This window comes from Solanum dulcamara, chromosome 2 (assembly GCF_947179165.1).
Source record: "Solanum dulcamara chromosome 2, daSolDulc1.2, whole genome shotgun sequence".
In the NCBI taxonomy this organism is placed as follows: Eukaryota; Viridiplantae; Streptophyta; class Magnoliopsida; order Solanales; family Solanaceae; genus Solanum; species Solanum dulcamara.
Genome location: NC_077238.1, coordinates 18485682 through 18557770, shown reverse-complemented (window position 1 = coordinate 18557770; position 72089 = coordinate 18485682). Strand labels below are relative to the sequence as shown.

Genomic DNA, 72089 nt, shown 5'->3' with positions numbered 1-72089 from the left:
TCTCTCTCTCTCTGGAAATTTCTGGATATTTTCTTATTTGAGAATATGGAAACTTAAAACATCCCTTAATAATGTGGTTATTGGGCCTGACCCGAGTTGGAATCGGGTTGGGCCGAATCCACTATCCAACTTTACCCCTCTGTCTTAAAACACACATATCTTCTTATTATGATGTCACCTCCAGACCCACTATCTATGGTTGGAAAGATATTTCAATTGTCTACAACTTTCATTTTGAGGGTTTTCCCAAAGTACCAAATTAGAAAAGGGTTATGGCCTCCCGAAGTCAGCTTATCCAAAAATATGACTTTAAGAAAAAAATATTTGATGACTTCTATTTTGATTTGGCTCAAGGGTCCTTCTTGAGATGTTTGTTTTTACTTCACATAAATTATCCATACAACTTGTCATTTACAACAAATCATGTCATTTTAAAATTCAAAATTAAAAGTCCTTGAATTTATATCCATTAGCTCATGAATAATACAAGAAGCAAAAATACAAAATATAACAGGAATAGTTAAATATGGGATCATTGGTAAGGGTTAGTAAAGCATACACTCATAAACGGATTAAGTTGCATAGTGAAATTCACTTATTTACCGGATCAAGGACTTAGGTGAACTTAACTTACCGATCTTGCATGCTAAGAACTAAAATCAATTACTAATACAATATTCTAGCTGAGTAATGAAATCATGGGGAAAACATTCTTAGTTACTTCTCATAATTTAAATACAAATAAGTATTTAGTCCAAGCTATTATTGTTCTTTTTATTTTTGTTTCAATTTAAATCCTTTTTTTAAAAATAAGGACTATCAAGTTAAATTTTGCTATTGACAATATTATTCCATATTCTCTATGTGATCGACCCCGATACATAGTTGGGTAAATATATTGCAAACGACCATTTATATTTCTTTTTGAGAAATATATTTGGATGTTATCAACATACTCTTTTTGACGAATTTGAACCACTAGAAACTTAGCTTGGATGCTTCTTACCTTATACTGGTATCCCTCACTAAGTGAACTCCCAAAGGCTCTACCTCCCCAGCTTCAAACCACCCTATGAGAGACCTGCATCCCCTCCCATATAGGGCTTTCAAATAGTGATATATCAATATTGGAGTGGTAGCTATTATTGTAAGAGAACTTACACAAGGGCAAGAACTTGTCCCAATGTCCCCTAAAGTCCATAACACACGCCCTCAACATATCTTCTGACACCTGGATAGTCCTTTCCGACTGCCCGTCTGTCTATGGATGGAAAGCCGTGTTGAAAATGCATTGAGTGCCCAACTCTTCATACAACTTTCCCTAATATTTGGAAGTGAACTGTGTACCACGATCTAAAATGATAGAAAGGGGAACCTCGGCCAGCTGTTATACATTGTAATCCACTCTAACCGGGATGAAGTGTGCTAACTTTGTTAACCTGTCAACTGATCTTGGGCGCATCTATGAGCCCATGTGCCATGCTTGCCCATAATTGTTAGGCGTTTTAGATAAGATGTTGGAGCTAAATGGTGTATTTTGAATAAAATACCAATTAAGTACGAACTAACGTATGTGTTTAAGTAAATGCAAGAAGTTTGGAGAAGCATAAGAAATAAGGGAGAAAATTACCCTACAGGCACGACACTGGTGCATCGCGCCAGAGCCAAAAATTTAGAGGCACATTCCAAACGCTATAGTGGCGCACCGCGCCAGGAGGAAAACAATAAATTCTTTGCAGCCATGATAGTGGCGCCCACTAAAGCCCCAAATATTTTTTATTTGTTTATTATTCTAGGTCCAAAAATAATTGAAGGACGGCATTTAGATAGATTTTTTAGGGCTGGTGAGAGCCAGCAACCGCGTTTTGGATCTGAAAAAGAAGTAAGAGCAAGAAGTTTACAAGCATTTTAAGGTTCCTTTTCTTCTTCTTTTCTTGTTATCATTAATTTATATGAAGTTAATCACTTGTTTTTATCATTTCAAAATAAGCAGCTAAGCACTTAAAATCTGGGCTATAGCTACGAAATCATGGTTTAATATTATTTGAGTTTGGTTGATGATGGATTATTAATTTTAATTACTCTTGCATTCTTGTATTTATGATTTTAATATTTGGCCAGCATTAGAATATATGCGTTGTCTATCTTGAATTCGAAAGAGGACAAGTAGATAGATCAAAGAATGAGAGGAATGTATTCATACTAGAATAACCTAGGATGATTCGTCTATAGGATGCTCGTGACACATACTTATATACCATGTTTGGCTATGATAAAGAATGGTAGTTTAAATGCATCTTTATTGTTATATGCCTATCTCCGCTCAATGATGTAGTTAGATTGACGATAAAATAGGCAATTATAGGTCAGGAGACCATGATTGGATTAATAACCCTTTTTGATCAGTAATTAAATAACCCATTAGAGACTAAGATCGAAGAATAGTAAGCTTGACTTCAAGTTATGTTATAGCCCTGGAATTTCTCGTAATCTGATTAAGAGATGTAATTACTGCATTGTTTTTATTTGTTGAAAATTTTCATACATTCAAAAATATTAACAAATTATCTCAAATCCATCACACAAACGCAATTAGTGTGGTTCTTTGAAAAGAAATAATTCACCTCATTAAAGTTCATGTGGGTTTGATATCTGGGTTGAAAGAGCCGCTTTACTACTTGAGAGACTACGTACACTTGCAGGTGCAATTGTAGCCACAATAAGTTTTTGGCGCCATTGTCGAGGATCTTAAAATAGTAATTTGTGTTCTCTAAATTTCTATATTGATTGTGCTAGTGTTAACAACTTGGTCTTAGCTGTAAATTTTTGCAGGTAATTAAGACATTACACTGGACAGGGACAAGGAGCTTGTAAATCCATTATCCGAGTCTAAACAATTCTTCCAGTGAAAAAGGCAAACAACAGCTTCACAATACCCATCACAAAAACTCAATCTGGCGTATAATCACGACTTGGAAGGAGAGGTCATGCCAGAGGAGGTCCCTGTGAAGATGGCAACCAGGATAGTACGTGATGTAGCAGTCCCACTCACAGTAAATGTCACCTCCTGCATTCAGAAACCTCCAACTAGAGGAAGATTTGAACTAAAATAGAATATGGTGCAACTGTTTCACTCTAACTGGCAATTTACGGGGTTTGCCTCATGAAGATCCTCAAATACACATTTAGAACTTCTTGGAGATTAGCGACACATATACGTCTAATGGGGTATCTCCTGACTATCTGAGGTTAACATTATTTTCCTTTTCTTTGTTTGGGGAAGACAAGAGGTGGTTAAAGTTAGAAACACAAAATTCAATCACTTCATGGAATGATTTAGCTCACAAGTTTCTTATCAAGTTCTTCCAGTCAGGAAAGACAGCTAAGTTGAGGGCTGAAATTTTAAGCTTTAAACAAAAATCTGGAGAACATTTATACCAATCTTAGGAAAGGTTTCAATCCTTCATCATTAGTTGTCCTCACCATCATCAAGCTAATGAGGTGTTAGTCCATACCTTCATAAAAGGGTTGGAACCCAACACCAAAATTCTTCTTGATTTTGCTGTAGGTGGACAGGCGTTGGAGAAAACTCATGATGAGTTGTTTACACTGCTGAATCACATATCTCAAGGAAATCCTAAATAGACTGTAGGGAACTCCAGGCTGGTGGTGTAGAAGAAACCAGAAATGTTGGAAGTTGATGTTATGACCGCTTTGACAGCACAGATTGCATCAACGTAAAATATGATGTCCATCCACTTTAATAATTTGGCATTGGGGCAGTAGCAAGCTTCAGTAAATATGGTTCAGCCACAACCACTATGGTGTAAAGTTTTTATAAGTAGTAAACACGCAGTAAAATACTGTGGAGCAAATCTTGAGTCAGAAATTTTATAGGCAATGCACCTAGGGGTGGTGGTAACCAAAACTATGGAAGCACTTATAATCCAAATTGGAGAAACCATTCAAACTTCTCAAGGGGTGGAAATCAGCAAAACCAACATCAAGGGCAGACCCAATTTAGACCACAAGAAGGTGGGCAACAGTACAATAATCAAGGTCAAGGTAATCAAAGCTCAGGAAAATCAGGAAGCATGAGTGTTGAGGAAATGTTGAAACAAATCATGACAGACCAGGCTAAGTTAGCTGCAGATATTCGACAGAATCAGTTACCTACTTAAACTTTAGCAAAACAGCTTGAGAAATTGGCAAATGCACGGAGTTCTCGCCAACAAGGGGGTTTACCTAGTAATATTGACCCAAATCCCAAACAATTGAATGCCGGAGTACTCATAGTGGTCTCTCCCTAGCTGAATTGGCTTCAAAAATTAAGCCAGCAGAGGTGGAAGGTAAAAAACAAGTTGGGGCTGAAGGTGAATCCAACGAACCAATGGCAGTCGAAGAACCAAAAACAAAACCTCCTCCTCTATCCCATAAAAGTTTAAGAAGAAGAAAGAAGATGAGTTCTTTGCAAAGTTCATACACTTGCTAAAATAGGTACAAATTAATTTACCTTAGATTGATGTTTTACAGGAAATCCCTAAGTACGCCAAATATGTCAAGGATATTGTAGCCAACAAGAGAAAGTGGGTTGAGTATGAAATAGTACCACGCACTGAGGAGTGTAGTTATAGAATCTTGAATAAAGTTAAGCTTCCAACCAAGCAGAAACATCTAGGAGCTTCACGGTGCAGATTACTATTAGGAAGTGTGTGAATGCAAGAGGACTATGTGATTTGGGTGAGAGTATAAACTTGATGCCAAACTTTATGTTTCAAGAAATTAGGCTTAGGAAATCCTAAGCCTACCACCATCTTGTTACAAATGGCAGATCACTCTGTAGCTAAATCGGATGGAGTCATTGATGACATCTTAGTCTAGGTGGGATCACTTATTTTACCTGTGGACTTTGTCATCCTAGACTTTGAGCTAGACCCAAAGGTTTCCTTCATTTTGGGAAGCCTATTCTTGGCAACGAGAGGAACTTTGATAGATATAGTGGCTGGATGACTCACAATGAGAGCTCATGATAAGGTGGAAGTATTTGATGTGTACAACACATTGAAATTGCCTGCTATATATGAAAAGTTATTTGCAATAATAGTAAATAATGAAGCAGGGGCAGAGAAATGTGTGGAATTAAGGGATCCACTGGAAAAAGTGTTAGTGGATCAAGATATAGAAAGCGATATAGAAACACAAGAAATTGTTGGTATGTTAGAGGCTCACAATGTGAGCATGTGGAAAAAATAGGAGAAACCATTGAACAGAGTGTTGGGTCCTTCACCCAAACCCTCGACTGAGGAAGCTCCTAAATTAGAGTTGAAACCATTCCCATCCTATCTCAAGTACGCATTTCTTAGTCCTAATGACACATTAACGGTAATTCTCTCATTTTCTTTATCTGAAATGAAGGTTCAAGCAGCTCTGAAGGTGCTTAGATGAAGAAAGAAAGCTATGGGCTGGGAAATGGCTGATCTACATAGGATTAACCCAACCTTGTGCATGCATAGGATCTTCATGGAGGAAGGGCATAAACCAGTCGCACAACCTTAGTGTAGATTGAATCCAGTAATAAAAGATATGGTGAGGAAAGAGATTATTAAGTTGCTAGATGCAAGTATCATATATCCCATCTCAGACAGCAAATGGGTAAGTCTAGTGCAGTGTGTGCCAAAAAAGGAAGGAATAACTGTGATCACAAATGAAAAACTGAGTTTATCTCAACTAGAACAGTCACTGGATGGAGGATTTGCATGGATTATCGCAAGTTGAATGAAGCTACAAGAAAAGATCACTACCCAGTTCCTTTTATTGATAAAATGCTAGATAGGTTGGTAGGGCAGGAATACTACTATTTCTTGGATGGATATTTAGGTATAATCAGGTCTCAATTGCATCTGACGATCAGGAGAAGACTACGTTCACTTGTCCTTCTATAACATATGCCTTTAAGCGTATGCCATTTGGGCTGTGCAATGCTCCGACAACTTTTCAAAGGTGTATGATGGTAATCTTTCATGACATGGTCGAAGATTCTGTGGAAATTTTTATGGATGACTTCTCAATTTTTGGGAAATCGTTCGATTTATGTTTGCAGAACTTAGATAAGGTGTTACCAAGGTGCGAAAAGATAAATCTTATTCTGAATTGGGAAAAATGTCCTTTTCTAGTAACAGAAGGGATTGTGTTAGGTCACAAAGTGTCAAAACAAGGGTTGTCAATAGACAAAGCAAAGATAGAAGTGATAGAAAAGTTACCACCCCCAATTTCAATAAAAGGAGTGCGTAGTTTTTTGGGATAAGCAGGGTTCTATAGAAGGTTCATCCAGGATTTTGCACAAATAGCCAGGCTTATGTGCAGTTTGTTGGAAAAGGAAATGAAGTTCACATTCAATGATAAGTGTATGAAAGCCTTCGAGTTAGTAAAAAAAAAGCTAACGGTAGCTCCAATCTTGATTGCTCTTAACTAGGAGTTACCTTTTGAGCTTATGTGTGATGCTAGTGATGTAGCAGTAGGAGCAGTATTGGGATAGAGAAAAGAGAAGATCTTCCATTCCATTTATTATGCAAGCAATACTTTGATTCAGCTCAGGTCAACTATACAGTCCCCGAGAAGGAGATGCTAGCGCTAGTTTATGCATTCGACAAGTTCAGATCCTATCTGGTAGGTACTAAAGTAATTGTTTACACTGACCATACAGCTCTTAGGTACCTATTCAACAAGAAAGATGCAAATCCATGACGCATAAGATGGATTCTAGTGCTCTAAGAATTTGATATCGAGATCAAAGATCATAAGGGCTGTGAGAATCAAGTTACCAATCACTTTTCCAGGTTAGAGAGTTCGACACACGTTGGGGAATAAATGCAGATCAAAAAAGAATTCCCTGATGAGCAACTTTTAGCTCTTGAGTTGACTGAATTGTCGTGGTATGCTGATATAGAGCCCATTTGGATGGGCTTAAAAAAGTAACTTTTATGTATAAAGTGCTTTTAGAACTTTAAAGTGCTGGAAGTTATTTTTATAAATAAGCAGTTGAGTATTTGGATAAAAATGCCTATGCCGAAGAAATGAGGAAAATAATATGAATTTTAGGGTTAAAAGAATAAAAAAGCTAGGTTGGGAATTTAGTTAAAATATAAGGGATATAAAAATAATTTCTATGATCAAAGAAAATGGCTTTAAGCACTTAGAAAAAAAAGTTAGGAATCATAACTTTTCATTTTTGGCTGACTTTAAGAACTTTATGACTTAAAATTAGCATTAGGCAAACACCACAATAAGCTAAAAAGAGCTTATAAGTTGGTTTGACCAACTTATAAGCCCATCCAAACGGGCTCATAGTCAATTACTTGGTAAGTGGGGTGTTTCCCCTAGATGCAACCTCACAAAAAAAGAAAAAATCGATGCAAGAGGATTGATTCTACATATGAGATGACCTTATTTATTCAATCAAGGTGTTGGCCGAATGGTTAGGAGGTGTATGCCAGAAATTGATGTGCACCAAGTGTTGGATAATTATCACTCATCGCCATATGGTGGCCATCATGGAGGAGAGTACACTGTGCATAAGGTACTTCAATCTGGGGTTTTTTGGCCTACATTGTTTAAAGATGCAGCAGGGTATGCAAAAAATGGTGATCAATGCCAACGAACGTGCACCATCTCAAGAAGACACGAAATGGCATTGAGATACATCCTGGAAGTGAAAATATTTTATGTATGGGGCATGGACTTCATGGGTCCGTTTCCATCATCTTGTAGAAACCAGTATATCTTAGTAGTAGTAGATTATGTGTCCAAGTGGGTTGAGGCCGTAGTTGTTCCCATCAATGACTCAAAAGTGGTAACCAAGTTTTTAAAGAAACACATCTTCACTTGATTTGGCACTCCTAGAGCAATTATTAGTGATGGAAGATCACACTTCATAAATCAAATAGTGAAGAATCTCTTGGCTAAGTATGGGGTGAGACATAAAGTGTCTACAACATATCATTCGCCAACCAGTGGGTAGGTAGAGGTATCCAACAGAGAGGTGAAGCAGATATTACAAAAGACTGTAAGTGCACAAAGGAAAGATTGGTTAGAGAAGTTAGATAAAGCACTTTGGGCATACCGAACGGCATATAAAACACCCATCAGGGCCTCTTCATATCAGATAGTATTTGGTAAAGCATGTCACTTACTAGTTGAGTTAGAACACCGAGCCTATTGAGCAATCAAGAAGATGAATCTTGACCTAGAGTTAGTATGGAGAAAGCGGTTAGACCAATTGCATGAGTTGGAGGAGTTTAGACTACAGGCCTATGAAAATGCCAAGCTTTACAAGGAGAAGACAAAGCGATGGCATGATAAGCATATCATTACTCGCACTTTCGAACTAGGATAAAAGGTACTTCATTTTAACTCTAGACTCAAACGTTTTCCAGAGAAGTTAAGATCCAAGTGGAGTGGCCCTTTTGAAGTGGTAAGTATGATGCCTCATGGAGTTGTGGAACTGTGGAATGCATAAAAATCATCCATATTTTTAGTTAATGGGCAAAGAGTCAAGCACTACTTTAGTAATAATATGGACCGTGAAGAGGAAGTTGTAGAGATGGAGGACGAATAATGGAGGCATTGAGTCGTGCAACGACAGTAAATAAGGCGCTATACAAGAGGCAACCCATGATTTGTATTTTAACATAGGACTGAAAGTTTGTAATTTTTCTTTTAAAATAGATTTTGATCGTGTGAAGATATTTTGTTAGAGATAGGTAAAGCGTCGTGCCACGATCAAAACTAAGGAGATAATGGGAGGTAACCCACCATGCTTGTGTTTCTAATGGTGTGGTTAATGCGCAGATTGATAGGAGCCGATTCAAAACAAAAAGAAGCAAAGTTTGAAACCTAGCAGGCTGATGCTTTGCAGGCGCGCCGTGCCAGGGTGTAAACAATAGAGACCTTACACGGGCGCGATAGTGGCGTGCCGCGCCAAGCTTGATCTCAAAAATTATGTAAGGGCACGATATTAGCGTGCCGTACCACCAACACGCCATTGTTTGGTTTGGGTTTAAATTCAGAAATAAACATTTAAAGACACCCCAAATCCTTCCACTACTCTATTATTCTGACCCCCACTCTCCCACAACCTTTCCTCTTTATCTTCCCACTTCAAATCTTCCTATAAAAACCATTCTTCACCACCTACATTATCCCACACAACTATTAAAACCCCCAAAACAACACTTTGTCTTCTTTGTCTAGCCGCCCACAATTCTAAAAACACCACCATTATTTAAATTCGATTCTCCCTCTCTATAAACTCTTGCTTACTCTTCTCCAATGGCACCTAAAAGAAAAAAACTAGAAGGAGAATTGAGTAACAAAAGATCCTGAAAAGGGGGAGCTTGTTTATCAGCTAAACCAATAAGTTTGAGACTACCACCGTGCTGGTTCGATAAGTCGGTGGTAGAGGAACATGGGTTGTATTGGTTCGAATCCCAAAAAGAGGAAAAGTACATGGGTGATGAATATGTCAATGAGGGACGACTGCATGTGGAATTTCCCCAAATTTAGGAAATGGTATACAATTTGGGTCTTCAATACATCTTTGAGGACCAAGGTGAGTGCAATTTGACTCTCGTTCGTGAATTCTATGCTAATTAGAATACTGAACCATTTAGTAGCAATAGAGTGGAAGTTAGAGGTAAAACTATCCGTTTTACCACTCGGTCGTTGAATCAATTCTTAAGAACTCCATATTGTGACTATTCTGAATATTTAGACATTAAGGAACAACCCCCATATAGAGACATTCATCACACCTTGTGTGGTGTTAATTCTGCTGCATGGTGGGATAGGGTAAAAGACACTGGGAGACACTCTACATTACAATATGTGCATCTAAATAGCGAGGCTAGGGTATGGTTGAAAATTGTTTGCAATGTATTCTTACCCGGTAAACACATGTCTGATATGATGAGGGACAGGGTGGTGTTGGTTTTTCGCTTGATGAAAGGGTTGCAAGTGAATGCTAGGTCTGTGTTACACCACAACATGATAAAATTCCAAAACAACAAGAGGTGGCATTTTTGTTATGAAAGTATAATTACCCGGCTGCTGAGGTCTGAGGGGGTCGAGGAGAAAGCGCATGACTTTAGCGCACCAAGAGTTCCATATTTGGTGTGTAATCTGGTGGATGTAAAAAAGACTAAGGCTCAAGACACTACTTATGTGCCTGTATTATCAACTGTCGATCGGCAAGCACGGGATGATAGTTGGATGGGAAGGATGTTTGGTATGGAAGAATTGCAATTGCATATTGGTGGTCGTTCGGCGACGGACGAAGAGATAGTGGAGTTAGATGATTGCTATCCTCTTACGGATAGTGCCATGTACATGTGTCGAATGGGCCTAGCATTTTGGGAGCCCTTGGATGATGATAAGCCCATGGTTGATAAGATAGGCGGTGATGACGAGGACGAGGAGCTGGATGATGCGGCCGCTGCCCTTATGGCTATGGATGACAATGCCGCCACTGACGGCGGTGATGATGACTGAGCTATTCAGGAAGTTCCCTCTTTCACTCTTGATTTATGAATATTGTGTGCACTGAGGACAGTGCTTTGTTAAGTATGGGTTGGGAGAGTTGGATAGATTGTGTTGGATTGTATATAGATTTTGTTATTGCATGTTTATTTTGGGTTCCTTAGTAGTTGTTTTCGATTCTTTATCCAAGGATAGTCCCTTTTGAACCGTACAAAAAAAATAAATGTCTCATAGGTCTAAGTTAGTCTTAGTTGAGTGGTGTTGCTCTATGATGGATGGATGACGATCGTCTTAAGAGTAGTCATCATTATAGTGTCTGCTTGTAAAAATGGTGTTTTTCTAGGTTGCACATTGGAATGATGTAAAGCATGAAAGGAAATGACTTGTTTAAGACACCTAAAACTCTTGTATTCGACTCAAGTGATGCATGCTTAATATTGAATTCATATGATTGTGTACTTGGTAATCAGTAGTTATCATTCTTTAGTTGTACATATGACATGTGTGTGAGGATTTGATGTATCCGATGCGTACATATTGATAGCCAGAACTTGCCCGGTGTGTATGCGAAACGAAATGAAGATTGTAGAGTTTAGGAAATGAAGTAGGCATTTTTTTGATAGCCTCATTTGTGTTTCCCCTTGTTTCGCACCTAACTCAAATGCTTAATCCCTAGTTAGCCCTGTTGAGCCTTTGAATTTTTCTTTGGCAGCTTCATTATGTAGCTTATCCTCATATTATTTGGAGCCATTGACCTGATCCAAAATCCTAAGCGATTTGAAAAAGAGATAAATGTGGAGCAAAAGGATAGGAGAATATGAAGCTTATGAAATGGGGTATTGATGTTGAAATAGACTCACATCTTCTAATAAATATAAAAGAGAAAAATTTTAAGAGACAAAGTAAGTAATAAGAGATAAGCAAGAAGGAGGGGTAAGCTTAAATAGGTGGTTGAAGTTGAGCAATTGAGAAGTGTAATGTATCAAAGCGTTTGGGAATATTACCAGATAATCGTTCCTACTCGTCCATTACCCTACATTACAACCCATGAAGACCTAGTGATCCCTCAACTATTACATTCTTGTATTAATAGAGCAAAACACTAAGGGCAAGCCTATGGAAATTCTTGTGTGGCACATGAAATCATTTGAGAGAGTGAGTGACTTTGTTGCTATATACCTACTAAGGTTAAAAATGCTAATTGAGTGTTGTTGGGTGATTCGATTGTAGTAAGAGGTACATTTTCAATTGTAAGTATTTGATAATTTATATGATGTCTAGTTAAATGATATATATGAGTTGGTTGTGTTATAGAGTCAATCCTTGAAGTTAGGGGGTGTTGAATTATTCATGAGGATGTGAACATGCTTAGCTAGGTGCTTATTGTGTAGCCAAGATGGACTACCTTATGTTCATGTTGGGTCAATGTCTGTGTCTAAGCCAGGTGTTCATTCGAGGACGAACAAAAGTCTAAGTGTGTGGTGGTGATCTTGGGCGCATCTATGAGCCCATGTGCCGTGCTTGCCCATAATTGTTAGGCATTTTGGAGAAGATGTTGGAGCTAAATGGTGTGTTTTGAATGAAATACCAATCAAGTGCGAACTAAGGTATGTGTTTAAGTAAATGCAAGACGTTTAGAGAAGCACAAGAAATAAGGAAGAAAATTAGCCTGTAGGCGCGACACTAGCGCGCCGCGCCAGAGCTAAAACTTCAGAGGCACATTCCAGACGCTATAGTGGCGCACCGTAGGAGGAAAACAACAAATCTCTGTAGGCGCGATAGTGGCACGCTGCGCCAGCATACAAACTACAGAGACATTTTCTTAGCGCTATAGTGACGCGTCGTGCCACTGCAGCCCCAAAGAATTTTTATTTTTTTATTATTTTAGGTCCGACAATAATTGAAGGAGGGCATTTAAATAGATTTTTTAGGTGGTAAGAGCCAACAGCTGCATTTTGGATCTGAAAAAGAAGTAAGAGCAAGAAGTTTACAAGCATTTTAAGGTTCCTTTTCTTCTTCTTTTCTTGTTCTTATTAATTTGTATGAAGTTAAGCACTTGTTTTTATCATTTGAAGATGAGTAGCTAAGCACCCAAAATATGGGGATTAGCTAGAAGTCATGGTTTGATATTATTTGAGCTTGGTTGATGATGGGTTATTAATTTTAATTACTCTTGCATTCTTGTGTTTATGATTTTAATATTTGGCCAGCATTAGAATATATGTGTTGTCTGTCTTGGATTCGAAAAAGGACAAATAGATAGATCAAAGAATGGAAGGAATGTGTTCATACTAGAATAACCTAGGATGATTCGTATATAGGTTTGCTCGTGACACATACCTATACACCACGTTTGGTTATGATAAAGGATGATAGTTTAAATGCGTCTTTATAACCGTTTTAAGTCTTGGTACATCTTAGTCACTTCCAGGTGAATAAAGTATCATGGATCATGAGATTCAGGCAGGATCTTCTGAATTAGTCCATCTATCCAGGGAATACAAATCCCCCCCCTAAAGTGAAACACCCCACCTGCATCAAGTGTGGGGTCTTGAGCTATGCCCATAAACACCTTTCCTCTAATTTCATTTAAGTTAATATCTTCAAACTGCTTGGTCTTGATCTCTTCTATAAAAGTGGGCCTTAGATAAACTCGGGCCATTATTTCACATTTCTCTAAAATACCTAGCCTCATAAACCTGGCTACAAGGCTTGAATTTCTCTATCCAGGGGCCGCTTAAGGGCTCCCAAATAGGTTAGACTGCCCATGCTCACTGGTTTCCAGCTCAATGGGTTTGCTACCACATTAGCCTTACCTGGATGGTACTGGATAGTGACATCATAGTCTTTAAGCAATTCCATCCACCTTCGTTGTCTCAAATTCAATTTATTCTAAGTGAACATATGTTGTAATCTGCGGTGATCAGTAAACACCTCACACTTGATGCCATACAGATAATGTCTCCATATTTTCAGTGGAAACACTACCGCTGCCAACTCCAAGTCATAAGTCGGGTAGTTCCTTTCATGCACCTTCAATTATCGCAAAGTAGATGCTACAACATTCTTATCCTGCATCAACACAACACCCAAACCAGAATGTGAAGCATCACAATACACAATGAAGTTTTTACCTTCGACCGGTAGGGTCAAGATTGGTGTTGTGGTCAGAAGGATCTTAAACTTTTAGAATCTCTCTTCACACTTATCAGTCCACTCGAATGGCACCTCCTTTTTAGTCAGCCTGGTCAAGTGAATAGCAATAAAAGCAAAAAATTTCACAAACCGGCGATAATAACTGGCCAGTCCCATAAAACGTCTAACCTCGATCACAGAACTAGGCCTAGCCCAATTTTTAACTGCCTCAATATTTTGTGGGTCTACCATTACTCCTTTATTTGAAACAACATGGCCTAAAAAGGCAACTGAAGATAGCCAAAATTCACACTTCGATAATTTTGCATACAACCTTTGTCTCCCTAAAAGACCTAACACAATTCGAAGATGATCTGCATGTTCTTATTCATTCTTTAAATACACCAATATATCAACTATAAACACTATCACGAATGAATCCAGGAATGGTTTGACACCCTATTCATCAAACTCATAAAGGTTACAGGTGCATTGGTCAACCCAAAGGACATCACTAAAAATTCATAGTGCCTATACCTGGTTCTAAAAGCTGTTTTAGGCACATCCTTAGGCCTAATTTTCAACTGGTGATAACCAGACCTAAGATTAATCTTTGAAAACACTGAAGCACCCTACAACTGGTCAAAAAGGTCATCAATACGAGGCAAAGGGTATTTATTTCTAATGTGACCTTATTCAGATCTCGGTAGTCAATACACACTCTTATACTACTATCCTTTTTCTTGACAAACAACACTGGAGCACCCCAAGGGGAAACACTAGGATGAATGAACCCCTTGTCAAGAAGCTCCTAAATCTGAGCCTTAAGATCTCTTAACTTTGCCGGAGCCATACGGTAGGGAGGAATGGAAATTGGATGAATACTCGGCTCTAAGTCAATGCAGAAATCTATATCTCGGTCAAGAGGCATACCAGGCAAGTCTAAGGGAAAACTTCTGAAAATTCACACACTACTCAGATAGACTCAATAGTAGGAGACTCTACCTCCACATTCCAAATGTAGGCCAAGTAAGCCAAACAGCCCTACCCCACCATTTTTCTAGTTTGGAGAAAGGATATGACCTTAGCTGGATTAGGCTTGTATTGCAATTAAGTACAACAAAGTAGGGGGACAACCAAGTCATGCCTAAGATCACATCAAAATCTGTCATGTTTAGGATCACTGAGTCAACCCAAGTCCGATATCTCATAAACACAACGGAACAAGCACGATATACATGGGTGACTATGACTGACTCTCCAATAGGGGTAGAAACATGAACAGAGGCATCTAATATATCACATAGTGCATCAAAACCGAAGGTATTTTTACATACATATAGGAATAAGTGAAACTCGGATCAAACAAAATAATAGTCATCCGGTCACATACAAAAATAGTACCTGTGATAACTGCGTCAGACGCCTCTGCCTCGATCTTGCCTAAAAATGCATAAAACTGAGCCCAGTCATCCTGATGGGCTACCTTTCTACCCAGTTGGATTGCTCCTCGACCTGCACTACCATTACCTTAGCCCCCACGGGCTCTCGGATTTCCTCCTCTCCCACCCTATAGATGTCCTCTACCATTGCCCTCTCCAGCTGTTGGGACCACTACTCTGGCCTGCTGGGGTGCTGAAACTATCCCACGGGGATAAGGGCACTCCCTCCGTATATGGATCTACTCTCTACAATTAAAACAGTCGCGATAAAAAAAAATGGGTGGCTACATGGAAATGATGCTCCCTGAATCTTATGGGCCGGATGCTGCGGTGGAGTACCTAAAAAGCTACCAGTAGCAGCGGACAATGCTGAATGAATTGGTCGGGTAGCAATCACCAGCCTGCCTGACCCTCTGGAATAGGATCCCTGGAAGTTACCTGCACTATTGGGCTTCTTAGCCAAAGCTTTGGCTTGCCTATCTTTCCTTACACCTTCAACCTTCTTAACAAAGTTTATGACTTCGTTGAAACTCCTGCCAGACGAAGTCATATGGACAGAAAGTACCTACAACTCGGAATTCAACCCCTTCACGAACAACCTGATCCTCTCCTTCTCTATAGTGACTATCTGAGTAGCGTACCTAGACAATGCATGAAACTTGGCCTCATAAGCATCCATTGATAACCCTCACTGTTCAAGGGCCATAAACTCATCCTTCTTTCTGTCCCTCAAAGTACAGAGCACATACTTTTCTAGGAACAGGGCATGGAACTGAACCCAAGTGAGTGGGGTAACACATGCGAAAGACACTCCACATAAGCCCTCCACCACTGCTTGGCCTCACCCTGCAGTTGAAAAGTCACAAACTTTACTCCATGCTGATGCACAATACCCAGCTTGTGTAACCTCTCATAACAATCAAGAATAAACTCATAGGCATCTTCATTTTCAGTACCATGGTAGACCGGAGGTTTAAGCTTGAGGAACTTGGTGAGCATGTCATGCTCAGTACCGATCATCACAGGACCATTAGTGGTATGAAAAAGACATTAGTGCCTACTACCTCACCTGCTAGCAGAGTTGCAGCAGCAACCGGATAAGCAATAAGAGCTGGTGCTGCAACCATGGTGGGAATGGCTCCTGTGTTAGCCAATGCACTCAAGAAAGCCATGATCTGTTAGGCTAGTATGAGGTCTAGAGGGGGATACCAGCAATCCCGGTCTGGGTGTCTTCCTACTTCTCAGCATGCTCTTTCTCTTCTCCAACTCCTTTATCTTTCTCTAACTCATTCTGGGGAGCAAGAGGGGACTCATCTACTAGCACCTCCTCAATAGGAACTTCCACTATGGCAGCCTCCCTCTCCCTCTGCCACGCCCTCGAACAACTAGCCCTTCTTCTGACTTCATTGGAGCTACGGGCCTGACACCATTATAGTGATGTTGACCATTTGCGGACAAGAGAGTGAAAGGGTTTAGATATCAATTTGGATCGCCAGATACCAATTGAAACAAGTTATAGCACGAAGGGAAGAAGACAATAAAAATTTTCGTAAAATCCTGTAGCCTCTCGAAGAAAAGTACAGACGTCTTTATATCATTCCGCAAGACTCGACTGGACTCATTTTGGTACAATGAGATCAACGAACCTAGGATTTGATATCAACTTTGTCACGACCCCGACCCACCATGACTGGCACCCACAATAACCCTCTAGTGAGAGAACCATTTTTACAGCCTAACTTATCAAACTTAAGAGATAACAATTAAAGACTTGCGGCAGTAATAAAACAGGAAATAATACTGAGTTCCCATAAACTCAGCCAATAATTTTAATAACAACGAAATGTGAAAACATCCTAGGAACTGAAAGTCGTCCGTACCAAAACTCTAACTAATAGTCAATATAAGAAGGGAAACACTCCCAAAAACAAAGTCATGGTACTAAAATAGTGTCTAGAACCTTGTCCCGAAAAAGAGACTAGAACATAGAAGAGTCCATGGTAGCTTGAAACAAACAACTAATCCCTGAACTCGAACAAGCTCTCTTCTAACCGAGGCCTCTCCACAGTCGGCTGAATATGCCCTGTACTCAATAAAAGGCAGAGCAAGAGTACTATCAATACACAAAAATAATGGTGTACTAGTAGGATCACGCGGTTAGCTAGTAAGCGGATCATAGACAAGTAAATTCCACACAATAGGCATATACATATACAAAATAAGTCAACTAATCTCAAGTTCAACTATATTCATCAATATCACAACTCAATATCTTCCACATGCTATAATTTCACACAAGGGTCCTCTCAAGGGACTTACAAACAATCAACTTTGTGTCGGAATATGACACCCAATTCAAATATGTGTCAAAATGTGACAACCGATCCAAGCATACCACAATCACAAATACATTCAGTATTTACAGTATTTATATCACCAAGAACAGGTTCATCACAAAAACAAGCCAGCAAGTGATCATTTCACACATAATCTAGCATGATTCCATATTCATATACACATATGCATATCATGAAATAATTTAACAAGTGTATGAAACACATACAGAAAACTAAACTATCAAATACCTCAAATTCAAGCTTTAATAACTTTACAATGCAAGAGCCTTTCCTTTTCGGGTTCGTTCTTCTCGTTCTTGGTCTAGAAAACATAAATACATATAAATGATTAACACAATGGCCTAATTATCATGAAATATAATATAATTTACACCCTAGGCCAAATCCATGATCCTAACCCCACCGTAGGGCTATTTTCCACCCTTAGTTTTTAATTCAAACCTCCCCCAATGATTACCAATCATAGTTCTAGGTTCTAGAAATCAAATGATGAATTTAGAGAGTAAAATCCTTACCTTAAGCGTGAAAATCCGTGGAAGATTGATAGAAATCACCCTAGGTCGCCTTCTTAAGTTTTTGGAATAGTTTTTTGTAGAAAAGGACAGTTCTGGGCTTTTTCCCCAACTTAAGTCGGGACCCATCCCGCTCTGGCGGGTTGTACAAAAACAGAGAGCTCAGAATTTGAGCTCCAAGCCCCCATTTCACAACATACCCTCTTCTCAAGACGTACTAAAATATACCATTCACGCTAAATTCAATTTTGAGAGTTTTACTCATCCGAATGCGATTCTGTGAAATCATAAAATCTCCGTATCGTCTTGGCTATCAGCCTATCCAATTAAATTAGAGATTTGACCTCCCATCATTCACATGATCTCCCTAAACTTTACCTAACTCAGAATTCGTCCAAGTCTGGACTAGGCAAAAGTTTTCCAAGGTTACTACCCAAAGTTTTTCGGCCTGAAATTCCTCCCCATTGGTCTATTCCTAACGATGGGGACTGATCGTTACATCCTCATCCATCTATTGGGCCTACAATGCCCTTGACATCCACCTTTAGATCCCAAAATGACTTTTTCTTTAACGGAAAAGGGCATGAGGGGCATTTTTGTAATATTTTTAATAGTTCAAAGGCATTTTATGCCCTTTTTGTAATTAAAATTCTGTTAAATAAATTTTGATCTATAATTAATTTTAAATAATTCAATTATAACGAATAGATGACCGCTACGTGTTTAAAAAAACTATTCAAATTATTTAATTAAAATTTATTAAATAAATTTTGATTTATAATTAATTTTAAATAATTAAATTATAACCAATAGATGTCCGCAACATGTTTAAAAAAACTATTCAAATTATTTAATTAGAATTTTGTTAAAGAAATTTTGATTTATAATTAATTTTAAATAATTAAATTGTAACCAATAGATGACCGTCATGTGTTTAAAAAAATATTCAAATTATTTAATTAAAATTATGTTAAAGGAAAGGTCATTTTTGGAACTAAAGGTGGATGATTATCATATAAAATTCTGAAAATTAATGCCCTTGTCATCAACCTTTAGGTCCAAAAAAGACCTTTTCTTTAACATAATTTTAATTAAATAACTATCTATTGACTACAATTTAATTATAAATCAAAATTTATTTAACAAAATTTTAATTAAATAATTTGAATAATTTTTTAAAACACGTGACAACCATCTATTGGTTACAATTTAATTGTTTAAAATTAATTATAAATCAAAATTTATTTAACAGAATTTTAATTACGAAAAAGGACTTAAAATGTCCTCAAACTATTGAAATTGTATAAAAATGCCCCTCATGCCCTTTTCCGTTAAAAAATATCATTTTTGAACCTAAAAGTGAATGTCAAAGACATTTTAGACCTAATAGATGGATGATGAATATTTTTATACTATTTTCAATGAATCGAGGGCACAAAAGTAGTTGTTTTTTTAGGGGAAGCTCCTCTTGTAATTTTTGTTTTTCCTTTTCCGACCATAAAAGCCAAAATTAAAACAAATAATTTTTAAAAAAAAAAACACACACACAAAAACGTAAAGAACAAGAGACTAGTTGGCAGAGAAATTGAACCCTCCAATTTTTATTCTATTCGTTTTCCGGCACTTGATTTCTCCGATTATTCCTACTATAAAAAAATCCGCTCCTTCCGACGAAATCTCTGGCGATCACCTTATCTTCCGAAATCGCTTTTCTTTTATTTCTATACTTAGTTGACTTCACCTTTTATCTTAATTCTAGGGTTTTGAAATGTGTAGGTGATTAGCTAGATTGTCAATTTCCGATGGCGAACGCCGGTGAAGAAGATAACGACGCCGTATTGAGCGACGTAGAGGCCGATGATCCGGTACCTATTCATATAATTAATTCTCCCTCACCAGAAGATGTCTCAATTGAGAAATTCCGTGAGATTTTCGCCGAGCTGGATCGGGAGCGGCAAGCTCGATTAGCTGCTGAGGAATCTAAATCGCAGTTGCAAGTTTCGTTCAACAGATTGAGAGTTCTCGCTCATGATGCGATCAAAAAGCGTGATGAGCACTCGAGACAACGCGATGAAGCATTGCGGGAAAAGGAAGAAGCTTCGACAACAGTTGAAAAGGTAACGGAGGAACTGAGAGAAGCAATTAAGCAGAAAGATGAGTTTTCTAAGGAGTTAGAGGAGGTGAAAAAGACGAAAGATTCAATCAGAACTGAGATGGAAACTGCAGGTTCAATGTTAGTTAGTGGAATTGATAAGATATCTGGAAAAGTTAGTCAATTTAAGAATTTTGTAGCTGGTGGATTACCTAGGTCACAGAAATACACAGGATTACCAGCAGTGGCTTATGGCGTGATCAAAAGGACGAATGACATAGTAGAGGAGCTGTTGAGACAGATTGAATCAACAGCAAAGTCCAGAAATGAGGCCCGTGAACAAATGGACCATAGGAATTATGAAATTGCAATTGAAGTTTCGCAGTTAGAGTCAACTATTAGTGGTTTGAGAGAAGAGGCTGCAAAGAAAGCTTCTGTTGTTGAGAGTTTAGAGAAATCTGTTGGTGAAAAAGATGAGAAATTATCCGAATTGGAACGAGAGACCTGTGAGAAGCAAAAGGCTTTGGAGAGTGAAGTGTTTGAATTGAGAGATTTGGTGAAGGACTATGAAGTTAAGTTGAGCAGTTCAGAATCAAAGCTGGAAATGCAAAGATCATTACTTGCTGAACAATTGAAATATGTTACGAAAATACATGAACAGATTTATAATGCTATTAAGGTTGTTGATGCCAGGAAGGCATCTGAGTTGTCGGAATCCTTGTTTCTTGCTCAAGAGATGGACATGGAAGAGAATATAAGGGCAGTTTTAGCAGGATTGGAATCTATATATGAAATGAGTGAATTTGTTGTCCAGAAAACAAGGAATTTGCTAGAGGAGAGGAGCCATGAAGTGAAAAGCCTAAATGAGTCAGTTTCTCAGTTAATAAAAGAAAAAGAACAAATTGGGTCTTTACTGAGAAGTGCTCTTTCAAAGAGAATTTCAGTGGATTTATCATCCAAAACAAATGAATTGTTTAAGATAGCAGAAAATGGATTGAGAGAAGCTGGGATAAATTACAAGTTCAACAATCATGTTGGTGATGGTAAGATCCCTGCTTCTGATAATAAAATGAATGCAGCAAATACAGAAGAGGATGAAGTATATGCTTTGGTAAGTCCTTTTTAAATACAAATTTCCTTCAAAGTTTCTTGTTATTTTATTAATTCATTGATGTTCTTGATGTAGGCTGGTGCATTAGAGAATATAATTAAGCAGTCTCAGGTTGAGATCATTGACCTTAAGCATACTGTTGAAGAGCTAAGGTACCTCCTGTCAAGCTTATATTGGGTTAACCTTTTGTCTGAGCCGCATTTCTTCACTGTGTTATGCTACTCTACTTGAACCAGCAGATAGTGCAATGCTCCTTCGTCTTTTTCTCTCTAGAAACGCTAGAGTATGAGCACAACCTATTCTTACCCTGACTTAGTTGTTTTTTTCATCTTGCTTTACTGAATCAAAGGGCTGAGTCAAGTTTACTGAAGGAACATGTGGAAGCTCAAATGAAGGAACTCAGTCAATGGAAGCAACGTGTGGAGGAACTTGAAGAGAAGGAGAGGGTGGCAAATGAAAATGTAATGCACTGCCTAGTCTCAATATAGTATTTCATCATACTAGTATTTGGTTCATATGATTTGATGTCTTTCATGGAGGTCTGCTTACAAGAATTGTGGAAAGTCGATATGCATATTTAATCCTTCTTGTCATATTGTGAAGTCTTACAAGTAACTGTTTCATTGTAGGTTGAAGGGCTTATGCTGGACATCACTGCTGCTTCTGAAGAAATTACACGATGGAAAGTGGCCGCACAGCAAGAAGCTGCTGCAGGTAAAGCTGTTGAGCAAGAGTGTGCAGCACAGGTAATGGATACTTAAACGCTCTTAATGTAATTTAACTAATGATTCTGAAATCATAATAACAAGTAGAATCTGATCTATATTCAGCGGCAGAGCTAGCTTATAGGTTACGGGTTCATTGAACCCATTAGCTTGTGCTCAGACCTTGTATATGTGTTAGGAAATCCACTAAATATTTATATATATTTGTCTATGGACCTAATTGTTATTGTATATTTACTTGAGATCACCTTAGAAACCCGTGAACTTCAAATCCTTGATCCGCATCTTTTGTCATGCTGGGGGTTTGTGTTTTTTCTGCTGTTCTGGTTTCTTTTAGTCACAAGCTAACACTTGTTGTCATAGTTGTGGTTTTTTCAATTGCTAAGAAACTGTTGGCACATTTTTGATTGATTTATCAGGCTAAAACAGGTTATGTCATCACTCCTGCCAAAATCTTAAAACTTTTTTTCAGCTACTATATTTTAGAATGAAGAGAAAGTATCTCCTTCTTTCTATTTTTTTTATCCCATCCAGATACCTTTTCATGGGTTTCAAGCGGCACCCTTGTTTCCTCTGGCCTTCAAATCTCTTTGGAACGATAAAGGATATTTAATACTTCATGAATAGAGATGGATCTTAATATTGTTTTCGTTATGCTCCCCACTTCCTTTTTTCTTCTGTGTGTTGGGGGGTGGGGGGTGATGGTGGGTGGGAAGAGGTGGTTATTGGCTTGCGTTTCTCAAATTTTAGTTCATGGAATCTCTCTTTTTTGTGCTTGTAAGATGTGTTGATCACTTAATTGTTACTTGAGGCATTCGGAGGAACATAATTTCTAAGCGAAATTTGTATGATCCTGCTATTGATTAAAGATGACTATGTAAGTTTGTAAAGGGATATTTCAGATTTAGGGTTTGAGAATGTGCCTTGCAGCCTTGAATACAGTGAAACTACTGTTCTAACAGCTTATAGCTAAGCATTTAATGCAAGAGATAATTTTCGAAAGCTTCATGTCAAAAGTGTTGTCATATTGCTTTGCAAACCGTTTCAATGTTTGAATGAGGTTAAAGATAAGAATGCCAAAATGAGATATTCAATTTCAAATTACTCTTTTGAAAGAAAAAAGGATCAACTTCAAACCTTGTCAAAAAAATTTTGACTCGGTCTTGAGTTAGTAGGAGGAAGTACATTGTGATAATAAAAGGAAAGATAGGTGAAGTTTCATATTATTAAGAAAGTTGGCCCAAGCATGTAAAATGCACTTGAGAACTAACCATGTGTTGTGGGCTCGACATCCTTATGTAAGCTATGCTATTAGGAAACAGCAATTTGTTAAATTAATCCGTATAGAGCTGAATGGATGCAGAAGATTCACCCAACTAACTCAACTAGTTGGGGATTGAGGCCTTGTTGATTGATTGATTTTGGATCCGGGTTGAAATATCTGCTGGTTCTTTTTTAGATAGAATGTCCTTAGATAATTGAGATTTATGTGCTGCAGGTTTATTTTATTCTTCTGCTCAAGAGTTTGTTCCTTTAGAAATGCCAGTTGGTCCAAATAATATATCCGGGTAAAAACCATACCCAATGAGTTCTCTTCTGACAAAAGGAACTTGTGGATTTTGCCTGTTTTATAGAGTTACTTATAAATAAAAAAAGAATAATAGATCTGAGAAAAAAGAAAAGAAATAGAAGCCCACAATAGAAATAGAAGCAGAGCTGTCATCACCTATCCCAAAAAAAATTATTACTAAAAGTAAAAAGGAGTGTGTTGTCATTTGCTAGAGTAACATGCTTCAGTAAGCAAGTCTTATTGGTTTTATATTTTAGAGCTGTTTTATGTTCTACAAAATACTCTTCCTCTCTGTCTCTCTATAGTTGATATGCTTGTTAATAAGGATAGGAAATAGTTCAGAATATGACTATCATAGCCACTGTGGCTACAAAGAAAGTGGAAGAGAGTTAGAATGAGTAGAGTGCTTGGTATGAAGACTTTGATGTCCTATGAAATAAGATATTAGTTGTGATTCATGATGTAATATAAGAATGCTTGCTAAGCGATATGAACTTTGGCATGCAGAAGTTGTTTCAAATGAACTGTCATTTAGATGTTTGAGATTATGCACTAGGTTGCAACTCACTAGTCACAATACCAGAGTTTGATGTCCACAAGTTATTGCCCCTTTATCCAGCTTTAGCTCTCAAATGGCAAACCAAAGTTTTTGGTCTATTCAGTGGAAAATCAGAATCTACTAAAGCATGGGAAAGCACTTTTATATTGGGGTTACTCACTTTAATGTCTTACTCTGCTAGAAAAATGATGCACATGGAGCAATGTGTAGACGATGTCACATTTATTTACTGCATTAACAAGACAAACCTACCAGAATGGATGGCCAAGCACCACTGACCATAGACAGAAGAGAAAGCTCTGTTTTTTTCCCAATTTTTTTTTAATAAAAGTGGGGTTGGGGAAGGGGAAGGGGATTACAAGGTGGGGAATCACACCCTCAGCAACAAGGTAAAAATTCAGTTAATCAATCAACTGAGCTACTAAGATTCCCCAAAACTCTTTATGTCAATTTGTAATGCAGGTCTTATGTGACTCTTTGAATCTCAAATGCCATAAGTGAAATTTATAGCCATTATCAGAGAGAAAATCAGTCTTGTGAAGCTCAGAAAAGCACTTTTTATTGGACTCATGCACTTGGATATTACTTTTACTAAAAAACAGTGTAGCCGTGGAAGTGCATAGACAATGTCACATGTTATTATATTAATCAACAAGAAACTCTTGCCAAAAAATAATGGAGATGTACCATTGGCCATTTGTCCCTATGCAAATTATTAGGAAATACATCTTAGACTCAGACTATGAAATTTTCTGTGGATCATGGTTTAGTGATATTGAGAACTCTTAAATCGTCTATAAACCAAAAAAAAATATAAATACTTAATGGAAGTCTAGTTTCATGCTTTTCAAATTTACTAGCAGAATACAAAAGCAATTAGTATGCGCATTATTTTCACTTCTCGAACAATTTCTTGCAAACAAACTGCTGCATATTCTGCCATTCCAGCTATTCCCTCAGAGACTATGACTAAGAAAATCTTCCGATGGTTCTTGTAGTTGGCTGCTGTACGCCAGGAGCTTGAGGCAGCAAAGGAGGCTGTACTAGAGTCCGGGAAGAAGCTAAAATTCAAAGAAGAAACAGCTGATGCAGCCACGGCTGCAAGGGATGCAGCTGAGAAATCATTGAGACTGGCAGATTTAAGAGCATCGAGGCTGAGGGATAAAGTGGAAGAGCTCACCCGTCAGCTTGAAGAGCTAGACGGCAGGGAAACATCAACAACTGGTCTAAACAGGCCAAGATACATGTGCTGGCCATGGCAATGGCTTGGCTTAGATTTCGTAGGTATGAGACCTGTAGAGACACAACAAGAGGGTGCCAATGAAATGGAACTTTCTGAACCCCTTCTTTGACACATTCTTTTTTCTTTTGATAATAGTATTTTCCCCCGGTATATTTTCTTCTACTCTTTTTGTAATTCATTTTTTATTATTTCCTCTGCATTCCACCCGCTGTAGATTTTTTTGTGATCTTTGTAAGAAAAGTAATTAAACAAATGATATAGAACATTGATTGTTCAAAGTTAAATAAGCCTTTTGGCTTGTGGACAAGTAAAACTGGCTCTGTTTAAGAGAAAGTCTGCCTCAAACATGCCTTTTTCTAGTTATGAGCATTGAGCGTTTGGTATTTGTTGTTGGCCTCAATAACACCCTGTTCTGAAATGCCCAAAATTTGAAGTTTTGAACTATAAGCTCAGTTCAAAACTTACCTTCCTTTGTTGCTGATAAGGTATTTTCTGTAATCTTTAGGAGAACATTTAGAATGCATAAATGTTGACCCATTTCAAACATTTTGTGCAGTATTGTCAACAAATTGATTAACAGTGCAGTAGATTTTTGAAACTTTACAATATTTATACTTTCAAATAGAATCAAGTTTATGGAAAAAATATGAGTAATTAATTCTATCTTAAATTGACAAGTAGGGGTAGATCGAAAATATGTTGGAGAGAGGTGATTCGACAAGATATCGCACTACTCTATATCACCGAGAGCATGACTTTAGATAGAAAGAAGTGGAGGTCGCAGATTAGGGTAAAAGACCAATACCTAGATGTGGTGCTTGTGCCTCGAAGGGAATGGTGTCTTGTTGTATGTCGGTTTAGGGCGGTCGTAGGTCTAGGCGTGTCTTTATAGTTGTGTTGTTATTGCCTTTGATTATCATATTACTTTTCTATCGTTATTGTTCTTGTCTCGTAAATTTGCATCGCTTTTCATTTTTTTTGGCTATATATATTGTTTTTCTCTCTTACTTGAGACTGTGAATTTTGAGCCAAGTGTCTTTCGGAAACAACCTCTCTATCTTCATGAAGTAGTGGTAAGGTCTGCTTACATCTTACCCTTTTCAGACCCACTTGTGGGATTTCACTGGGTATGTTGTTGTTTAGATTGACAAGTAATTAGGGGTAATTACAGAAATATACAATTATCTAACTTACATTGCCAAATATAGTCCAAAACTAACATTACAAATCTTTAGCTAAAGTCACAATTCGATTTTAGTGCTTTAACTATTCAAAAACTTATCATGTTTGGTCCCTCAACTATATACTTACCAGTTTTAGTCCCTTAACTATACATTTATCAGTTTTAGTTGTTTAAGCATTTAAATAGTTATCAGGTTTGTCTCTTATCCATTTTTTTACACAAATTTAGGTATATATTAATGGAATCTATTCCTCGTGAAATTAAATCATTAACCCATTTTTTCAATTCTCTCTCTCCCGTTATTTTTTTCTTCAAATTACTCTTATGAAAAGAACCTTACTTCAACGATTCAAAACAAAATTCATGAGGAAATAAAATATAAGTCATAATTTTATTCAATGGAGGATAAAATGAATCATATTATTACTACTAATGATTTGACTATACTAAAGTTTATTATAAAGAGGAAAAAATATTACTCATTAGGTGTGGAGAGAGATTTATTTATATTTAATAGAAAAATTTTTCTTACAATGAGAATAAAATTAAAAGTTTTATTCTCACGTGTTTTGATTCCAAATTTTGTACTCCAACGACTTTATTGAAGGGAATTTATTAATTATTCAGAAGTTGAAATTAATAAAATGGTAGATTTGTAACTTTTACTAGTTTTATTTTATAATTTTGAAATAGATCAATTTTATTATTCTGTTCTTTTTATTTTACATAGAAAAATTTGAGTAATAAGATAAAATCTCTTATTTTTCTTTTGTATGAAAAATAAAATTAAAAGAAGGGGAACATAGCATATTCAAGTCATTAACAACAATAATATGCTTCATTTTATCCTCCATTGAATAAAATTACGACTATATCTTCTTTCCTCATTAATTTAATTTTCAATCATTGAGGTTATTATTCTTTTCATAAGAGTAATTTTAAAAAAAAAATTAGTGGGAAGAGAGAAACAACTGAAAAATGGATTAAAGATTTAATTTCATGAATACATGAGTTCCGTTAATATAAATCTAAGTTATTTGTATAAAAAAAATAAGAGACCAAATCTGATAATTATTTAAATACTTAAAGGATTAAAACCGAGAAATGTATAGTTAACAGACTAAAATCAGTAAGTATATAATTAAATTACCAAACATGATAAGTTTTTGAATATTTCAAGAATTAAATCCTGTAAGTGTATAGTTAAGGGACCATTTTAGACCTACTCCTATAGTTAAGGTACTATTTATGATATTTTCTCCAACATTATATATCCGGTATACAACAATATACAATTTTTTTTCATATTTTATTTCTTACAAAAATATCTTAAAATTTGATATACACTATTAAACACCCAATATACAATATTATATAAAATTGTAAGAGATATTTATACGCATATATACCACAATATACAATATTATGCATTAATATAAAAAAAAAGGGTCTTCGTTTTCTTTCTTTTATCTAAGCATCAAATTCATCCAAAAACACCTCAAAAACTCCACGAAATCACCCAAAATTTCATATTTAGGCTTCCTAATATGTAATTGATCTTTTGCAACAATACTTACTCGAAGCGAAACTTATTTGCGGATACTCATTTTTCAAATTTTGAAGCTTTGAGCTTCAACAATGGTTGTTTATGGCTTCAACAATGTCAATAGTACTTCATAGTAACTCCAATAAAAGAGATAAAATAATGACTTAATAAATAAAATTTCTCCAAAAGTACGGGTCGTTATCAATAACTCAATTATATATACATATGAGACCATTCATTTCACTATCAACAAGCAAATCAAATAAATTAGTTAATTATCGCCATCATCACCGCTGCAATAACCATCTTCATCTAAGAAACAACCTTCAATTTGCAAATCAGCTAATAAAACTACATACGAGGATTTTAAAGATGGACAGAGAATGGAATATGGAGAAGAGAGAGTGCATGTGCTTTTGGAGTGTGAGGGAAGATAAAGAAAGAGAGATAACAATCGGTTAGTGGCTAAAATTGATAAAGTTCAAAAACCTTCGCCCATTTTTGCTATATATTTGATTATAAATGGCAAATATTTTCTTAATATAGTATATTTATGTAAGTTTTCCTTATTCAATTATACTTTTAAGTAATAATCTCTAAGTAATATGGATAAATAATATGAGAAGTAACATTTTTCGAAAAAATGTTCAATTACAAATGCATGCACGAGAAACTTTTCAAAAACATGTTAGCTACATTTAAACACTTCAAAATCAACAAAATTGATTATCCCTCAAGTTTTATCTACTTTTTGTGCTAGCAAACAATGAGTTCTCGTTTCCTTATCAGCTAATCAGAGCCTTCATGAATTGGGTGTATCGTGAGGTGGCCTAGCCTGTGGTATATTTGTTTGTTGTTGTACATCCCGACATAAAAAGTTGAAAATCAGAACATTGAGGGCCCATTTAATTAGAAAAATCGTTCTTTTTTTTGTCGGAATAATCTTTACTTTATTTCAAAATCGTAAAAAAACAGTTCGATGTATAAAATATCTAACTAACAGAATTGATCTTGGTTATAAAAATTTTAAATTTAATATGGAGTTGGATTTCGCATTTAGAAAAGTGTTTCAAACATGTTTGCCATCTTTTAAATTTCAGTTTAAGTGTTCTATTCTTTTCATTGCAATAAAATATAACTAATCATAATTCTATCTTCTACTTCAATTTTATAAATTTTAAATAAAATAAAATATATTAGAATTTATGGGTGAAGCCTATTTAGATAAAACTTTGATCATTCTGTTTACTCTAGATTAAGAGACAATAAAAATTATTGAGTAATCCACCATAAATTAATGCTTATTAAAGAGTCGACAAAAATTACTTGAGTAATCAGCCAGAAAGTTAATGCCTACTCTAAATTTAAGTGTCAACAAAAATTACTTGAGTAATCAGTCAAACATTATTGCCTACTCTAAGATGAAGATTCAAACAAAAATTACTTGAGTAATCAATAATTGCAAGTTAAATATTTTATCTTCTCATATCAGTTAACTATTGAATTATTTGTTATTTTAATGCTGCATTTTTTATGTTGGATAAAATCATCTCATTGTAAACGGTGGCTCAAGAAATAAATTAGTAGAACTTTTGACTTAGTCCTTCAGAAATTTGATGCTCCAATTTTTTTAGTTGATAGTGTATTTATGATTTTATTTTTTCTTAGATAATATTGTAGTTTGTTTGTATTTAGCAACTAACTTGCTGGCTTCTCTCTCTAGAATGTGATTTCTCTCAGCAGTAGCTGATGATGGCACGAAAATCAAAGATCAGAGGGGGAGGGCAAAACACAACTGAACAAACCCGTCCAGGTAGCAAACATCAAGGGCAGACCACAATCAGGAGACTCAAAGAAGCTGAAGAGCATCAATGTTTTACAGGGTATTCAACTGTTGGATTTGACGTAAGTACCACCAGTACCAAGTACTCCGGTGATACAGTCTGCAGGAATTTCCTCATGGGCTGACCAAGTCGAAGGTGAAGAGTCCAAAAGCAATGAATTGGGTAAATTCAGAACCCTAGAACCTTCGTCGAGTGAAATTGTGGGTAACTCTGAAAGAAGGGCAGATCTCCAACTGGGGGAGGAGGTGATGCAAGGTAACAATGTGAAAATTACCATTGATGACATAAAGGAAGAAGTCGCATACTGGATCTCTGTGGTAGTATGTAATGTCCTTGGAGCAAACCTTCCATTAATGGTGATAGAGGGTTTTTTTCATTTGAATTTGGGGATCATAGGTGATTGACAATATTCCAAAAAGAAATAGAGGGGTTTTCTTAATTAGGTTCCACACCATCCAAAATAGGGATAAGGTGCTTGAAGAGGGGATCCAATTATTTGGTAAAAAGCCTGTTGTGGTCAAGCCATGAAAGGATGGCCTGGATATGGATAAAATTATCATGGATAAAGTCCCGACACAGATTAGACTACCTAATCTAGATTTGAAGTATCGGGGGCAAGTAGCTCTTACAAAATTTGTTGGCTTTATTGAGAAACCAGTGAAAGCAGATAGTGCCACAACAATGAGGCAACAACTGATGTTTGCAAGGGTATTGGTCGAGATTACGTTAAACCATCCATTACCTAACACTATTATGTTTGAGAATGAATTAGAGTGTATCGTGGAGCAAAAGGTTGAATATGAATGGAAACCTATACTATGCACTCACTGCAAGAACTATGGCCATGAAATTCAAAATTGTAGGAAGGTAGCAAAAGACGAAGAAGAAAGGAAGGGTAAATATCAGAATTTGGCTGGACAGCAGGGGCCATCTAAGAATAAATAGCTGAAAAGAGAAGGAAGGCTCACCTCCGCTAATGTAAGAAGGCCTAATATGGGGAAAGTGCCTAGAGAGAATCATGTAAAGACTAGCAACACGTCCACGACACTTGAAGAAGTCCACAGAAGTAGAATTTTACAAGTGCCAGAAGCTACACCCTTGACCCCTTAGGGAGGTGTAATTGGAGGAAGCCCGGTAATTGGGAGGGGCGGGGGACATCCCCCTCCTAATGGATTGCATTAGTTTTTGAAACACCAGAGGCCTAAACAGAATAGAAAAACAGAAGGAAATGAATTTATTTCTACACAACAACAAGACTGCATTGTTTGGGCTTCTGGAAACCAAGGTTAAGATAGCTAAAGCTTAAGGAGATGCTCTTAACCTGTGTAATGGTTGAGCTTTTAGCACAAATTTTTCACATCATCCGGGTAGTAAAATCTAGTTATTGTGAAAACCAATGATCTATGAAGTGAATATCACTTTGGTGACCTCATAGGTAATGCATTGGGAGGCAAAACATAAAGGTAATGGTAAGAAATTCACTGTAACTATGGTATATGATTTTAATGATCAAGCGCAAAGAAGGGAGTTATGGCAAGATTTGATCAGAGTCCAAGCTACAATACAGGGGCATGGGCGATGATGGGTGATTTTAACTATGTGGAAAACTAGAATGAAAGAATTGACAGCCCTATATCATGCTCTAAAATGAGAGATTTCAGGTAGTGCATAGGTCCACGATCTCAAATCCTCAGGATCATTCTACATATGGACGAACAAACACGCTGATAATAGTAGAGTATATAGTAGAATTGATAGGGTGTTGGTGAGTAAAGAATGGATTACAGACCTATTAGATTCTGAGGTACACTTTGGCATGCGGGTATTGTTTGACCACTGCCTAACCACACTATAAATTGGGCTGGAACTCAGAAAGCTACTCCTAGATTTAATTATTTTAACATGTGGGGCCTAGCTCCCAACTTTGTGAGAAAAGTAAAATCAAGCTGGGAGTAACATATGGCAAGTACATGAATGTATCAGATTGTCAGGAAATTGAATACACTTAAGACAGTACTTCGGATTATGAATAAGGAACAATTTCTTGATGTGGAGAAAAGGGCATAAAAGGCTCAAAACCACCTAGTTCTATGCCAATTGAAATTACAGCAGGACCTACTGAATATACAATTGATTATCGACGAAATTGAGATCAATAAGGAGGTTCAAAAATGGACTTGTTGCAACAAGTTTATGCAACAAAGAAGCAAGTGCCAATAGTTGTCACTTGGTGATTATTATACCAAGTTCTTCCACCAAATGCCCAAAGCTAGGAGAAGTAATAATATAATATTCTCTATGCAAAACTTAGCAGGGGAAAAACAGACAAATATAGAGTACATTGTCGAGGTTTTTGTAGAGTTTTACACCGACTTACTAGGGTCAGCTGCTACAAAAAGGGATCATGTGAACAACCAGGTTTTCAACATGGGTGCAGTGGTAAATCAGGAGCAGAGGGGTCTACTTGAAGCACGAGTGACTGATAAGGAGATTCAAGAGGCACTTTGGGCCATATTAGGTAATAAAGCACCAGTACCGAATGGCTTTAAAAGCCAATTTTTTAAAGATAGTTGGGTAATAATGCAAAATAACATATTGGCAGCTGTCCAATAGTTCTTTATTACGAGTAAAATATTGAAAATATGGAACTGCACTGTGATTACACTAGTGCCAAAAACTGACCATGCTGAAAAAGTAGGTGACTACCGACCCATAGCTTGTTGCAACACACTATATAAAGTGGTGTCCAAAATTCTCTATAATAGGCTCAAGAAGGTTTTGCCTACTATTATCTCGGGGAATTAGAGTTCATGTATCGAGGGGAGAGAAACAGCCCAGAATGTGCTCATTTGTCAAAATTTGGTCAGGTTATATAATAGGAAGAATTCCCCTAGCAGCTATTTAATTAAAATAGATCTTCTGAAGGCATACGACTTGGTGGAATGGGAATTTGTTAAGGAGATGCTATATTCTATGATTTTTCCCTCTCAATTCATAACTTTGACTATGGAGTGCATAACAACTACTCAGTACACTATTGCAATTAATGGAGGCCTCTACAGGTACGTACATGGAAGGAGAGGACTGAGGCAGGGAGACCAATATCTCCCTTACTATTTGTAGTATGCATGGAATATTTCACCCGATTTATGTAGTTTCTTCCCAGGAGAGGTTTGAATATAACACTAGCCTCAAGCCAACCCATCTTTGTTTTAATAATAACGTGCTTATGTTTTGCAAAAGGGAATTTCAATCTATCTTGTTGATGCTAAGGACATTGAAAAGTTTCTCTAATGTATCTAGATTGCAGACAAATGCAGCAAAATCAAATATATATGGAGCGAATATGACAAATGAATGTGTAAATGATATTTGTGAGTTTAATGGATACCAAAAAAAGGCTCTACCTTTTAGATACTTAGGGGTACCAATATCAGCCAAAAATATCTCTAAGGTTGACTATGAAATCTTAGTGAATAAGCTGACTGCAAGAGTGCAAAGTTGGGGATAAAGGCACTTGTCATATACGGAGAGGGTGTTGCTTGTGAATGCTATACTATTACGCATACATACATATTGGTCTTCTATGTTTGTGTTGCCAAAACTAGTCTTGAAGGGAATAACAAAAGTAGTCTAGGAAGGTGAAAAAAAATAGAGCTCCATTGTTGGCATGGGGTTTGGTGTGTCGAACCAAAAAAGAATGTCACGATCCAAGCTAGACCCTAGGTGCGACACGACGATTAGAATTCCGAATAACCCCAACCAAGCCTCTTAGCATATCATTCATGAGCATACATATGGTAAATGAACAAATAAACTAAATCATAGACACGGAAGCATAGTCTAAAAAAATAGAACATAGGTCTCAAAATTCAGAATGAAAGACAACATAGACTTTAAACATCCAACATGCCTCTACTAACTCGATGGGGGAATAAGACGAGCTCCTAGCTAACCTATGAAAACATAAGAGAATGAAATAGTCAAATGACTTAATGAAAATAAAGTGTCTTATCCTCGAAGCATGAGGACTTACCATAAGTGCTTTTCTAGGCTCAACTCTACTCACAAATAGGATGTGCACGATGATCGTCCATCCCTACATTATGATACAATGTAGGCAAAGAGCATGTGTTAGTACATGGAATGCACTAAGTTTGCATGAACAATAAACATAGGGCATAATCAATATGAATCATGGGATGCAAGACCAATATCTTAAAACATGAGTAAAACCATGAAAATATTAAAACATTAAAATCATTGGTCAATCCATCAAAAATGTTATAAATTTTCTTTAAATGGTGTGGGGTAGGACCTTAACCGACACTTAAGACTATGCAAGCTATTATATGAAATTTGATGATCCACACATCGAGAAGGGGGAGGCTATCTTGCCAGGGGATACTCCATCATGGTACTCTCTTTAACTGTGCTATATGTGGATCCACTAGCTTCGCCATATTGGCATATTTAAACCTATGGGCAACGCAATTTAGGACTAAAGATTGCTACTAGGATTTCCTTGGGTAGCTACAATGGCTACCAGATGGAACTCCACCTTAAAGTACTCTTGGTGTTAAGTCTTTATCCCAACAGAACTTTGATGAAAACATAATCATCAACATCATTAGGAAAGATAACAATAGATATTAATTCAACTTTATAAAGATAACATAAGAGTAACTCATCTATTAACTTCATCATGAATGTATGAGGAATTTCCATCACAACATTTAACTTCTTTAACATGATTGTGCAAGAATTGTCCTTATTGAACCATAACTTTGCTTATAGAATCATTGAAACATCATTCATAACTTCTTTCATTGAAATAACTTGAAATTCAGAATCATATCTCGTAAAACACACTAGAAACTAGCATATAGCATTAATTTTTTTAAATTCATCTTGAAATCATGCAATGTCATGTGAATTATGCATAATTAGGCTAATAGCATTAAAGTATATCATAATTAAGAAGAACTAGTGCAAATCATGAAATTAGGTTTTTTAGAAGAAGAAATCATAAGAGATTTGAGAAGAAATCTTTGGGATTCCATGGGTGGAAGGGCACAAGGATGAATTCTCACATACCTTGACCTTTAAAAGCCTAAGTTGTAGAGAATTGAAGCTTGAACTTGAAGAAACCCTTAGAATTCATTTGAAGGAGAAAAAACTTGGAGAGCACACTTTTAGAGAGAAGATTTTGGATTAAAGAGTTCGGGTGACAATGAGAGAATTTAGAGGGATTAGGGTAGTTAATAGGTTAAAATATAGTCCCAAAACCTTCCAAATTCATTAATAAAAGTATAGAAAATGAAAAAAATACCCATAACTAAAACTGGATTTGGGTAATTATATTGGCCTCTACCACAACCCTTGATGGCCAATTCGGGCCATAGTCATGGTCGTGGTGCCTGCCTTGGGCTTTTGGAATAAGGGTTTTGCAAGGGTCCCTCCCAAGAGACCCACCATGGTCCGTGAACATCACTACGGCTCGTGGTGGTGGGCGTGGTGATGAACTTCAATTCTAGAAATTTGAAGCTTATGATGATGGTAACCTTCACGGAGGTCACCACCCATGGTAGGCACCCAGAAAATGGATTAGGAAGTTGGGCTTCATGGACCACACCATGGCTCGTGGTTCTCACCACGGGCTATGAAGCCATTCATGGTCTGTCCTCTAATTTTCCCCTTTCATTGGTAGCCTTCACAGACACTCTCCATGGCTCGTGGAGAGCACTATGTGCCGTGAAGAGGGTCGTGAAGGATCACCTGATGCCACATGCTGATATTGTTTTAAGAAACTTCTTTTGGACCTTGTTTTCTGACTTTCCAACTTTTGGGGTCTTACAATATCTCCCCTTTGGGAATATTAATCCTCGAATGTGACTCAAACTAGAATGAATGGAATAGGAAAGGAACATAGCAGCCCAACATGAATACAAAACATCTCAAAAATGCATAAGATGTGAAATATTCAATCTCAAGATAAAACATGACTTTAAAACTCATTTCATAAACATGAATGCATATGAAAACATGAGAATGATTGAAACACTTGATTTGGGCTGAATGGATCATAAAGGAACTAAGTACCTTAACTAGGCAAAAAAAAGATGAGGATATCATGACATCATATCGATTTCGGCTTCCCATGTAGCACCCTTAACCTCTTGGTTCTTCCATAACACTTTAACTAAAACTACTTCCTTGTTTCTCAACGTCCTAACTTTGCGGTCTACAATCTCAACCGAAACTTTCTCATAAGAGAGATTCTCTTTCAAATCAAAGTTTTCCAAGGGTAAAATAGAGTTAGGATCACCAATAAACTTCCTTAACAAAGACACATAAAACATCGGATGTACCGAAGGCAAATCTAACTCATAAGCCACCTTGCTAATCCGTTTCAAAATTTGATATGGGCAAAAATACCAGGGACTTAGCTTCCCTTTATTACCAAAATGGATCACACCCTTAATGGTGAAATTTTAAAGTAAACCTAGTCATTAACCTCAACCTCAAGTTCTCTTCTCCTCACATCCAAATAGGCATTTTGTCGATTTTGGGCTGTCTTCAGTCTTTTTCTAATAAGTCTAACCTTTTCCATAGCCTCATGCACCAACTCGGGTCCTATTAGGTAAAATTCACCAACTTCAAATCAACCGATAGGAGACCTACACCTTCTACCATATAAGGCCTCAAATGGAGTCATATGAATACTGGAATGATAACTATTATTATAAGAAAACTCTATTAATGGCAAGTGATCATCCCAATTATCTTTGAAATCCATCACACAAATTCTCAACATTTCCTCTAGGATCTGAATAATATGCTCAGCCTGTCGTCTGTCTGTGGGTGGAAAGTTATGTTAAGCTTTACTTGAGTACCAAGACCCTTTTGGAAAGATCTTCAAAACTGAGACGTAAATTAAGTACCTCGATCCAAAATGATAGACAATGGAACACCATGAAGCTTAACCAACTCTCGGGTATACAACTTAGCATAGTCCTTGGTTGAATATGAAGTCTTAACAAGAAGAAAATGAGCCAACTTAGTCATTCGGTCAAGAACCACCTAAATCAAATCGTGTTGCCTACGAGTGTGAGAAAAACTTGTAATGAAGTCCATATTTAAGGCTTCCCACTTCCATGCAGGAATCTCAATATCTTGAGCTAAACCTCTCATTTTTTTATGCTCAACTTTCACTTGTTGAAAATTTGAACATTTTGCCACAAGCTCCGCAATATCCCTTTTCATTCTATTCCACCAATACACTTCCCTCAAATCATGATACATCTTTGTAGAACCTGGATGAATAGAATACCGCAAACTATGAACCTTAGACAATATCATTTCCCTCAATCCATTTGCATTGGGAACACACAATCGTCTTTGATATCTCAAAACACCATATCCCCCTTGGGAGAAAGCCTTAATGGCTTTTTCGGAAACTGCCTTCTTCAACTCAACCGAAGTAGGATCACTATCTTGCTTTGACTTAACATCCGCCACAAGAAATGATTCGAAACCATTTTTGCACAATAACACCACCATCTTTGGAGTCAACCAATCGAACACTCAAATGGGCCAATCTATGAACATTCTAAACTAGCTCTTTCTTCTCATCCTCAATATGGGCAACAATGTTCATGGATAATCTACTAAGAGCATTAACAACTATATTTTCCTTTTCCTAATGGCATAGCACACTTATGTCATAATCCTTCAATAATTCAAGTCATCTCCTTTGTCGAAGATTCAAGTCTTTTTGAATAAACACATACTGCAAACTCTTGTGATCGATAAATACATCTACATGGAAATCATATAAATAGTGTCTCCACAACTTCAAAGAAAATACCACAACCGCTAGCTCTAAGTCATAGATTGGGTAAGTTTTTTCATGAACCTTGAATTGCCTAGAAGCATAAGCTGTCACTTTACCATTCTGCATTAGCACACAACAAAGACCAACTCGTGAAGCATCATAATACATAACGAACCTATCAGAACCTTCCGACAAGGTCAAAATTGGTGTGGAAGTAAGCCTATCTTTCAGCTCTTAAAAGTTCTTGTCACATACTTTCAGACCATTGGAATTTCACCTTCTTTTGAGTTAAATAGTCAAGGGCGATGCGATGAAAGAGAAACCCTCCACAAACCGTCTATAATAATTGTCTAAGCCTAAGAAACTTTAAATATCGGATAGGGATAATGGTCTATGCCAATTCTTAATTGCTCCAGTCTTCTTTGGATCAACTATAATTCCTTTGCTGGAGATGATATGACTAAGAAAGGCAACTGACCTCAACCAAAATTCACACTTATTGAATTTTGCAAATAACTGACGTCCTTGAGAATTTGTAATACAATCCTTAAATGATCAGCATGCTCTTCCTTACTCTGAGAATAGATCAAAATATCATCAATGAACACAATAAAAAACATATCCAAGTATTGCTTGAACACTCTATTCATCAAATCCATAAAAGTTGCAGGGGCATTTATTAGTAAAAAGACATAACCAGAATTCAAAGTGATCATATCGAGTTCTAAAAGATATCTTCGGAATGTCATATTTCCTTACTTAGAGTTGATAACCCAATCAAAGATCAATCTTTGAAAAGTAGCTTGCTCCTTGAAGTTGATCAAATAAATCATCGATCCTCAGAATAGAATACTTACTCTTAATTGTGACCTTGTTCAATTGCCGTAGTCGATACACATACAAAGAGAATCATCCTTCTTTCTAAGAAAGAGAACCGAAGCACCCCATGGAGAAATACCCAGTCTAATGAAACCCTTATCTAACAAATGCTTCAACTGATATTTTAACTCTTTTAACTCTGTCGGAGCCATTCGATAAGAAGGAATAGAGATAGGGTGAGTATCAGGGAGATGATCGATGCAAAATTCTATTTCCTTTTTGGGAGAAATATCGGGTAGGTCATCGGGGAAAAATTCTAAAAACTCATTAACAACTTAAACTGACTCAAGAGTAAGAGCTTCAGAATTAGTATCTCAAACCCATTTTAGATGATAAATGCAAACTTTGAAAATTATTTTCTGAGCTTTAATGAACGAGATGAAGTGACCCTTAAGCATGAAATTAATACCTTTCCATTCTAGGACTGGCTCATTTGGAAATTGAAACTTGACCACACGGGTCCTACAACATATAGAAGCATAACATGCATAAAGTCAATCCATACCAAGAATAACATCAAAATTGGTCATATCAAGCTCTACAAGATCAACTGAGCTGATTTTATGAAAAACTGAAACTGGGCAATTTTATTGACTCTTTTAGCCACAATAGAATCACCAACAAGAGTATAGACCAAAAAAGGCTCTAGCAAGATCTCGGAACTAACAATGAACATCATAGCAAGATAAGGAGTAACAAATGATAAAGTAGCACCCATATCTAATAATGCATAAACATCAAAGTCGAATACTTTCAACATACCAGTCACAATATCAGGAAAATCCGCTAACTCATGATGAGTTTGTAGGGCATAAAATCTGTTTTGGAGCTGACCGCCACCCAAAGTAGTAGCACGCTAATCTGGATGACCGGTAGCCTAAGTCTGAGTCTGGGGTATGATACCACTTCTACACTCTTTTGCATGATGACCTGACTTTTCATATTTGTAGCATACATCCAATCCCACTGAGCACTATCCCCTATGGTTTTTGCCACATTTCTTACATAAGGGAGCAACTTGACCATTCGTATCTTCTCCTTGTGCCTTAGGATTAGGCACCTTATTTTTATTAAATTTTGGAGCCGGAGTGTTAGATGAATATTGGTTGGAGTACTTTTGACAAAGCTAAGGACGACCACCATTATTATACTAACCCTAAGAAAAGTTACCACTATTGGTTCGAGCCTCTTTGGACTCCCTCTTAGATCTCTCCTTCAACTTTTCTTCCTCAATTTGTTCGGCAAGTGTCATAAGCCTTGAAATACCCATCTACTTAATGAGCATGGCGGTTCTACACTCTTTGACCACCAAAGAGGACACACCCAAAACAAACTTGCCCATACAAGTGCTCAGATCCGCAACCATGAATAGAGTATATTTGGACAATTTAGTGAATTTGAGAGCATACTCCCTCACACTCATGTTACCTTGGCACAATTGATGAACTCTTGCACCTTAGCCTCTCTCAATTCCAGCAGAAATAATTGGTTAAGAAAAGCATCCTTGAACTCCTCCCACTCAATGAGACCATCATCTACACCTCTCTTACCGACTCACTGTTCATACCACACTTAAGAAACCTCTTTAAGTTGATATACCACCAAGTTCACTTTTTCAATCGGGCTAACACCCATGATGCCAACAATCTTATCAATACCCTCCATGAACTCTTGTGGATTCTCATCCACCTTAGAACCATAAAACTCGGGAGGTTTCATTCGGGTGAAATCACAAACCCGGGTAGCTATTGTACCCACATTTGGGTTCATAGGAGCTACCACCTCACGATTCACTTGAGCCTCTATGGCTTGAGCAAGAACTTAGAAAGTGGCTCGGAACTCCGCATGAGACACTTGTTCATTTAAAGTGTCATTTGGAGCTTGTTGATCCTTCTTAACATTCCTTCTAGTGGGGCATCTTCGTGTAGGTATGATTCTGTAATCGCAAAGAGAAAGTGTTAGATAAAGAATTCTTAGAGTTCAACCCTATAGCAAAATGAGATCATAAACGAAGTGATGTTTTTCCTAAGACACATCATAGCCTCCTATTCATAGATGTGAAGTATTTCACATCGATGAAGAAAACTTTATTTGAAGTGGCATGTTAGACTTCCTAGGACACTTTAAACCTTGTGCTCTGATACCAAGTTTCTCACCACCCAAGCTAGACCCTAGGTGCTACATGACGATTAGAATTCCGAAGGACTCCAGTCAAGTCTCTTAGCATATCATTTATGAGTATATATAAGGTAAATGAGCAAATAAACTAAATCATATACACGGAAGCATAGTATCAAAAAAATAGAACATATCTCAAAATTCGGAATAAAAGACAACATAGACTCTAAACATTCAACATTCCTATACTAACTCAATGGAGGCATAAGACAAACTCCTAGCTCGCCCATGCCAACATAAGATAGTGAATAGTCAAATTATGTATGAAAATAAAGTGTCTTATCCTGGAAGCATGAGAGCTCACCACAAGTTCTAGTCTAGGCTCAACTATACTCACAAATATGAGATACGCGATGATCGTCCGTCCTTAAATTATGATACAATATAGACAAAAAGTATGCGTTAGTACATGAAATGCACTAAGTATGTGAGAAGTATGCATGAACAATAAACATACGACATAATCAATATGAATCATGGGATGCAAGACCAATATCTTAAAATATATATAAAACCATGAAAACATTATAACATTAAACTCATTGGTCAATGCATCAAAACATCATCATCATAAAAACTTTATAACTTTTCTTTAACTGGTATGGGATAGGACCTTAATCGACACTAAAGACCATGCGAGCTATTACATAAAATCTGATAATCTCCCCATCGAGAAGAGGGAGACTACCTTGACAGGGCATACTCTGTTCTGGTACTCTTTTTAACTGTGCTATATGTGGATCCACTAGCTTTTCTATATTGGCATCTTTAAACCTATGTGGGAAACATAGTTTGGGACTAAATTTTGCAACTAGGATTCCCTTGGATAGCTACAATGGCTATAGGACTAAACCTGTAACACCCCGGAATTTTTTTCGCAAAGACTCGAATATTTCTTCACGTGTGTGTAGCCTCAAACCGAAGGACTTGTAATTATATATATGAGTTAGGATTAATTCCTAAGTATTTGGAGTGTGTTAGATGTATTTAGGGTTCATAAGAGATCTCTAGCACTAAACCGAGTCAAAAGAATCCCAATCGATTAAGTTTTCGGAGGAGTTAATATGAGGGTCAACTTCAAACAATCATATGTCCTAGAATGTAATGAATTGAGTGGACCACGACCTACCAAATTAAAGGTCTTTGAGTCTTCTTTCCAATGTCACCAAGATTGTAATTTGTGGAGTTCAGAGTCAAAAGTTATGACCATTTTACTACAGACTAGTACTGCAGAAATTTCAGGTCTGGGCGACCACTACAGGAAATTTAGGCTTGGCGCTCCAGTGGCGCGACGCGCCATTATAGCGCCAGAAAACAGCCTCAGGTAGTTTTTTCCTTGGCGCGACGCGCCATTATTAGATGTGCAGGGTTTCAAACCTATTTTGGCTTAGCGCTGCAGTGGCGCGACGCGCCACTATAGCGCCAGCAAGATTTTTGCCCAATTTTCCAGATTTTGAAGAGGGGCAACTTGGACATTTTCCCTAAACATATATATCCTAACATAGAACGTTTTAGGCTCATTTTTTTCAGCCTCCTCACCTCCAAAGAAACCCTAACCTTCACCCTCTTCTCTCAAATCATCTCCAACAAGATTGCCCTAAAAAATTCAAGGATTCAAGCTTTCCATTGAAGACCCAACAACAAGGTTTCTTCAAAATCTACTCTAAGGTATGTAAGGCTAACCTAAAATATGGATTGAGTTCTTCTATATGCCCCATAGATATGTTGGATGAAGATTGTGAAAGGTTTGAAACTTCTATGAAGATTTTCTTAAACTTTCCTAAACTATAGAATATTTTTTATATTATTAATTGAATGATGACTTTCATGACTTGAATGACTAAATAGTCATATTTCATATTGTTGACAACAAATGAATTTTTGTATATAAATTCATATATATTGGCGGTGTTCTTGAGTTGAGTTTTGTTGAGAGTATAAATTCATGTATTCATTCACATGAACCCAAAATGAGATTTCCTTTGGTCATAATTTGTCTTGAGTTTGAGATGGACGGTTTGTGTATGTGTATTAATTGGAATGAAAAGAATTAAATGGAATAGTTATGATGCGATGATGATGTTTGACGATGATGTGAATGAAGATGGTTATGTTGATGAGGATGTTGTGTGATGAAGTAGATTGGAGTCTAATGTGATTATGCGATATGTGATTTGCATAAATTGATTTGATTGGAGTCTCATGAGCATTTTAAAAATAAATAAAAAAAATTTTGAGAAGAAAATTTAAATAAATGATTTATGAACATTTTTGCATAAACTATTTATACACTATTTTTGAGTTTAAAGAATAATTATTTTCATCTATGATTTTTTTAAAAGAGTTTAAGCATGAGTTGAGTTTGAGAAGTCTTTTAATTATTTTTGAACATGAGTATTTTGAGTATAAATGAGTTGAGCATTTTTACTTTAAAACGTCGATTTTTGAGATTGAGTGAGATTGTACAAATTTTAAAGAGAAGAGTTTGATGATTTGAGATGAGTCAATTTGAAAGAAGGCCCAATGAGGCCAGATTTGATTGAGTTTGAAAAGAGTCCAATGAGACTAAATGAGCTAATTTGAAAGAGTCCGATGAGACTAAATGAGTATTTTAAATATTTTACTCACATAATAGCTATGTGCGTATTGAGTTTTAGGAGGAGTATTGAGCACCGAATTGGGTAAGAATATAGTCCATACTCGAATCCCATAAACTATGCCGCCAACGTAGGAAGGGATTGTACCGTGTTGGATGTTTCCCTATTTCATTACCCTGAAATGATAGGACTTCATTAATTAACGAATCCATGATTGGTTAGAGTCGTTCATACCCTGGCAAGTATAAACGGATGGAGCAACGGCGTGACTCGTTGTGCATCACCTATATATAGGTGGTGGGATTGTTGTCGATTAGAGAAACTCCCAAATTGAGTAGTTTGTGCATGATATGATTGGTTCGATTGGGATTGTTTGAAATTGAGTTGGATTGTATAACATTACTAAGTTCTAAGTTTCATATTTATTGAGTTGAGTCCTTTGACTTGATTGTTGAGTTGTTTGTTGGGTTGATTGTATATGATTGAATTGGATTGGATGATATATGATTGGATTGTGTATGATTGGATTGGAGTAGGTGATATGTGGTGGGTTGGATTAAATGATATGTGATCGGATAGTGTACGATTGGATTTGGTTGAATAGAGCGTTATATGATTGGATGGGATCAAATTGTAAATGATTTGATTGAACTGTATTATACATGATTGGAATGGGTTGTATGGTATATGATTGGTCTTCGTCTAAAACTGTATCCTTACTTTAGACTTATGACACTTTGATTGAGTCTCTCTTATCTTTCTGAATAGATATATTCGAACCAACGTTATTCTTCCTTGAGGTATGTTTTATTCTGCCATATTACATACTCGTACATTTCATGTACTGACGTCCATTTGGACTTGCATCATTTCATGATGCAGAGATAGGTTTAAGAGATCGTCAGTAGGATCACCATTGAGGATCTATACACACTCAGCGTATTGGTGAGTCCTCCCCTACATTCGGAGGACACTGCTTATGTTATTCTTGCATCGAATTAGTCCTTTTCATTTTGATTTGAGGTAGCCAGGAACATGTCATTGGCACCAATTAGATAGTAGTGATAGAGGCTTCATAGACTAGATAGTGATGGGTCGATTGAGTATTTTCTTTCCTTGAATTATTCGTGTCAAACTATTTTAATGACAAAGATCGGAGTTTGATTTGTTGGCTCATGACCTTTCTTTCTTGAGTTAGATCATTGAGTTGGATTGCCCGCCAAATTATTTCTTTATTTTAAACTTTCTGTTGGTTGATTAATCTTGAATGGATGTGTGATTAGACCAAGTGGTTCGCTTGGGGACCAGAAATGGTCTTCGAGTGCTGGCCACGTCTAGGGTACCCTCCTAGGGTATGACAAAATAGTATTAGAGCACAGCGTTCAAGAGTCCTATGGAGTCTATGAAGCCGTGTCTAGTAGAGTCCTTGTTATTGGTGTGAAGCGCGCCACATCCATAATGGGGAGGCTATATGACATTAGGAAGTACTGACCTTCTTTTGGTATTCTATTTCGTGCTTTAGAGTTTAAATCCGTATAATCACTTCTAACTAGTGTGTTTACGCGGTGTTATCAGAACATGCCTTTAAAATACATAGTGGGCCTGAGAGAGGCCGTCAGCACTGAGATTTCCTCTCCAAGCATCCCTTCACAATCTAGAATAGAGACCAAGTTCCGGGCAGAGGAGCCCAAGCATGTTACTCATCCTAAGGTACGCGCCCAATGGGTAGAGGGGGACAAGGAGAAACCCAGGGGAAAAAAGACTAAAGTGGTAGGATGTAGAAATCGTCAATAGGAGCAAGGGAATAAAAATAAGTCCTCCTTTCTCAAGAGGTCCTCGAGTTGTGCACCGCCATCAGTGAGGACGCCTAGGTATAGTAACAAGTATAACCTAAGGCCACATGGTAATCAAAACTTCAAGGTCCAAAATCCTCAATTGAAAAGAGGTGTGGCCCAAGGTTCTAAGGGAGAACCACCATGCGGTACTTGTGGAAAACTCCATTTGGGAAAGTGTCGCAAGGGCACCAGTGGATGCTATAAGTGTGGTCAAGGGGGTCATTTTTAGAGAGAATGTCAAATGTGGGCCAGTAAATCCCAATCTTCTACCCCAACACTACTAATTCAAGGAAATCAGGAGGGGTGCTACTTCTAGTACGAGCGGGGCTACAAACCATTTGTATGCCATAGGTAATCACCAAGATTTGGAGAGCTCACCAGATGATGTCCCTGGTATATTTTGAATCCTTTCCTATGATAGTTATGAATTGTTTGGTCTGGGTACCACATCTTTTGTGATGCTCATGGATGAGCTTGCTGTGATTGAGTGAGTCAATAATGATTATGATATTGCTAGTATTAGGATTTGATTTAGTAGACTTGATATGATAGGTGCGAGAGATTAAGATATTAACTTGTGAGGAGTGGGTGTTACGAATGAATGGGTATGTGACCCTCAGATGTAAATAGTGAATTGAGTCTAAGTCATATGGTAAGAAGAGGCTTAAGAGGTGTATAACAGGTAGTATAGATTTGAATGAGGCTCTAATTTTATGAGTTGGTTTGGGTGTCTAGTTAGTATCCATTAGTTGTTGCCTTTGAGCTAAGGGGAGATGAGATGATAGGGTAATGAACCAAAGTAAGTTTTGATGCTTTCTATAGTGGTGAGTTGGCCAAAATGATAGTAGGCGGAGTTGAGTGAGAGTATATAGGGAAGAGTGAGTGTTTCTTGATTGTGATAGTTGTGTTGTACTTGTCTAGTTGAGGATAGATGTGTGGAAAATGAGCAAGATGAGACCTTGTGATGTGCAATAGATAGATAAGAGTATGTTAGTGTGTCTCCAGGTAAGAGGTCATACAATAATGAAAGTAGAAGCGTTAAAGTAACATGACAATTCTTAGATATGGTTGAAATGGTTAGAGTGATAGGCTTAAGTGTGTGGTAGTCACTATGAGAGTGATGGGAGTAGGCTATTATTGACTTTTGGGGGAGTGATTGGATGTACATGAAGGGTGTTATGAGGCTTGGAAAGAAAGGGGAGCTTGGGCACTGATATATTGGCCATACGAAATTATAAAGAGAATTAGGGATGTCACTCATGAATTGAAGTTCGACGGTTGATGATCTAGATGTTTGAATGATTCGATTGATAGGGTTTCGATGTTCTATTCATGCCTAATGATGAGAATGACGAAGGAAATGTCCCTACTCTTGACTTGGATTGATTTGGCTATTCTTGAGTTGGAATAGTTGATTGTCTAGATTGCTTGATTGGTTGATTTGATTGAGTCTCGATTGTTATTCATTCCTCGAGTCCATCTCTAGTTGACCTTCATTCGAGGACGAATGATCCCAAGGGAGAGAAAATATAACATCCAGGAATTATTTTCGCAAAGACTGGAATATTTCTTCATATGTGTGTAGCCTCGAACCGAAGGACTTGTAATTATATATATGAGTTAGGATTAATTCCTAAGTATTTGGAGTGTGTTAGATGTGTTTAGGGGTCATAAGGGATCTCAAGCACCAAACCGAGTCTAAAGAATCCCAATCGATTAAGTTTTCGGAGGAGTTAATATGAGGGTCAACTTCAAACGACCATATCTCCTAGAATATAATGAACTGGGTGGACCACGACCTACCACATTAAAGGTATTTGAGTCTTCTTTCCAACGCCATTAAAATTATAATTTTTGGAGTTCGGACTCAAAGGTTATGACCAGTTTACTACAGACTAGTACTGCAGGAATTTCAGGCCTGGGCGACCACTATAGGAAATTTAGGCTTGGTGCTCCAGTGGCGCGACGCGCCACTATAGCGCCAGAAAATAGCCTCAGTAGTTTTTTCCTTGGCGCGACGCGCCACTATTAGATGTGCAGGGTTTCAAGCCTATTTTGGCTTGGCGCTGCAGTGGCACGACGCGCCACTATAGCGCTAGCAAGATTTTTGCCCAGTTTTCCAGATTTTGAAGAGGGGCAACTTGGACATTTTCCCTAAACATATATATCCTAACATAGAACGTTTTAGGCTCATTTTTTTCAGCCTCCTCACCTCCAAAGAAACCCTAACCTTCACCTTCTTCTCTCAAATCATCTCCAACAAGATTGCCCTAAAAAATTCAAGGATTCAAGCTTTCCATTGAAGACCCAACAACAAGGTTTCTTCAAAATCTACTCTAAGGTATGTAAGGCTAACTTAAAATATGGATTGAGTTCTTCCATATGCCCCATAGATGTGTTGGATGAAGATTGTGAAAGGTTTGAAACTTCTATGAAGATTTTTTTAAACTTTCCTAAACTATAGAATATTTTTTTTATATTATTAATTGAATGATGATTTTCATGACTTGAATGACTAAATAGTCATATTTCATATGTTGACTACAAATAAATTTTTGTATATAAATTCATATGTATTGACGGTGTTCTTGAGTTGAGTTTTGTTGAGAGTATAAATTCATGTATTCATTCACATGAACCCAAGATGAGATTTCCTTTGGTCATAATTTGTCTTGAGTTTGAGATGGATGGTTTGTGTATGTGTATTGATTGGAATGAAAAGAATTAAATGGAATAGTTATGATGCGATGATGATGTTTGACGATGATGTGAATGAAGATGGTTATGTTGATGAGGATGTTGTGTGATGAAGTAGATTGGAGTCTAATGTGATTATGCGATATGTGATTTGCATAAATTGATTTGATTTGAGTCTCATGAGCATTTTAAAAATAAATGAATTTTTTTTGAGAAAGAATTTTAAATAAATGATTTGTGAACATTTTTGCATAAACTATTTATACACTATTTTTGAGTTTAAAGAATGATTATTTTCATCTATGATTTTTTTTAAAAGAGTTAAGCATGAGTTGAGTTTGAGAAGTCTTTTAATTATTTTTGAACATGAGTATTTTGAGTATAAATGAGTTGAGCATTTTTACGTTAAAACATCGATTTTTGAGATTGAGTGAGATTGTACAAATTTTAAAGAAAAGAGTTTGATGATTTGAGATGAGTCGATTTGAAAGAAGGCCCAATGAGGCCAGATTTAATTGAGTTTGAAAAGAGTTCAATGAGACTAAATGAGCTAATTTGAAAGAGTCTGATGAGGCTAAATGAGTATTTTAAATATTTTACTCACATAATAGCTATGTGCGTATTGAGTCTTGGGAGGAGTATTGAGCACCGAATTGGATAAGAGTATAGTCCATACTCGAATCCCATAAACTACGCCGCCAATATAGGAAGGGATTGTACCGTGTTGGATGTTTCCCTATTTCATTACCCTGAAATGATAGGACTTCATTAATTAACGAATCCATGATTGGTTAGAGTCGTTCATACCCTGGCAAGTATAAACGGATGGAGCAACGGCGTGACTCGTTGTGCATCACCTATATATAGGTGGTGGGATTGTTGTCGATTAGAGAAACTCCCAAATTGAGTAGTTTGTGCATGATATGATTGGTTCGATTGGGATTGTTTGAAATTGAGTTGGATTGTATAACATTACTAAGTTCTAAGTTTCATATTTATTGAGTTGAGTCCTTTGACTTGATTGTTGAGTTGTTTGTTGGGTTGATTGTATATGATTGAATTGGATTGGATGATATATGATTGGATTGTGTATGATTGGATTGGAGTAGGTGATATGTGGTGGGTTGGATTAAATGATATGTGATCGGATAGTGTACGATTGGATTTGGTTGAATAGAGCGTTATATGATTGGATGGGATCAAATTGTAAATGATTTGATTGAACTGTATTATACATGATTGGAATGGGTTGTATGGTATATGATTGGTCTTCATCTAAAACTGTATCCTTACTTTAGACTTATGACACTTTGATTGAGTCTCTCTTATCTTTCTGAATAGATATATTCGAACCAACGTTATTCTTCCTTGAGGTATGTTTTATTCTGCCATATTACATACTCGTACATTTCATGTACTGACGTCCATTTGGACTTGCATCATTTCATGATGCAGAGATAGGTTTAAGAGATCGTCAGTAGGATCACCATTGAGGATCTATACACACTCAGCGTATTGGTGAGTCCTCCCCTACATTCGGAGGACACTGCTTATGTTATTCTTGCGTCGAATTAGTCCTTTTCATTTTGATTTGAGGTAGCCAGGAACATGTCATTGGCACCAATTAGATAGTAGTGATAGAGGCTTCATAGACTAGATAGTGATGGGTCGATTGAGTATTTTCTTTCCTTGAATTATTCGTGTCAAACTATTTTAATGACAAAGATCGGAGTTTGATTTGTTGGCTCATGACCTTTCTTTCTTGAGTTAGATCATTGAGTTAGATTGCCCGCCAAATTATTTCTTTATTTTAAACTTTCTGTTGGTTGATTAATCTTGAATGGATGTGTGATTAGACCAAGTGGTTCGCTTGGGGACCAGAAATGGTCTTCGAGTGCTGGCCACGTCTAGGGTACCCTCCCGGGATGTGACAGAACCCCACCTTAAAGTCCTCTCGGTGCTAATTCTTTATCCCAATGGAACTTTCATGAAAAAATAATTATTAACATAATTAGGAAAGATAACAATAGATATCAATCCAACTTTTTAAATATAACATAAGAATTGTTCATCTATTAAAACTCCATCACGAATGTGTGAAGAATTTCCATCACAACCTTTAACTTCTTTAGCATGATTGTGCAAGAATTATCCTTATTGCACCATAACTTTGCATATAGAATCATTGAAAAATCATTCATAACTTATTTCATTGAAATAACTTGAACATTATGATCATAACTTATAAATCATGCGTAAAAATCACAATCATAACTCGTAAAACATACTTGAAACTAGTATATAGTATAGGTTTTTAAAATTTATCTTGAAATCATGCAATGTCTTGTAAATTATGCATAATTAGGCTAATAGCATTGAAATATATAATAATTAAGATGACCTAATACAAATCATGAAATTAGGGCTTTTAGAAGAAGAAATCATAAAAGATTTGAGAAGAAATTTTTGGGATTCCGTGGGTAAAAGGGCCTAGAGATGAATTTTCACATACCTTGATCCTTAAAATCCATAAGTTGTAGAGAATTGAAGCTTGAACTTGAAGAAACCCTGAGAATTCACTTGAGGAAGAAAAAGATTTGGAGAGCACCCTTGGAGAGAAGATTTTTAATTAAGAGTTAGGGTGAGAATGAGAGAATTTTGAGGGCTAAGGCTAGTTAATAGGTTAGAATATATTCCCAAAATCATCCATATTCATTAACGAAAACATAAGGAATTACCAAAATACCCCCAAGTAAAACTGGAATTGGGTAACTGGACTGCCTCCACCTCAACCCGTGATGGCCAATATGGGCCGTAGTCATGGTCGTGGTGCCTGCCTTAGGATTTTGGATAAAGGGTTTTGCAAGGTTCCCTCCCAAGAGACCCACCACTGTCCGTGAACATCACCGTGTAGTGGTGGGTATGGTGATGGACTTGAATTTTGAAAATTTAGGGGCTCTGAGAAAGGGGTGACCTTCACGGAGGTCACCACGGCACGTGGTGACTTCACTTGGTAGGCACCCAGAACATGGCTTCGGGAGTTGGGCTTCACGGACCATACCACGGCTCGTGGTTTGCACCACGAGCCGTGAAGCCATCTGTGGTCCCTTCTCTAATTTTCCCATTTGATTGGTGGCCTTCACGGACATCCTCCGCATCTCGTGGAGAGAACTATGGGTCGTGAAGAGGCTTATGAAGGATCACCTAATGCCAAATGCTAAGATTTTTCTAAGAAACTTCTATTGGGCCTCGTTTTCTGACTTTTCAACTTTCAAGGTCTTACAAAGAAGAAGAACTGGGAATCACTGAATGTGTGATATGGAATGAGGCTGCGATAGCAAAATACGTGTGGAACATTGCTTAAAAGGCTGATAATATATGGGTGCGATAGGTGGATCATGTCTACATCAAGGGCACGGACTGGTGGCATTATACTATTCCACAAGATAGTTGTTAGTATTGAAAAAATATCTTCCATATAAGGGACAGATTTGCATCAGGATACATTCAAAATGGATGGCTCAAATCTGAAGGCAAATACACGATAGCAAGCAGATATACAGGTGAAGAGGCGAGATAAAAGAATGGTCATGGAGCAGGTGGATTTGGTGCAAGGAAATTCTTTCTAAGCAGAACTTTATCTGTTGATTATCCCTTCATGGGAGATTTTTTACCAAAGAGAGATTGTGTAGAATGGGGATCTGCCGCAATGACAAATGCCAACTATGTGGGGACGTACCAGAAACAGTGGAGCATATTTATTTCTAGTGTCCATTCTCAGAAAGATGCTTACTCAAACTGCTTCAGTGGCTTGGAAAAGGGACGAGACAACTGGATTATAGGGAATATGGAAAGGGCTGGATAAATCCATCAGAGGTAGAGATTTCAGAGACCTGGTACTGACAGTAGTAGCGACAGTGGTATACTGAATATGGAAGGCACATAACTCTTCCCTATGGGAGAAAAGCGCCCCACCACCATGGCGGATTATGGAACAAGTTAGCAAGAATGCAGGCTACTGAAACAACATTACTGGGAAGGAAACAAGGAAGAACACACAGGGATTGGATAGATATAATGCTTAAATAAAATATAGAGGTGTATATGAGTAGGAAACATAGTTACTGGAGTAGATTTAATTTTGGTTGGTGCTAAGAGCATGTATGTTGGTTGTAGGGATTAATACAATGTTTTACACCAACCAAAAATTATTTTAGTTTCTAAAAAAAATAAGTTATTTTTCTCTAAAGAAAGAAAGAATGAAAAACTACCTACTTTTAATAATATAATTTTTTAGTTTTTTTTGAATTAAACTACTCACATTTTCATATTAGTAAATAAAATTTTGCATAAAAATAGCTGACGAATTATATTATAAACACATGGTTCATGTTATATTAACTTGAATTAATCTTTCCTAATATAAAAAAGAACTTGAGTCTCTTGTGAAAAACACAAACTTCTATTGAATGATATTTTCTTTTTTCTATTCATATCACACAATTTCAAATCTCCCATTTTGATTAACAAGTATTTCGATCCTTCTTAATTTGATCATGAACATATTCATTAAGTAAACTCTTCAGGTTGTAGAAATGTCGGATATAATTTTAAATTTTTTATGCATATTATTTAAAAAGTGATCCTAAAAATACATTTAGGAGGACATTTATCTACATGCATCATAGCTTAATAGATTTTAAATATCAACTTTATAGAGATTCTCAGTTGAAAATCTCTTGGAGTTCATCAATATTATAATCCATACTATTTATGTCATGACCTCGATCTGACGTGATTGGCACCCACACTACCCCTTCGGTGGGAGAATCATACTACACCCATACTAAGTAATACTAATAAAAGACAAACATTTAAAGATGTGGAAATATGTTAAAATAAATAATATTAAAAGCTGGGTTTTCATAAACTCAGAAAGTTTAACAAAGCAAAATAAATATGCAAAAATTACTCCCTAGAACCTGAAAGTCATTGTACCAAAACTCTACTAAGGGTCTAGAGTATGTGGATGCAACCTCAAAAAAAATAGCATAAAACAGAGTCTGAGAGGTCTAAGTCAGAAAGAAATGGACAAAGATCCTACATGAATCCACGACAGCCTGAAAAACTCTTGAATTCGACAAATCAATGCTCTCCTAGCTGAGGTCTCTTAACAGCCACCTGAAGATACCTTGTACTCAATAAAAAAGAGCAAGTGTAGTATCAGTACACAAATTAACGATGTACTGGCAGGATCACACAGCTATTCCTGTAACGACCTTCCTGGGAGGAGGCTACTACTTAAAAAGAGAACGTATATAATATTTGCGATATTTAAAGAGTTTAACATAAGACATATTTATATAATCTGGTAGTGAAATTTGGCCTATTCAAAATAGTTAAATATGTAAGATTTTGTCATTTTAAAATTTATTTGATCTCAATTTAACCAAATACAAGTTTCAATTTATGACGGGATGACTTTTTTAAATAATTTAAGAAAATACATTACGAGACATCCATGTATCATTTCATATCACTATAGTTCACGTTATAAACTATTATCAACTTACGAGTACCAAAGTTAACCAGTTCATGGTTCATACAAATATTTCAACTCAAACAATAAATTTAGTACATTACAAGACTTGGATTTACACGCCTCAAAACAACAAACTAAGAAACCAAATTTAAGTTACAATCATGGTGTCATGAATGGATCAACTCTCAAAAATAAATACATAAATACATATAGACAAGCACCCCATGGATCATATACATGTCCCAAAACTATTACAAAATATAGATGCCTATATGCAAATGTGATCTTCCTTAGAGATCCCAAATACTTTATCTCTAATGGTCAACTTCAAGCATCTCCTCAGACATTACCTAGGATAGAAACAACTATTGCTAAGCATAAAGCTTAGTGGTGTAAAAACTACAAGTTTGAGGCCTTTAGATTCTCCAATTATTCTTCTAAGGTCATGAGTAGTACAATTGAAAAATAATAAATAAATCAAGTAAGCAAATATATCAAGAGTATCAAGTTCGATATCTAAAGGTTTTAAGTGTCAAGAACTCATATAGCCACCTTTACAAGAGATAAATATAACAAGCTTCATCCAATATGTACGTCATCCCATCACACCAAACATAATCAAGTATCAAGAAGGATCGGAGCCCTGTATCAAGAAGGGTAAACCCAATAATCAAGAGAATCAGGAACCATATTAAAAATGGCTTTCTAGTTCATACTCAAAAAGGACAACTTTCACACTTAAGACGAACCAAAAATCTAGAATCAAGATGGAAAAAGGTCAAAATCAAGAAGCATGCCAATAGTGACAAAGTCACAGCCACAAGAAGGAAAAATTCTACAATAATGTCAAGTGATCGAGCAATCCGTACAAGTGGGTGAGTTAAACAAATGTCTTGCAAATCTCCAAAGATCCCAACACGACAATACAAAGTAACCAAAAATAACTAACGTACCAAGATAGGCTTTCAAATATACCAGCAGTTAAAAAGAGTAAAAGTACAAGTTTATACACAAACCTCAACCTTTTAGCATACAACCAGTCCAACACAATTTCAAGAGCTCAAACCGTAGACCAATCAATATCTCAAGTTCCTCAGATTGTACATGAGTATAAACAACCTTGAAAATATAATTAAATTCCCTCTTTAATTTTTGGAATCTCCATAATATTGACATAAAATAAGATTTATCATCAAAAGTAATAATAAAATGTGTAAACAATACTATGCTATCAAAACAGTAAATCTGGCTAATCCAGTACCTCATGTCGTAACTAAATTTTAAAAATGTAAAAGGCAAAATTGGGCATTACGTCCTTCATGAAAGTTGTTGATATATGTATTAAGTTTGCAAAAAAATAAAAAATCATAAAAAAATATAGTTTTTACAAAAAGATATAAGTAAAACACTAACAGTTGCACATAAGGAATTTTTAAATTAAGAATCTGGACAAAACTTTTCCTAACTTGCGTCCACTTTTTAGAGTTCATAAAAGCAGAACTAGGTTCTAACATGACATAAAAGTTGTAGGTATATGGGTTTTATTTCCAAAACATATTTATTTACTAAAAACAAAGTTCTATATAATGAGATATGCCAAAATTACTAACAACTACACAGTATTAAAAATGAATTTGGTTTACTTACCACAAGGGGGGTTGTTTTGTGTTCTAGCTGAAAGGACAAGTTTTCTTGGTGATTTTGTGAGGTAATATGATGTAGAGAGTGTTCAGGGATTTCCTTACCTTTAAGGAATCGAAATTTGGAGAGGAGGTGAAAAATATGGCATTCTAAAGTGATATTTATCACTATAAGCTGCTAGAAGCGGTTGCCCAAAAAGTATAAAGTGGCTGCCCAAAATATATAAACATATCACATATGTATAAACTACTTTTATCAAATTAAAGGTAATCTTAATTAGTATTTTATATAAATACCCCAATACAACCCCTTAAATTACCATCGCAATTTATGGTAAGAAATTTTTTAAATTCAAATTCTTAAATTGTGATGACACACACTCTAGTTGTTAAGGAATCTTCCACCAAAGTGTGAATACTAGCTTATATAATTAGGGGAGTTACAATTTCAGTAAATGAGATATACACAAGTAACCACAACATAGTAAACCACACATATACAGAAAGAATAACAACTTACCAGTTCATGCTTAGTATATCTATTTCACAATATCAATCTCAAATGAAATAGTCAATGATGGCTCTCTCATGGAACCCATACTCAAACTGTTAGTGTGTCTAAAGGTGACACCCGAGCCAATAATATGTCAGAATGTGAACCCGATCCAATAAAATATTAGAACATGACACACGGTCCAATATGTGTCGGAATGTGATATCTGATCTAATTATGTGTCCGAACGTGATACCTGATCCAATCAACCAAAATCACAATCACAACCACAATGAATGATTTACACACTTGTACTGTACAATCAAGTAACAAGTACATTGCATACAATTAATCACAAATAGTCATTTCATTAGTTTCATTCCATCTTTCCCTATTGACATACATGCATGCATATAATGAAGCAGTTAATATGCATATATATAACACGGATAGGAAAATAAACCATCACCTACCTCAAAACCAAGCTTGAATGCTCTTGAAGAACCTGAGCTTTCCCTCGGCTTGTTATTGGTCTATAACAACAATATATGCAAAAAACTCAATGACAACATTTACCTAGATTATACACAAATTCTAGTCTTAGGCCAAGTTCATGATTCTAACACCCAACTAGGATTTTTTCCACCATTAATCTCAAGCCAAAACCTTCCCCCAAGGATAAATATAAATGATTCTAAGTTCTAAGAATTAAATTACAAATTAAAGGAGTAATTGACTTACCTTTAGCGTGAGAATTAGTGGAAAACTGAAAGAAACAGCCCTAGTATGTCCCTTAACTCTCAAAAATGAAGTTACCACAGAAAATAACATTTTAGGTACTTTTCCCCAGTTTAAGCCGTGTTTGGCCCACTATAGTGGGACCATCCTGCCATAACAGGATTAATCCCACCGTGCCGAGTTGCACAGAGATAGAAGTTTGGAATTTGAGATCCAATCCCCATTTCATAACACACCCTCAAACATTGACGTTCTAAAACCACCCTTTCACGTCAAGATCAATTTTGAGAGTTCTACTTGCCTGAATTCAATTATGTTAACCCATATAAGCTCCTTATCATCTTGGATATCAATTCAAACTATCAAACTCATAATTAAATCCCCCATCTAGTATTGTATTACCCTATACCTCACCTAACTCTGATTTCATCCAAATCTGACCTAGGATCAAAATTTTCAAGTTACTACTCAGAAATTTTCTAGCTCAAATTACTCCCCCATTGGCTTATCCCTAACGAAGAAAATAGGTTATTATAATAGATACCAATTTACTCATCCCTTATCCCCGAGTGATCAAAAATAGAAAAGCTTGGCTGAGGTAAGAGTAAAGTAGTACTTGAATCGTCAAACAACTGGTACTTGTCTCACATGTCCTTCTCTGTTTTCCAATTAGCTTTCTCAATTAGAAGATGCTTCCATTAAACTTGTACTGACTTAATATCTTTGGTTCTCAGCTTCTGTACATTACGGTCTAGAATTGTAATTGGTTCCTTCTCATACTGAAGGTCTTTATCTAACAAAACTAAGTTCCACTAATATAATCTCTATTCCTATGGGACTTCTTCAACAGAGACACATCGAAACTGGCTGAACTTCAGATAGGCTAGGCAATAGATCCAACCTATAAGCCACTGGCCCTACCCAGTCAAGGATCTCAATTAGGCCAATGTTCATCCTCTTTATAGGTCACACTTTAAGAAGAACCTGTTCACTAGCCTAAAATATCATGTACCTTACGATATGCATACTCTTTATGTCGACTCTAGGCTGCTAGAAGCATAGCTTGGACACTCCTTACCTTGTCCTGAGCATCTTTAACTAAATCCACCCCAAAGGTTTCACATCTCCAGCCTCAAACCACCCTATGAGCGATCACACCCCTTTCTATATAGTGCTTCAAATGGTGTCATATTAATGCTGGAGTGATTATTATTGTTGTAGGAGAAATCACACAAAGGTAAAAAAAATTATCCCAATAACCACCAAAGTCAATCAAGCATGATCTCAACTTATCTTCCAACACTTGAATTATTCTCTCTAACTATCCATCAATTTGTGGATGAAAAGTTATGCTGAAAGTGAGTTAAGTGCCCAACTCCTTATGCAACTTCCCCCTAAAGTTCGATGTAAACTACATACCACTGTCTGAGACAATTGAAAGGGGCACTCCGTGTAGCCTTACTATCTCTTTCACATAAATCTTTTTCAACTGCTGAGCATTATAGTCTACTCTAACTGGAATTAAGTGGGTTGACTTCGTTAATTTGTCGAACACAACCCAGATAGAGTCATACTTTCCCAAGGTCTTTGGAAGACCCACCACAAAGTCCATAACTATCATTTCCCACTTCTATTCAAGAATACGAATTCTCTAAAGTAAACCTATAAGCCTTTGGTGCTCATACTTTTCTTGCTGCCAGTTCTAACATTTAGCCAAAAATACAGCTATGTATTTCATCATGCTAGGCCATCAATGAAGACGCCTCAAGTCTTAATACATCTTGGTCACACCTGGATGAATTGAGTATCGGGAACCATGATACTCCGTCAGTACTTTCTGAATCAATTTTCCTACTTGGAAAACACAAATCCTTCTCCTTAAACTAAGCTCACTACCTGCATCAAGAGCAGCATCATGTGCCTTGCCAGATACCGTCTTCTTTCTAAGTTCATTCAAGTTGTCATCTTCAAACTGTTTGGCCTTGATCTCATCAATGAAAGTGGGTCTAACCTCTATACTGATTAACACCCCACCTTTCTCTTAGATGACTAGATTCATGAACTTGGTCTCAAAATCCTGAATCTCCCTAGACAAGGTCAGTTAGAAACCCCCAAACAAGCTAGACTGCCAATTTATGGCTTAATGCATTGGCTACCACATTAGCTTTAACTGGATAATACTAAATAGTGACATTACAATCCTCAAGCAATTCCATCAACCTTCGCTATCTCATATTCAAGTCTTTCTCTATGAACACATGTTGTAGACTACGATGATCCATGAACACTTCATTCTTGATACCATAAAGGTAATGTCGTCAAATCTTGAGATCAAATACTAGTGTTGTCAACTCCAAATCATGTGCCGGATAGCTCCTCTCATAAACCTTCAACTTTTGCAATGTATAAGCTATGAAATTCTTATCCAACATCAACACATCACTCAAGCAAGAATGTGAAACATTATAATAAACAATGAAATCCTTACCTTCAATCGAAAAAGTCTGAATAAGGGTTATAGTCAGAAGAGTCTTGAGCTTTTGAAATCTCTCTTCACATTTTTCGATCCACTCAAAAGGTACCTCCTTTTGAGTCATCCTGATCAAACTGCTGGTAATAGATGGCAAGTCTTACAAAACTCCTAACTTTAGTAACAGAGCTAGGCTGGACCCAGTTCTTTACAGCTTCAATATTTTGGAAACCATTACCCTTTCTTTTGAAACCACATGCCCCTAAAAGGCAACTGAATACAACCAAAATTCACACTTAGAAAATTTTGCATACAATCTCTCCTTCTCCAGGACACCCAGAACAATACGAAGATGTTCTGCATTTTTTTGTTACTCTTCGAATAAATCAAAGTGTCATCAATATACACAATAACAGAAGAATCCAATAATGGTTTGAACACCTTATTCATCAAACTCATGAAAGTTACAAGTGCATTGGTCAACCCAAAAGACATGACAAGAAAGTTTAGTGCCCATACCGAGTTCTAAATGTCGTTTTAAGTACATCCTCGGGCCTAATCTTTAGTTGATGGTAACCAGGCCTTAGATCAATTTTAGAAAATACTAATACACCTTGCAACTGGTCAAAGAGATCATCTATACGAGAAAATGGGTAATTATTTCATATAATGACCATATTCAACTGTCGATAGTCTATGCACATCCTCATACTACTATTTTTTTTAATAAACCAAATTGGATCACCCCATGGGGAAGCACTAGGGTGAATGAAATCTTTATCAAGAAGCTCTTAGATCTAAATCTTAAGCTTCTATAACTCTGCCGGAGCCATGCAATAAGGAGGGATAGAGATTAGTGATGAGTCACGTATTTACGATACTTTAGATGCTCAAAATGATGGATTAGTATTAGTTCTAAGCATATTTTTGTAAATATAATTTGCATTTATCTCATTTTGCAGGAAAAGTAAGTCACGCATGAGTTTTGGAATTTTTTTGAGTTTTGAGGAGTTTTTGCTAAGAAAAATGCTGCAGGTAAGGACCACGAGTGCCATCACGGTCCATGATGCCTTATACGGTCCGTGGTAGCTAGCCGTTATGTTTATATGAGGGATAAATGAAGATAAGGAGAAGGTTTTCTAAATATAACTCCAAGAGACCCTTCACAGTCCATGGAGCCCACCATGTGTTGAGGCTAAGGATCATGAAAGCCATGCGGAAGATGAGTGAAAATTGCCCAAGGAAAGGACCACAGAACCCATTACGGGGCGTGATGAGGACCACGAGGCGTGAAGAGTGCCAGCGAAGAAGAAAAGTTACACAAAATTGTTAAGCTAAGTCATACACCACGCAGCATGACTACGGGGCATGAACATCAATACGGTTCATCAAGCCTTGGCGTGAACTCTGCCGGCTTAAGTTTTTTATTTAGTTTAGGATTGGGTTTTGTACTTCTATAAATACCCAAGCTCATTTTATTTTAAAAGTTACATAATATTACTAATTTTTGAGTATTGTGAATATTGTGAGAAGCATAACATCGAGTACTTTTAAACATTCAAACGTGCAATCCAATATTTTGTTCGCTCTTGATTTGTTCTTCGTTCTTGTGATTCAAGGTTTACTTATGCATAAATATAAGGATTGTCTTGTAAATTCTACATTGATTCTTAATTCATTCCTTATGAATATGAGTATTTAAATCCCATAACTAGGGTTGTGGAAACCATGATAGAATAACAAAGTCGGCAAATGTATAGGTGATTGTCATTCATTGTTTTACATTGCATTGTAGTTTTATTCATTTTGATTTCCTTTTAACGAGTTCATGCATTAAAACTCACCTGTATTCACTACTTTCTTAGGAGAGGGCTAGTGATTAGAAAAATAAAATTACAACAGAGATTTGAGGTTCAAAACCTTCGTCTAAGAACTTGAGACTGGGAGGGGATAGTTTTCTAAGGTTACAAGAAAGGGTTAGTTAAATACATATTCGAAGACTGAAAGGTAAAGAATAAAACTCATCTAATAGGATAGGGAGGTGTTTAGATGTACATAACTTGCTAGATTTTGCATGTGATGCATTGATATGACATCACTAATACAAAACGACTACTAAGTTATATGTCATTGGGAGCATAATCCTAGCTACCTTCTCATTTTCTTTACAACCTTAAGTCAGTTTCTCTTCGTTACTGCGAACATTTACCTATTAAACAACAAAATCCCCATTTACTTTATGTATTTTTACTTTTTGAAAATAGTGACTACAATTGAGTTTAAGTGCTACTAGACTTATTTTCTATGCATTCTCTGTAGGTTCGACCCAACCTAGTTGGGTTCTATATTTGATAGTGACTGCTTTATACTTTTTAATTGAAGTGTACGTTTGAGCATATCAATATTTTGGCGTTGTTACAGGGGAATACGACTTTGAAATATTTTATTACTATTTATTTTGATTTGTAGTCTTATTTCATAACTTTATTTTTATTTCTTGATTTTGTTTGTGTAGGGTACAAGTTTGTGCATGTCTAATACCCGAAGTAAGGGTATACTACTGCTCTCTTACTATCCTAAGCTATAGAAGTCTATTAGGAAAATGAATGCATAAAAGCGTGAGGCGCAAAGGTTTAGAGAGCTTATGGAAGTTTAAGTTGGAGGCAATAATGGTAATAACGACAATGTAAGGGATGATGAAGAAGATGTGGAGGATGATGTGCAACAACGGCCCATCGATTTTGCTCTAGAAGATGATTATCCAGATATGGATTGAGTTGGAGCCACTGGAGTGATAGTTCTTCCCCCACTACCTCCAGGTGTGAAGTTCACTATTACTAGCACCATACTTTAGCTATTAAACTTTAAAAGACTGTTTAAAAGTGGCTGGAGATGATGCACATCAACATCTAATGAACTTCATAGATATATAAAAATCTTGCGGCATCCCTTGGGTTAGCCAAATAGCGATTCTCCTATGACTATTTCCATTGTCTCTATTTTAAGAGGCAATCAGGTGGATAAATCAACTTTCAGGTGACTCGATCACCAGTTGGAGGAAATTCAAGGAAGTATTTCTGGAGTGAATTTTCCCACCTTTAAAGAAGTTGTAGATTAAGAATGAGACCAATGCACACAAGAAGCTACCTCATGAAGCACAACATGACTCGTGGTTGAGATTTAGTCAAAATTCAAAACAGTTCCCCAATCATAATCTCACAAACAAGCATTTGATGAAGCTATTCTACAGATCGTGCAACTTTGTGACTAGGCTGGTAACTGATCAAGCTTATGGTGGATCGTTCATATCAAAAACCTTTACGAAAGCATTAGAAATCTTGGATCAGGTTTCAAAAACTATCAAGGCTTTGCACACAAGAGATTCTGAGGTAGGAGGTCTTAGATATACATTCAAGATATCTATTGAGTAGATAAGGTGGAATGAGATCAAGATATGGCTCATATAAAACCCAATTAGATTTACAAACTAAGTATTACTATCCGGATGTGCTAAGAAGGTAAATAAAGGTGGGGGTGCAAATAGATACGATGATCCAAAGATAAATTTTGAGAAGGAAGCTAAACATCTGAACAATGAAAGGGGTTTTGGGAATTACTATTCTAGAAATCAAGGTCAAAACTTTCAGAAGGATGGCTATTAAGACCGAGTTGGAAATCATGATCAAGGGAACTACAAAGCAAAGAAAACTTCAAGAATGAGCGAAGTAGTATGTATGTGCCTCTTAGGAATTGAGATCGAGCTGGGACTGGTTTTGGAAATTCGAGAATGGAAGATATACTGGCCTAGGTTCTACAAAAAGTAGAGTCAACTGATGCAGGTATAAAGGACTTAAAGGGAGATATATCCCACGTGGGTCATCTAGTAGATTCATACTCTACTGCTATCAAACATTAACGGAACCATAAGAGATAGTTATCAACAACACTGAATCAAAGGAAGATTGAGAAGGATTAAGATGTTGAATCTGACACCCATGAGCAGGCAACGAGAAGTTCTATTGATGATGATCATGAGGTTGAGCAGATAGTGGTAGAGCCAAAGATGACAAAGAAGTCAAAAGGTAAATAGGCAATGGAAGCAGAGGTAGCACAACTATTGCCATAAATTTGTAAATCGCCTCCTCTATTTCCACAGAGATTGAAGAATAAGGATGGGGATGGGAAATTCTTAAAATTTATCACTATGTTAAAAGAGCTGTCTGTGAACATTCTATAGGTAAAAGCATTGGAGAAACTATCGGGATATGATAAATTCATGAAAGACCTGGTGAAGAAGAGGACAGTCACTTTTGAGCCTTCTGACAACCTACACCATTGAAATGTTATTGCTATAAGGTAGTTGGTTGAAAAAAAAGAAGATCTAAGAGCATTCACTATTCCATACATTATTGGTGCACTCAACTTTGCAAGGGCTTTGTGCGACCTAGGAGCTAGTATCAATCCCATGACACTTGCAATCTACAGACAGTTGGGCTTGGGAGCCCCCAAACTGACTGTAATGAGGTTGTTGATAGCGGAAAGATCAGTGAAAAAGCCCATGGGGATTTTACGTGATGTGTTGGTGGAGTTGACAGGTTCATATTCTCTGCTGATTTTGTCATCTTAGACTTCGAGGTGGACTTTGAATTCTCATAATCTTAAGAAGGCCATTGTTTGCCACAGGTAGAGCTTTGGTAGATATGGAAAGCGGCGAGCACACATTTAGGCTTAACAATAAAGAAGAAAAATTCAATGTGTGCATACCGATAAAGCAGCCTAGAGATATGACCATGACATCCATGATCGACATAATAGATGAAGCAATTATTGAGGTATTTATTAAGAAAAGGTTCGCTGTCGATACTTTGGCTGCCATGATCGTGAATTTTGAGGGTGATGTCTTAGAGGAGTTCGATGAGATTGTAAATGCTTTATAGGGCATGGTATCACACTCTTGTGCTCCTAAAAAGATAGATTTTGATAGAAGAATAGACTAACTCCTCCTACCAAAGCATCCATCTAGGAGCCGCCTGTACTTGAACTGAAAGAGTTGCTATGTCATCTAAAGTATGTGTTTTTGGGTGAGAATAACACTTTGACAATTATTGTTACTGTAGATCTGAATGAGTAACAGGTAAGGTCACTTGTCAATGTCTTGAAAAGGTATAAAAGAGCAATTGATTAGACTATTACTAACATCATTGGCATACCGCTTGGCATTTTCACTCATAAAATCCAGTTAGACGAGGATTGCATTCCTAGCATTAAGCACTAATAGAGATTGAACCCGCCGATGCAAGAAGTAGTGAAGAAGAAAATTATAAAGTGGCTTAATACAAGCGTGGTATATTCAATTTCAGATAATAGTTGGGTTATTCCTATATAGTGTCTCCCCAAGAAGGGTCGTTTGACAGTTGTTGCTAATGACAAAAATGAGCTAGTTCCACTTTGGCCGGTCATATGATAGCGAGTCTGCATGGATTACAGGAAACTCAACAAATGGACCTTGAAAGACTATTTCCCAATGTCCTTCATGGACTAGATGCTAGATAGGTTGGCATGTAGAGGTTGGTATTGCTTCCTAGATGGGTACTTCGATTATAATCAAATCTCTACAGTATTGGAAGATTAAGAGAAAATCACCTTTACATGTCAATACGACACATTCGCGTTCAAGAACATACCTTTTAGACTATGTAATGCGCTCGCCATATTCCAGAGGTGTATGATATCAATATTCTCTGATATAGGGTAAGATACTCTGGAGGTATTTATGGATGACTTTTCTGTGGTAGGTGATTCTTTTGATGATTGTTTGTTCAATCCTAGCAGAGCATTGCAAATATGTGAAGAGGCTAACTTTGTTCTTTAACTAAGAAAAGTGTCACTTTATGGTTACAGAACGTATTGTGCTAGGCCACAAGATTTCTTAGAAACTCCTCGAGGTAGACAAAGAAAAGATAGAGGTTATTAAGAAGCTTCCCCCTCTTATCTCTGTGAAGGGTATCAATAGTTTCTTAGGACATACAGGTTTCTACCGGTAATTCATCAAGGACTTCTCTAATATTACATATTTTTTGTGTAAGTTATTATAGAAGGAGGTGAAGTTCTATTTTATTGAGGCGTGCAAAAAAGCATTTGAGTGCTTGAAAGAGAAATTAATTTCAGCACCAGTAATTATTGCTCCTGACTGGTCCACACCATTCGAGATTATGTATGATGTGAGTGGTGTCGCTTTAGGGGATGTGCTAGGAAAAAAGTATGACAAGCTTCCACCCCATATACTATGCAAGCAAGGCACTCAATGTAGCCCCGAAGAACTATACTATCACTAAGAAGGAGTTGCTAGCAGTTGTTTGTGTGTTCGATAAATTCAGAGTGTACCTTTTAGGTACAAAAGTGATATCTCACACTGACCATGCAGCGGTAAGGTACTTAATAGCAAAAAAATACACAAACCCAAGGTTGATCAGATGGGTTTTCTTGCTACAGGAATTTGACTTTGAAGTCAAGAACAGAAAAGGTTGTGAAAATCAGGTAGCAGACAAATTATCGAAGTTAGAAGCTGAAAAAAAAATAGGGATGAGCTTGAGATTGATGATTCATTCTTGTATGAGCATGTATTAGTCGTTACTCTTGACATTATTCATTGGTTTGTTGACTTTGCCAACTATTTGGCTAGTGATATGATGCTCAGAGACTTGATATTCCAGCAGAGGGGGAAGTTATTACATGATGTGAACAGGTAATTTTAGGATGAGCCTTATTTTTTAGAATGTGTGCTGACAATTTGATCAGGCGGTATGTATCGAAAGCTGAGTATTCTTGAGGTGTATCACTCTTCTCTAGTGAGTGGTCATCATAGTGAAGCCAAAATATCTCAAAAAGTGCTTCAATGCAGATATTATTGGCAGCCATCTATAGAGATGCGTATGATCTGGCGAAGATCTACGACAAATGCCAAAGGAAAGGTGCAATCTCAAGGCGCCAAGAGTTGCCTATGACTCCAATCTGGGAGGCTGGGCTGTTTGATATCTAGGGTATCAATTTCATGGGACCATTCATGATCTCATATAGGATGAAGTATATTCTAGGCTCAGTCAACTATGTCTCCAAGTAGGTTGAAGTTGTGGCCTTAGCAGATAATGCAAGTAAGAGTATGGCTGGTTTTCTAAAAAAGAACATCTTCTCCAGGTTTGTCACTCCGTGAGTAATCATCAGTGATTGGGGGTCCCATTTTTGTAACAAGATCTTCTAGACTCTATTGGCCAAATATGGTTGAAGTGTCGAATAGGGAAATAAAGGAGATCTTGGCTAAGTCTGTGAATACAAACAGAATTAACTATTCAAGAAAGCGTGATGATACATAATGGACATATCAGAAAACTTTCAAAACACCCATTGGTATGTCATCATATCAGTTAGTGTTTGGAAAGACATTTCATTTGCCTGTGGAGTTAGAGCACAAGGCATTGTGGGCACTAAACAAGTTAAATATGAGTTGGAGAGAAGCTAAAAATATGAGGCTAGAACATATTAATGAGATGGATGAGTTCCACCTAAGAGCATATGAGAGGGAAGATTTGTACAAAGAATGCATGAAGCTATATCATGATCGATGCATATAGAAGCAAGAGTTTATCCCTGGTGACTTGTTGTTGTCCAACTCCAGACTAAGATTGTTTTCGGGTAAGTTGAAGTCTAAATAGTCTGTCCCTTTAACTATATCATGGATTTTTCGATATGGTGCAATCGAGGTAGTAAGTTCAAGGTAAATGGGAAGCGTGTAAAGCTATGCTTGGGATCTAATAAAGAAGCAAGGACAATTAAGAAGCTCCAGCTAGATAAAGTTTGAATAGTCAAGGAACCTGGGTGTCCTGTGATGTTAGGCAACCCATGGGGAAATATTGATGAATTATGAGTAGTTAAGTGACTCGCATCGTGTCACGACATCAAATCAGACGCTTCTTGGGAGGTAACCCAAGGATTGTACTTGTAATAGATAGGCTAAAATTTTCTTTTGATGTTTTTATAGAGTCACGGTGTGTTTTGTGAGTGTAGGGATACAAAGAAGGAGAAAACACTTAAATATTGGCCAAGGCCATGGGCTCCTATACGGATTGTATAGGGAACCACAGCCCATAGTAAGGAGGCATGATGGACACAGTCTTAATGGGCTTCAGGTTCACGGTGGGGTTTATGTCTTGTGATCGACTTCACAGACTATTTATCCCTCCGTGAACCATAGAAAAGTTTGTTCTTCTTTTTCTCTAAGTCCAACACCACGACACTTCATGGTTCTCTTCACGAGCATCCATCACGAGCCATGAAACCAAGGCAGATAAATTAAAAATAAGCCCAACCTAATTTTGACCTATTTCCAAAATTGCCTATAGGGTAATTAGGTTTTTACCCATTACCGTCCCAACTTGGGTCATTTCCAAATTTCCCTATTTGAAGAAATCCTCTTCGATTCCCAATCCCAATGGTAACAAGTGTAACAATACAGTTTTTAATGTTACAGCAATAGGTATAGCAAGCACAATCATAAGAAAAAACATTGCAAAACTCTCTCAAACTCCCACTGATTCGAGTTGTTTCAAACACATTATGAGTCTCAAGAACCCATACTCATCTGTTTCCAGTCCCAAATTCGACCAAATCGTTTCAAGTTGAAGTCAGAAAGTATGTATCTACTTGAACTTTTTATTTTGATGTAAATTTCAAGTCGGGTCATGGTTGTGATCAAGTATACATAATTGTTGGGGGTAGTTCAGACAAGGTGTATTTGTTATTGTGAAAATTATGTTGGATCGTATGGTTTGAATTTGAGGATTGTTTGTTTAAATTTGAGGTTGGTAGAGCTTGTGATCGTTAAAATATAAGTTAATAAGGATAGTTTAGATTGATTATGTGGCTATTGTGCTAAATGTGATTCCAAATATTTATTGTATGTTGCATTTGGATGATGGAAGGATCGACCATGGTTGATTTGTTATGGATAGGGACGAAGGAAGTCTCCACTGTCCGTAGTGTACTTCACGGACCATGGTGGATGCCCGTTATCCCCTCTTTGGAGACTTTTCTAAGTGTAGGTATATGGACGGTAATATGGACCATGGAGCTCTTCACGGCTCGTGATGCCAGCTGTGGTCCAACACTTAGAAATTTTTCAAGCCATTTCACTAAATCCCCTCACTGGTAGTCACTATGGAACCCTTCACGATCTATAAAACCCTTCACATCCTGTGAAGACCTACTGTGTAGAAAAACTTGACAAAAGATTCCGGAAAACTGGAAAATCCCAAAAATGTGTTTTAGTTCTGAATTAGCTTGTGATCACCCTATGATGGATTGAATGACGTTATTACGTAAGGGATATTGCTATACTTGTATGATTCTGGGAAATCTGAGTGCCCATGTAATTTGTCGCACTTTCTTCTATGAATACTAGATGTTTTTCATCTTCAAAGGTACCATAGGACCAAAACGTACAAAGAATTCATCCCAACTCCACGACTCACCGTTAGAGGAATCAATTAATAATTCAGACTAGGATTTGGGAAGCGAATCATCTAGTGGGTTCGAGGTGCAAGTCATGACTAATATTTCTCTCAACGCACCTCGAACCGCTAGAGCCATGGCAGCTGCTGAGGTCGAGGTCGTTCATTCCCATTCTAAAGAGGAGGTAGACCACTCGAACAATAAGGCAAGCAGAGATGAAGAACAATCAAGAGAAAAGGCAAGCAGAGAAAATGAATAAGCCAGAGAGGAGGTAAGTGGCTTCGGTAGTGGCAAAGGTGAGGAAAGCCAAGACAGCATAGAGCGTGTATCAAATGAGAGAGAAAGTAACCCCACAGCTCACTAACACTTCATTGCATTCCTGAAAAATAGTGGGAAACTCCGGGGCAATATGAGATATCCACCAATGGCCTGACCAAAGGCTCTAAAGGTCTATGCGAATGGACTATTATACCAGAAGTTCGGGTTATCACCAACAACCTCTCCGCATTGGCTAAGCTTATGAACTTATTCAATAGGCACCATTTTGGGTCGATGACTAAGGATCCATGATATTACGGTTACTCTCTCACTCAAAAGTTCTATTCTGCCTATGTCGCCACAATCCTAAACGCAATCCTGTGGTGAGACTTCTAAAAAGAAGAAGAGAGCTATGGCATTGAAATCACCACCACTAGAGCAGGTATAGGTTCATGGAGGGCAAGTTCACATCTCTGAGACCATAATTAATTGGTTTTTATATGGTCCGACTTTCCACACAGATGTTCGGACCATTTTTTATGAGCACCGACACTATTTGGTGACTAAAGAGAAGTGTATGAGTGCCTTGGAGGAGCGGATTCAAACTATGAGATGGATTGTGGAACTGATTGCTACTGAGGGTGTGAATGCACCTTAGGTGACCAATCCAAGGCATCTCATTACTAAAGCCTCCCTCACATTCCCAGATAAGATTTGTTGGGATATTGTAAGTGCCTACCTCCGACTGATCGATAATAACAACACTCTCCACCATTTATAGGTGTTACTAGTGGCATACATTATGGCTGGTTTTGGATTGCATAGAGATCATTTAATTGCGGACGAGATTTGAGATAGAGACTTTAATGAGCAGGCAAGATTACCATTTCCGTACCTAATTTGAGAGTTTTGTGAGTCTACGGGCGTTCTAGTGATCAAGTATTATGATTTCCATACCACAGTCAAGAAGTCTACGAATGCGGCATTGATTAATGATATGGACTACCCACTCTATAATACCAAGCTGGGTCGGCCAGTCATGTATGTACCTATGACTACGGGTCAACCTTCGCCTACACTATCCTTGGAGGGAGCTACTAGAGTTCTTTTGACTTAGGAGGCCATAGAGCATCCCGAGAGATACACCAGGCCTACTCTTTCCACGTCCGTAGCCATAGGTATGATCATTATACTATATGCTTTCCTTTAGAGATTGGTGCAGGATCAGCGACCGATATGGGTCTTAGTAGATCAGGTTATTAAGCGACTACCAAGGATAGTCCAAGCTCAAACATAGTAGGAAATGGCCCAGCTTCGGTCTAAGTTTAGGCAGGAAATATCTCTCTTCTAGGGGCATATGGATAGCCTTAAGGCCCACCTTATAGAGAGGAGTGGCAGGTTGATTGTTGAGGAGACAGAGTCCATTCGAGAATAGTTGGCCGCCTTGCATTAGGACTTGAATAGATTGCAATAAAAGTCGACCACTGTTGCTCTTGTTTTTCCTATAGATGCCCTGATGCAGCTGTTATTTGTAGATCCCAAACCCATTTGATTAGATGATGTATGGGGATCCATTTTGGCACCAAAGCTCGATAAAAAGGGCAAGGTCAAGAAATGTCAAAGTAGAGACGGCTCACCGATGATGCAGAAAAAGAGAAGAGGGCTGAGGAAAAGTACGTCTGATAAGCTTTGCACATTTCTAGAAAGAAAGCCAAAGAGAGAGCAGAGCTAGAGCAGCAACAGCTTGAGGCTATAAAGGTTGGAGCATCGGCTAGTGGAGTCGCTCCTCCTAAGACTGTTAAGACCCCAGTTCCAGATATCATTCCTAGTGAGGTGCCTTCCATCACGCTCACTCCTACTACAGGCGATAAACCTTATGGTGAGCCCACATCATTGAGTGCATCAACCATTAATGGTGCCATGATAGAGCCCACGACTAATGCCTAGGGCATCCCAAGTATGATCGCCTTGCTTGTATTTACTTTTGAGTGTTTTCACGTGCATTGAGAATAATGCACAACTTTTTGATGGGGGGTGGGGCATCTTGACCGTTTGGGAGTTTTTGTTGCCATTTTTTTTCTCAACCATAATATCTAGTAGAAATGGCATGTTTAGGTTATTTTTTATAAATACAAGAGTCTATAAAAGGATATAGTAGCCTGTGAAAATGAATGCTTTGAACTAAAAAAAATGACTCCCAATTGAATTTTTTTGAAAAGCTATGTGATTGTGTCAGAACTGTGAAAACTGACTTGTTAGGATCTTTATACGACATTGTACATATTGACTTGTCAATCAAAAGATTGCTAGAACATGATTGTGTTGATTGGTGGTGAATAGTAACATATGTGCCATGAGTGTGTAAATTGAACAACCTAGTTTGAACAATGCATCTGTAAGCTATAACATGTCTGGTTAGTCTCACTGAAATGATTGGATAGCTTTATTAGGATAGGATCATAGGCTATTATTGAGAATGGGTTACTTAGCCTAAAAATTTAACCGACCAAATGAAATTGTACCTTTTGAACCAAAAGTTTGAGCCTGAAAAGACCTTTCTTCAAAAGAACACAATTCACCTTCTCTGTCTGTAGACCTTTATCTTGGCCCTGTTCCCTCCTAGGATAATGTACACCTCAACTCAGGCTAAAATCGTAAGTTGAGGGTGGCTACTATAGGGAGAAGCGGTAAAGTTGGAGTATGAAAAGAACTGTGTGATGAGAGGAAAAAGAAAAGCATTGGGTTGTGGCCGCTAAAGAAATGAAAGAACAAGTGTAAAGCATCCAAAAATTCAAAATTGCAATGATAAAAACACTTAGAAAAAGAAAGAATAAAAGCGGATACCACACCCGGGCATAAATAAGGAAAGAAAAAAGGGGATGACACTAGTTTGGGGTTGACAAAGAAGTAGCTAAGTCAAAGTAGCATCATGGAAGGGTAAAATAGTCTCTTTAATCCTAAATGTATCCTATCCGAGCCGAGCCCACGTTATAAGCATAGAAAGTCCTAATGTGATCCTAAAAGAGCTATTCGAAAGTTGAAGTGTAGAAAATAAGGCCAAGCCTATGGGCTGTACATATGCATTGATTGAACTTCATTAGCGAGAGTGGGGGATTTCATTTCAGTCTTTGTTTTGCCTATACAAATCGTTTGAGACCTCCTTGTGGTGAAGGTTGTTGACACCCAATTTTGCCCCTCCACAACCTAAATTAGTTATCGAGCTTCTTCAAGTTCAAATAATTTGAAATAATTAGTTTTTATAAAGTTTTAAATATTTTAAAGCTATTTTTAAATGATTGTTTTATTTTTATAATTTTCTAGTAATATATATATATATATATATATATATATATATATATATATATATATATATATATATATATATATATATATATATCTATATATTTCATATAATTATTACAATTATCTTTATTCGAAAATTATCTCAAAAAGATTTTGTTTTTAACTAAATATTATGTTAATTAATTTGGCTTAATTAATAGATTTATATTTTAAGTTAATCAATTTAAAATTAAGTTAATTATTTTATTTTATCAAAATTAAGAAAC

At 36.9% G+C, this 72089-nt stretch overlaps 1 protein-coding gene across 2 annotated transcripts; it reads left to right on the top strand.

Moving 5' to 3' along the window:
- Window positions 1-19507: 19507 nt before the first annotated feature.
- Window positions 19508-25624, top strand: LOC129880406 (uncharacterized). 2 transcript variants are annotated; one of them, XM_055954430.1, is made up of 5 exons: window positions 19508-21182; window positions 21258-21334; window positions 21532-21643; window positions 21812-21896; window positions 25035-25201. In XM_055954430.1, the coding sequence occupies exons 1-5, from the start codon at window positions 19782-19784 to the stop codon at window positions 25058-25060; spliced, it is 1701 nt and encodes a 566-aa protein (XP_055810405.1). In that variant the 5' UTR covers window positions 19508-19781; the 3' UTR covers window positions 25061-25201. The 2 variants fall into 2 exon arrangements, with proteins under 2 accessions (XP_055810405.1, XP_055810404.1); XM_055954429.1 differs by having other exon boundaries at window positions 19510-21182; window positions 21812-21928; window positions 25035-25624.
- Window positions 25625-72089: the final 46465 nt, after the last annotated feature.

Excerpts from the sequence above, each read along its gene's own strand:
- LOC129880406 (XM_055954429.1), top strand. The coding sequence starts at position 19,782 with ATGGCGAACGCCGGTGAAGAAGATAACGACGCCGTATTGAGCGACGTA. Across the intron at positions 21,183-21,257 it reads AGGATGAAGTATATGCTTTG|GCTGGTGCATTAGAGAATAT; the intron begins GTAAGTCCTTTT and ends TTCTTGATGTAG. Across the intron at positions 21,335-21,531 it reads CATACTGTTGAAGAGCTAAG|GGCTGAGTCAAGTTTACTGA; the intron begins GTACCTCCTGTC and ends ACTGAATCAAAG.